Source organism: Cricetulus griseus (assembly GCF_003668045.3).
Source record: "Cricetulus griseus strain 17A/GY chromosome 1 unlocalized genomic scaffold, alternate assembly CriGri-PICRH-1.0 chr1_1, whole genome shotgun sequence".
Classification (NCBI taxonomy): Eukaryota; Metazoa; Chordata; class Mammalia; order Rodentia; family Cricetidae; genus Cricetulus; species Cricetulus griseus.
Genome location: NW_023276807.1, coordinates 188038498 through 188110586, shown reverse-complemented (window position 1 = coordinate 188110586; position 72089 = coordinate 188038498). Strand labels below are relative to the sequence as shown.

General features: G+C 45.3%; 1 protein-coding gene across 1 annotated transcript; it reads right to left on the bottom strand.

Annotated features, from left to right (window-relative positions):
• Window positions 1-27760: 27760 nt before the first annotated feature.
• Window positions 27761-51206, bottom strand: Galnt15 (polypeptide N-acetylgalactosaminyltransferase 15). The gene is made up of 10 exons (XM_027389519.2): window positions 50662-51206; window positions 45713-45879; window positions 42852-43056; window positions 39148-39315; window positions 36562-36679; window positions 34913-35107; window positions 32644-32775; window positions 32152-32256; window positions 29209-29352; window positions 27761-27907 (listed from the first exon to the last, which is right to left on the bottom strand). Exons 1-10 carry the CDS (start codon window positions 51204-51206, stop codon window positions 27761-27763), a joined length of 1926 nt encoding a protein of 641 aa, XP_027245320.1.
• Between the last annotated feature and the right edge of the window lie 20883 nt (window positions 51207-72089).

The following is a 72089-nucleotide window of genomic DNA, read 5'->3' as shown; positions in this document are numbered from 1 at the left end:
GTATGATGCTGCCTTGGCTACTGTGAGCTCCAGTCTTGGGCTGTCTGGCGGCCTGAGATTTTCCCGGGATGGTGTTACTTGGAAGTAGGGATGGCAAATGGAGGCTGGATGGGGCTCATCATTTTTGGATGGTTGTTCTCCTCAACAGTTTGATCCTCCAACATTTGACTCCACTGAAAAAAAGTGTACATGTGTTGAGACTCGAGAACAGAAAGCTGTTAGAGGAGCAGATTGGCCTGCAAGAGTCCTGTGAGGAGGTGAAGAAGCTCTTTAAGGAGGTCCATGAGAAGATCCATGACCCCTGTTCTGAGCAGCATCAGGTAGGCTGAGGCAGTGGGGACAGGCTGCTCACCTGTCCAACCTTAAACAGAGACACTCATGTAACCATCCACTCAGAGTCCAGACTCCCACCTAGGTACCATTCAATTATTCATTTCTGAGATCATTTACAAGTCTCTCTGGAGAGTTATCTTCTTCAAGAACCCGGATGATTGACTGGCAAATCCTTCTGCTCTTCTGGAAGCTTCAGTCCATTGAGGAAGTGGGGTCAGTCACATATCATACATCTACACGTCATTATGTTAGTAGGGTTGCTATGCAGGGAGCTACCTAGGGAATAGCCCAGAGATTTCATGGATGAGGTCAGTGGTCTGTGGCTCATGTGCTTTGCAGGGGTCACATGAGATGGCAGGTAGGAAGCAGCTTGCAAGGACTAGTGTCCAGTGCTAATGGCAAGTGAATGGTTCTCCTTGTCAATTTTTGAGGGAGGCATGTGGTCTTCTCCTTTCTTCCTGCATCTTAGTGGTTTCTTTTCCCTTTGCTCAACTCTTGGTTCACACTGACAGAATCACCTCAACATAGTCTGACTAAGCTGTGTGCTCCCCTAGAAATTTTTAGTGCCTGAGGGATGGATAGCAGTGTTGTGGGGCTCAGTTGAAACACCTCATGTGCATAGTCTAAATGAACTCTTTATTCAGCATGAGGGCCTCCTCATTTTTTTGCTCACTTATGATTTATGTGGTATCTGTTTAGTGTATGCATGTGTGTGTGTGATTGTGTACATTGCTGGGAGTGTTTGCCAGCCAGATAATTACATCTGCTGTTGTCCTCTGTTGTACTTCTCCTTGATCCCATGAATCCTAGATTCACTGAAACTAAAATTTTCTGTTTTGCTTATTCTGGCTGTCCAGCACTCTTTGGATCTCCTGTGCTCTCCAAGGTGGGGTCTTCTGTCTTGTTTTGTCTCTTCTAATTGTCACAAGCATCAATAGCTCAGAAAGTGGAATGGTATAATAGCTCTCTCTCTTCATTCTACACATATTAATTGCTTTGGAATTAATGTGTTTCATAATAAATAACACAAATCAAACAACACATCTAGTTTAAAAATGAAAAGTAGACTTCTTTCCTTTCACTGCACAAAGCTAACCACAGGAAATGTCTGGTTTGTCTCATTGGCTTCACAACACGGAATCCCACAGTGCTTCTCCTTGCTGACATTGTGTTGCTGACTATAGCATGTGCATGGCTGTGTCTTAGAACAGATCCCCTCGCTAATTGTGCAGAGTGCTGCAATCCTGACAAGCACTGCAGGTGATGTCACTAGCCTCCTTCTGACTGACATTGGGGTGGAATTCATGTTGTATGCACTGTAACCTATTGAAACCCTCCTGGGTGTTGACCATGGATCACTTTCTTTCACTTTAGAATCAAGGTCTTCTGTGCAGGATCCAGGGTAGGTTTAATGAAGAGACTATGATGGATCAATTTGGCACCTGTAGGATCATTGAGTCTCAGTGTGGATAAAGTTCATGGAAGGAAAACAAAGTGCAGGCCAGTGCAACAGAGTCTGGCTGAGTGTAAGAGCAGGGAGGACCCATTACCTCTCCCTGCAGCAGAAAAGCTTCTGAAAGTCATCAATCTTCTTCCTGACCATTCTCAGGTTAGAAGTGTGTGTGTGTGTGTGTGTGTGTGTGTGTGTGTGTGTGTGTGTGTGTGTGTGTGTATGCCCATTGTGGCCTCGTATGTATGTGTGTGCCCATTTTACCTGTATGTGTAGTGATTAAGTGTTGGTGTGGGTGACTGTGAATACATGTGCTAATACATGAAAGTACATGTTTGTGTGCATGGATGTGTACCCTATATGTGTGTGCATTTATGCGTATTTGTATGCTCACTCATTCATGAAATATCTTTAATGATGATGGAGTCCATCTTTATTGAATCAGTTGTGACCCTTTTGAATTTGTATCCATAAAATATTGTATGTTGCTGTCTAGCTTTCTGCATGTCATCCTAGCTCTAGAATAAAATGGCAAAAAAAAAAAAAACCCAAAAACAAAAAAACAAAAAAACCTACTGTAACTCAGTTTTTCCAGGTATGTGTAGAGGAAAAGTATTTATCTGCCACAAAAGGCTTTGGAGCAAACAAAAGGAATGTGGTACAGGGAGGTGAGGAGGAGGCCACTGTGGCAAATCAAGGTGTCTGACAGGCAGGATGGGCTGGCAGAAGGTTTGTGTCCCTTCTCTCCCCTGGGTGAATGGTGACTGCACACTAATGGTCAAGTGACTCACTCTGTCTTCTCTATACTCTGTTTTTGTCCTCATCAGCATTGCCTGTTACCATTGTATAACCTTTGTTCAGTTAACCTCGACCTTGGAGCTTGGCCTGAATTTTGTTCCTTGAGAGATTCTGACTTGCAGTGTGATTCCTGCTGCATCTCAGTCCAGCAGGAGTCCCATAGCCATGCTGTGGCGTGAGAATGGGGCTGTCTCAGTGCTCCCCTCTCAGGCCCATGATGGTCTAAAGCACTCACCATGTGCTGTGTCTGCAGCACTCAGTAACTGCTTTTCTTCAGAGTTGTTCACTGTGAGGTAAAATCAGTCTCATGGAGGGGTGGAAGAAATGAAGACCCTCAGACATTGCTGGGGGTGTAACGATATAGAGCAGTGAGAAGCCACACACAGTTCTTCAGAGAGTTAAACTGCAGTCCCCAGGTGACCCATGATTCCAGAACAAGAAGTACGTGTCCTCATAGAAGCTAGGGGGCATCAGGGTCATAGCAACATTCCTCAGATTATCCTTGAGTAGAAACGATCCAGATGTCCATCATTTAATGAATGAAACACTACAATGTGGTTGTGCTTTCCATGGAATATTGTTCAGCTAGAAATAATACATGCAATCATTTGGTCTTGTCTTAGCCAGCCTTTTGTTACTCTAACAAATCCCTGACACAATCACTTTACAGGGAGGAATTACTTATTTTGGCTCCTGGTTGTGGAGGTTTTCTAATGTCCTGAGCTCATTATGTCCCATGCTTTGGGACATATGCTGGCCCACTCAACGTGTGGCAGCCTGTGGCAAAGGGAGCTTGGTTTGGAGGAATTTGGTTACCTAAGAGGCTAGTAGGAATCAGTGAACAAGGCTAATAGGCTGCTCTGTCACCATCCAGTGGTCCTGTGCTAGGGAACATTCCTACACTGCACAGCCTGGGGAACTTCCAACCATGGGTGGCTAACAGGCTAGAGCCCCAGAGGCCTACCTGTGTCTGCATTAGTTTAACAGGATAGGCACTTAAGTGACTGAGCTGCCTATCTCTCATGCCTACTGTGTTCTCTTCTCATCCAACTAAAGTTAACCTTTTTCTTAACAGCATCCCTGGTAATTGCTTCTTATATTAGCATAAAATGGGAAACTAAACATGTTAATGAATTAGTGTGCTTGTATGTGTTAATACACGTGCTTATGTATGTTCATGAATTTTTGTGTGTATGTTAGTGTGTAACCCTCCACTGAGAACACAGTCTTTAATGAACAGGAGCAAGAAAGCCTGGATGAAGAACTGAAGAACCTGCTGAAGCAGAAGGAGCTGGTCATGTAGCAAAGGGACCTGGCAGAAAATCTGCAGCCTCACTCCAGTGTCTCCGAGATGAGGTAGGAACCCAAGTTGGGAGAAGTGGTTAGAACCATGAGTGTCACCAGTATTCAATCTCTTCCTTTTTGGGTTCTTGCCATCTGGATGGCTCTCGGCTACAGCCAGATAAGAACACCACAGTGTATTATGCTGGCCCACTCGACATAGATTCTCCAAGAAACACTATGTTTCATCCTTAGTGTTTCTGGGAATTATTTACTGATTATTGCCTTGTGAGTTCTCTGGTGTCTTCTCAGTACCTTGTCCCCTATGTTTCCCACAAATATCCCTATGGTAGTCCTGAACCTGGCAGGGGAAGAGTGAGTTGTGGAGGACAGTGTGCTCCTGCCACTTTATCTTCCCTCCAGAACATCACCTTTAGAGAGGAGTTCCTACCTTTGTGCAGCTCTGCCTGCAGCTCACTCCTGCTGATCACAGGCTCTCTGCAGTGTGCATCTGTTTCCCATGAAAAGAGTTTTTCTGGTTATAAGAAGATTTAGAGGTTGAGGAGTAGAATCAAGGCTGGTTTCTGTATTGTAGAAACAAGTAGAACCTTCACTACTTTTGTTTTGTAGGCTCCCCCATAGGGTCGACATTCAGATTCCCGTGTTGCTCACATTCACCTGTTATCTAATCAAGATCATGTATATATCTCCTTGACTGTTACTCAGACATTGCTACACTGTTATTTCCCCACATTAATGGGTTTACACAACTGTAGAAATGTGATATACTTTCTTGGCAAGCAAGTGTAGTTCTCATTCATCTTCTAGCAAATTTTAAAAGATGAGATGAAAATCCAGGCCCCGTTGAACTCTGACCCTTCTCCCTTGGGGAATGCAGGGAATGACCTCAGCTGAAAGGTCATGCTGGATTTTCCAGATGAATAGAGCTGGCTCAGGCTCAATAGCTGACATAGCAGGCCCCACCAGGACTGTTCCCTAACTGCCTTCCTTCTCTAGGTCACACAATCTCCAATCTGAGCTGGAACAGGCCACAGCCCAGGATGAGAGCCTCCTGCAGACAGAGCTGCTGCAGCAGGAGCACTAAGTCTCACAGGTATGTGAGCCACCACTGCATTCCAACCCCAGCAACCAAGGCATTGGTGGTGGTGGGGCTCTTGACCTTCTTGCCCTCTTCTCGGTGAATAGGCCTTGAATTTGTCCATCCTGTGGTCCAGCCAGGTTGCTTGTGGGTCTGTTTGCCTTTCCTTCTCACACAGCAGCCCTTGAGAGAACTGAGGAGACCTAAGAAGCCACAGACACCTTGGACCCTTGAAGTTCTCCACCCTTGAATCAAGGCCTCCTCAAAAGCAGACACTTTTTATATCTCTTTACTCACCACTGAGGCAAGTACCAGTTGACCTCCATGTGATCCAGACACAATCAGATCCATAGGTCTTCCTGAAGAAAAGAAAATAATAAAAATTAGTTAAGATACAGAAAACCTGAGACAAGAATTACTGAGAACCCTGACATTCAACAGAATGTGGCCCTGTGAGGGGAACAACAACATGGAGGATAGAGATGTTGATGAGCAAGACTTTTCTGTCAGTTCAATGATGACGGCCTTGGCAGCTGACTGTGTCCTCAGTCCTCCCTGTGTGGTAGGAAATCTGTTATGGAAGACTGTGTTGATGCCAACCAGTTCCAGAAAGACCACACCCAAAACATCATATTTCATTCCCCAAGCCAGTGTTAAAGCTGAGTCCATGTCATGCACAAGTGTTGCTGAAGAAAAATCACTCCAGAGATGGTGGCAGTCTCTCACTCCTCCTGTTAGTCATGTGATCCTCCATATGTAAAATGAATAGGAATTCTTCAGTTTCCCACCCTGGACTGAAGTGACTGGTCTTGAGAAAGAATTTATAGAAGACTTCTAGGTCATCTTTGATGGTCTTGGGCACTCAGATGCTGCCCCCAGTTTTCTTGGATCTCTAGGAAGCACACTAGTGTATGTTGGCTGAAAAAGTCAAATAGTGGACAAGGTATTGCAGGGTCATCAGTGTGTGATAATTTATCAAATCTTCCCATAGGGCCACAAAGAATGTTCTAGGAACTTGTCTCATACTTATCCTTGGCAAGGGCTTGACCTACAAATCCCGAAGGAGGCATGGCTGTTATGGCTTGGCCTTTCAACAGTGTTTCCAAAGCCAGCCACAGATTGTAGGTCTGTGCTGCTGAATCTGCAGCAAGAGAATGTGGCTTAGCTTAATTTTTTTGGGGGGGGGGTTTGGTTGAATATTGTTTGCTTTTGGGTATTTTGGTTTTATTTGTTATGATTTGAGATTTTGCTATTTGTTCTTTATTTTGTTCTTGTTTTGCATTGGTATTTTGTTAAGGCTTCTCACTGTTTATATTGACTGCTCCCTTTAAGCCCTTTCAAGTAAAATGACTGTATTTTTCTTAATAAAAAAGTGATTTCCAACTCTTCTTTCTCAGAACCCATTTCTTTGGTAAGGTATGGTGTCTCACTCTAGTAGTCCCAGACCTCCTCTAACACCAGAACTCTTGTGTGCCTAGATTTGGCTACATAGTTCCCTGCCAGCTAAGGTTACACAGGGGGATCCTGCTTTGGATGTGGATAGTGTTTCAACTCTTTGTATGAAGTTGTATCCATACTGCATCCTTGTTGCCATATATTTACCAATCCCTAAAATATTGTATTCTGTATACACATTTCATCACATAATAATCTGGACTAAGTTAATAAACACAATATTGTCTTTCTAATGCCTCTCAGGAAATGAAAACATTCACTAAGGGAGTATGAAAGAACTCCTTGGCCTGCTTCCTACTATGGGTCAAGATGATGTCCCTCACTGGGGTGATGCCAAGGGCCATGTGTGGGTCCATGTGTGGGTCCACCCACAGCTGTGGCATTCTGTAGGGAGACACCATAACCACTCCTCCTAAGGGCTTTACCACACCTGTCAGGGTGTGGTCAAGGGGAGTTCAGGATGACAATAGGTTAGGTTCTTAAGGTGCTGCAGACACGTGGGGACCCCTTCTCTCTGGACTCCCTGTCTTGCTGCCTCTTGACACACTCTGGCTTGAGCTTGGCTGGTATTTATCTGAATAAAGATATTTTGAATCTACAAGCCTTCTCCATCTCCTTCACTTGGCGCCCAACGTGGGGCACGAACCCATGACCCTGAGATTAAGAGTCTCATGCTCTACCTACCAGCCCTTGGAATTCTCCTGTATTTGTTATCAAAAAGAAGTCAGGTAACAGACCCGAGAACCATAAATAAGGTAATTCAACCTATGGGCTCTCTACAGCCTGAAATGCCACTGCCTTTCTTAACACCTAAAGGATGGCCAATCATAGTAATTGACCTGGAAAGACTATTTTTTCACTATACCATTACAAGAAAGTGATAGAGAGAAATTTGCATTTACACCACCAACTCTTAATAACTCACAACCAGTTCAGAGATATCAGTGGAAGGTTTGACCTCAGGGGATGCTAAATAGTATTACTTTATGTCAACACTTTATACAACAACCTTTGGAAATAATTCATAAAAATTTCCACAATCTCTTGTTTATCATTATATGGATGATATTCTTTTATCAGATTCCAATAAGGAAACTTTGGAACGTATGTTTGACATGGTGAAGGAAGTTCTGCCTAGATGGTGGTTACAGATAGCCCAGGAAAAGATACAAAGAGGAGATTCTATTAACTATTTAGGTTATAAGATAGACTTACAAAGAATCAGGTCACAGAAGGTGCAAATTAGAAGGGACTGTTATCAAACTCTTAACAGTCTCCAGAAGCTACTAGGAGAAATTTCTCAATTACAGATGATTATTGGGGTAGAAGGTCATGACTTAAAACATTTTAAAATGGCTCTTAAAGGTGATAAGGACCTAAACAGTCCACGAATATTATCTGCCGAGGCAGAAAAAGAACTACAATGGGTAGAAAACAGAATATTGGATGCACATGTAGATCAGATAAACCTTGATTTAGACTGTGTTCTGGTTATCTTGCCATCCAGAGAATATCCTTCTGGAATTCTGATGCAGAGGAAAGACACGATATTAGAGTGGATATTTCTGCCACATAAATAGAATAAAAAGTTAAAGACATATATAGAAAAGATTTCTGATTTGATTTTAAAGGGCAAATTAAGACTTCGTCAACTGACTGGAAAAGATGCAGCAGAAATGATAGTATCTTTAACTAATGATGAAATTTCCTCCTTATGGAAGGATATTGTCAAGTAGCTCTTACTGACTTTTTGGGAACAATTAGCAACAACTATCCCAAAACCGACAGAATTAAATTCATAAAAAAAGACAGTCTGGATTCTTCCATGTATTGTAAGACAAACTCCCATTTCTGGAGTTCTTACCTTCTACACTGATGCTAACAAATCAGGTAAGGCTGGTTATAAAGCAGGTGAGGTAAGTAAAGTAGTTCAAAGTCCGTATACATCTGTACAGAAGGCAGAATTAGCCGGGCATTGGTGGCGCATGCATTTAATCCCGGCACTCAGGAGGCAGAGGCAGGTGGATCTCTGTGAGTTTGAGGCCAGCCTGGTCTCCAGAGCGAGTACCAGGATAGGCTCCAAAGCTACACAGAGAAACCCTGTCTTGAAAAACCAAAAAAAAAAAAAAGATGGCTCACAACTATCTGTAATGAGATCTGGTGCCCTCTTTTGGCCAATAGGGATAGATGCAGGCCAGAACATTGTACACAGAATAAATAAATCTTTTTTTGTTTTGTTTTTTTTTTCTCATTCTTAAAAGTTTTTTATTGTTTATATATTTGAATTACAAACAAGATTGAATTACATGACAATCCCAGTCCCCTTCTCCCTTCCTTCCTCCCCTACCACCCCCCAACTAAAATCCTACCTATCATATGTCCTTTCTTCTAATCTACAACTGACTCAACCATTCTGCTTCATCATTCTGCATCCTTCCTTTTCTTCCCTTCTCCTTCTTGTAGCTCCCTCCCCCTCTTCCCATGTTCTCAATTTGCTCAGGTGAAGGTGACCCTTTCCCCTTCTCCAGGGGACAAAGTTTGTCTCTTTTAGGGTCCTCCTTGTTTACTAGTTTCTCTGGCAGTGTGGATTGTAGGCTGGTAATCCTTTACACTATGTCTCAAATCCACATATGAGTGAGTACAAATCATGTTTGTCTTTTTGTGATTGGGTTACCTCTCTCAGAATGGTTTCTTTGAGTCCCATCCATTTTCCTGCAAATTTCAAGATTCCATTGTTTTTTCTGCTGAGTAGTACTCCATTGTGTAAATGTACCACATTTTCTCTATCCATTCTTCAGTTGAGGGGCATCTAGGCTGCTTCCAGTTTCTGGCTATTACAAATGTGCTGCTATGAACATCGTTGAACAGATGTCTTTGTTGTATGAATGTGCTCAGACAGAGTGAATTCTGAGATATTTCTGACATTGTTTTTGGTGCTGTTGGCTTAACTATGCTTGAAGGTTTTTGGTTTTGTTTTTTAAGATTTATTGCTTTTATTTATAATGTATGGGTGTTTTGCCTGCTGAGGGCCTACACACTTCTTGCATGCAATTCCAGCAGTGGCCAGAAGAGAGCATCAGATTCCATCTGAAACTGGAGGAGCCATGGCCCCAGCACCTGCACTTGACTTTTGTCCGTCTATCCATGTGTGCTGTATTAGTTGCACAGAATCACCCCCAAGCAGAGAAAAACATTTCAGGAGACCAGTAGGGACAGATACATGATGTAGGCATGCTAATTGCCTTAGGATGCCAGACATCAATGCAAGCAATTTGTGGGTTCAAGACCCTGATCCAGCATCACTTATTGTCAGATTTGGAGCAGATCTCTCAAATCTCATCCTTGATGATAATGTAGATGAGGGCCATCTGATGAAAAGCAGAATTGGTGGTGGAGGTGTGGTTAGGAGCCCCTCTTGATGCCCCAGCTAAACAGTGTTTGGAGGAAACTTTAGATTTTCCAGAGGGCATGGATACTGCAGCAACAGTCATGTGCCTCTGATGAATAAGGCTTAGAAACTCCTAAGGTCCATTCAGGCTGACAGAACTCTCTTGAAGATGTTATGTCTAGTCTCATTGTCTTCCACAAGTTTATTAAGCTTTAGCTATTTTTAAAACCTTAGTCACTGAAAAAAACTGATATTTTTAATGGTTCACACTGAAAGATTAAATAATAAACTTCCATTGTATGATGGCAATTATTTTAGTTTATATTTGATATTTAAAATCTATATTAAATACTCAATACAAATTTTTAAGACACAATCTCAACAGGGATAAAATTTTAGAATCCTAATCATAGAAAAAGCTTCCAACTTGTAATAAACTGTTAAAAAACAATTAGGTCATACAAGTTAATAGTCAGTCATCAAATAAGTGATCAAATTCTATAATATGCCCATTTGTGAAATTTATTTTAAGGTGTATTACATTGTTGTATGCTGTAGAACAATTGTTTTAATGATGCAAAGATGTGTTGCATTTTTAAATTAATTTTTATTTAAATTAAAAACATTCTTAGTTTACATAGAAATCTCAGTTCCCTCTCCCTCCTGTCCTCTTATCTCCCCCCCACCCCCAGCCAGCATGTTCCCCATCTCATCCCTTCCACGCCCTAGGGAAGGTGAGGCCTCCTATGGGGGATCATCAAAGTCTGTCACATCATCTGTCTCTCTTAGGGTCCACCTTGTTTCTCAGCTTCTCTGGGGTTGTAGATCATAAGCTGGCTATCCTTTGCTTTATGTCTAACATCCATTTATGAGTGAGAACATACCATGTTTGTCTTTCTGTGTCTGAGCTACATCACTCAGGATGGTTTCTTCTAGTTCCACCAATTTGCCTGCAAATTCAAGATTTCATTGTTTGTTTCACTGAGTAGTCCTCCATTGTGTAAATGTACCACATTTTCTCTATCCATTCTTCAGTTGAGGGGCATCTAGGTTGCTTTCAGGTTCTGGCTATTACAAACTATGCTGTTCTGAACATAGTTGGACATATGTCCTTGTTGTATGAATGTGCATCCTTTGGGTACATGCCCAAGAGTGGAATTTCTGGATGTTGTGGTAGACTGATTCCCATTTTCCTGAGAAACTGCCATACTGATTTCCAAAGTGGTTGTACGAATTTGAACTCCCACCAGCAGTGGAAGAGTGATCCCCTTTCTCCACATCCTCTCCAGCATAAACTGTTGTTGGTGTTTTTGATTTTAGCCATTGTGACAGGTGTAAGATGGTATCTCAGAGTTGTTTTGATTTGCATTTCCCTGATGGCTACAGATGTTGAGCAATTTCTTAAGTGTCTTTTAGCCATTTTAGACTTGTCTATTGAGAATTCTCTATTTAGTTCTGTACCCCACTTTTTTATTAGTTCAAATTAGAAGCAAGCTTGCTTCACATGTGAATCCCTTCTTTCCCTCCCTCCCCTCACCCCATCCCCCCCAGCCTCCCACCTCATCCCCCCTCTGCTCCCCAGGGAGGGTAAGGTCCTCCATGGGGATTTCCCAAAGTCTGTCATATCGTCCTGGGCAGGGCCTAGGTCCTCCTCATGTGTCCAGGCTGAGAGAGCATCCCTCCATGTAGAATGGGCTCCCAAAGTCCCTTCTTACACCGGGAAAATTAATGACCCACTACCAGGGGCCCCCTAGAGTGCCGAGGCCTCCTCATTGACATCCACGTTCCAGGGGTCTGGATTAGTCCTGTGCTGGCCTCCCAGACATCAGTCTGGGGTCCATGTGCTCCCCCTTGTTTAGGTCAGCTGTTTCTGTGGGTTTCACTAGCCTGGTCCTGACCCCTTTGTTCTTTATTCCTCCCTGTCTGCAACTGGGTTCCAGAGTTTAGTTCAGTGGATAGCTATGGTCTTCTGCCTCTGCTTCCATCAACCACTGGATGAGGGCTCTAGGATGGCATATAAGGAAGTCATCAGTCTTATTGTAGGGGAAGGGAATTTAGGGTAGCCTCTCCACCATTGCCTAGATTGTCAGTTGGTGTCATCCTTGTAGATCTCTGGAAATCTCCCTAGTGCCAGATCTCCTCAGACCTATAATGGCTTCCTCTATTCTTCCCCCGACTCAACCTTTCTGCTCCTCCATTTCCTCCTCTCCCCTCCTCTTCTCCCCCTCTCATTCTGCCAGCTCCCTCTTCCCTACACTCACGCACTCAATTAGCTCAGGAGATCCTGTCCCTTCCCGTTCTCCTGGGTCCATGCATTTTTCTCTTAGAGTCCTTCTTGTTTCGTAGTTCATTTGGTGATGTAGATTGTAGGCTGGTAATCCTTTGCTCTGTCTAAAATTCATATATGAGTGAGTACATACCATGTTTGTCTTTTTGTGACTGGGTTACTTCACTCAGGATGGTTTCTTCTAGTTCCATCCACTTGCCTGTGAATTTGAAGATTCCATTGGTTTTTTTCCCACTGAGTAGTACTCCATTGTGTAAATGTACCACATTTTATCTATCCATTCTTCAGTTGAGGGGCATCTAGGTTGCTTCCAGGTTCTGCCTATTACAAACAACACTGCTATTAACATAGTTGAACATATGTCCTTGTTGTATGGATATGCATTCTTTGGGTATATGCCCAACAGAGGAATTGCTGGATCTTGAGGTAGACTGATTCCCATTTTCCTGAGAAGACTCCATACTGATTTCCAAAGTGTCTGTACGAGTTGGCACTCCCAGCAGCAATGGAGGAGTGTTCTCCTTTTTCCACATCCTCTCCAGCATAAACTGTCATTGGTGTTTTTGATTTTATTGATTCTGGCCGGTGTAAGATGGTATCTCAGAGTTGTTTTGAATTGCATTTCCCTGATGGCTAAGGATTTTGAGCACTTTCTTAATTGTCTTTCAGCCATTTTAGATTCCCTTGTTGAGAATTCTCTGTTTAGTTCTGCACCCCACTTTTTAATTTCATTGATTGGTGTTTTGGTGGCTAGTTTCTTGAGTTCATTTTATATTTTGGAAATGAGCCCTCTGTCAAATGTTGGGTTGGTGAAGATCTTTTCCCATTCTGTGGGCTGTCGTTTTGTCTTACTGACTGTATCTTTGCCTTACAGAAGCTTCTCAGTTTCAGGAGGTCCCATTTATTAATTGTAGATCTTAATGTCTGTGCTGCTGGTGTAATGTTCAGGAAGCGGTCTCCTGTACCAATTCAATCAAGGGTGTCTCCCACTTTTTCTTCTAGAAGGTTCAGTATGGCTGGATTTATGTTGAGGTCTTTGATCCATTTGGACTTAAGTTTTGTGCATGGTGATAGTTATGGATCTATCTGCAGTCTTCTACATGCCAGCATCAGGTTATGCCAGCACCATTTGTTGAAGATGCTTTCTTTTTTTCCATTGTACAGTTTTAGCTTCTTTGCCAAAAATCAGGTGTTTGTAGGTGTGTGGGTTAATATCAGGGTTTTCAATTCAATTCCATTTGTCTACCTGTCTAGTTTTGTGCCAATACCAAGCTGTTTTCAGGACTATAGCTCTGAAATAGAGCTTGAAGTCAGGGATGGCAATGCCTCCAGAAGTTCCTTTATTGTATAAGGTTTTTTGGCTATCCTGGGGTTTTTGTTTTTCCATATAAAGTTGAGTATTGTTCTTTCAAGGTCTGTGAAGAACTGTGTTGGGATTTTGATGGGGATTGCATTGAATCTGTAGATTGCTTTTGGCAAGATTGCCCTTTTTACTCTGTTGATCCTACCTATCCAAGAACATGGGAGATCTTTCCATTTTCTGGTATCTTCTTTAATTTCTTTCTTTAAAGTCTCAAAGTTCTTACTGTAAGGGTCTTTCACTTTTTTGGTTAGCGTTATCACAAGATATTTTATGTTGTTTATGGATATTGTGAAGGGTGATGTTTCTCTGATTTCTTTCTCATCAGATTTATCATCTGTATATAGTAGGGCTACTCATTTTTTTTGAGTTAATTTTGTATCCTTCTACTTTGCTGAAGGTGCTTATCAGCTGTAGGAGTACCCTGTTAGAGTTTTTTTGGGTCACTTATGTAGACTATCATATCATCTGCAAATAGTGAAAGTTTGACTCCTTCCTTCCCAATTTGTATCCCCTTGATCTCATCTCCTCTTTTTGTCTTATTGCTCTAGCTAGAACTTCAAGTACAATATTGAAGACATATGGAGAGAGTGGACAGCCTTGTCTTGTTCCTGATTTTTAGAGGAATCGCTTTGAGTTTCTCTCCATTTAGTATGATGTTGGCTATTGGTTTGGTGTATATTGCTTTTATCATGTTTAGATATGTTCCTGTTATTCCTGTTCTCTCCAAGATCTTTATCATGAAGGGATGTTGGATTTTGTCAAAGGCTTTTTCAGCATCTAGTGAGATGATCATGTGGTTTTCCTTTTCAGTTTGTTTATATGGTGGATTACATTGATGGATTTTTGTATGTTGAACCATCCTTGCATCCCTGGGATGAAGCATACTTGATCATGGAGGATGATTTTTCTGATGTGTTCTTGGATTCATTTTGCCAGTATTTTGTTGAGTATTTTTTCAGCGATGTTCATGAGGGATATTGGTCTGTCATTCTTTTTTTTTAGTTGTATCTTTGTGTGGCTTGGGTATCAAGGTAATTGTAACCTCGTAAAAAGAGTTTGGCAATGTCCCTTTTGCTTCTATTGTGTGGAACAATTTGAGGAGTATGGTATTAGCTCTTGTTTGAATTTCTGGTAGAATTCTGCAGTGAATCCATCTGGCCCTGGGCTTTTTTTGGCTGGGAGACGTTTGATGACTGCTTCTATTTCATTAGGGCTCATAGGTCGATTTAAACTGCTTATCTGTTCTTGATTTAATTTAATTGTCCATTTCCTTTAAATTTTCAAATTTTGTGGAGTACAGGTTTTCAAAGTATGACCTGATGATTTCTTGGATTTCCTCAGTGTCGTTGTTATGTCCCCCCTTTCATTTCTGATTTTGTTAATTTGCATGTTCTCCCTCTGCCATTTTGTTACTTTGGATAAATATTTGTTTATCTTGTTCATTTTCTACAAGAACCAACTCTATGTTTCATTGATGCTTTGTATTGTTTTCTTTGTTTCTACTTCATTGATTTCAGACCTCAATTTGATTTTTTTCCTGGCATCTACTCCTACTAAATGAGTTTGCTTTTTTTTTGTTCTAGAGCTTTAAGGTGTACTGTTAATTCTCAAGTGTGACTATTCTCCAGTTTCTTCATGTGGGTACTTAGTGCTAGTAACTTTGCTGTTAGCACTGCTTTCCAAGTGTCCTATAAGTTTGGACATGTTGTGCTGTGGCGATGCAGAGGCTGGAGGAAATTTGTGAGTCAAGGACTGCCTGGACTACATAACAGGAACCAGCCAAGGTAAGTACCAAGATGGTACTTCAAAATCAGGAAATCTATATCTGGACACAAATTCATTAACAGATAACTAGTGGTATATTTGAATTTTTATAGACAGTCTATAACTGACAGTGAAAATTCAGGAATAGATGCCCCTCCAATAAAAGTGAACTTTCCCTTTTTCCAAAACCAGGTATAATCCTTGTAATATTCCTTGTCTATGTCATTTTCCCCTTCTTAATGTAACCCTTCATGAAGACATACATGATTTGCTGTTTTGTTAGATTGTAGTGGAGAAGAAAGAACCGTGTCTGTCTAGGCACTTGCTTTTATATTTAGCACAATTCCTTAACCAGGTAATGGTTTGTATTCCAATTCTTGTATTGGTTTGGTTTTAACTATGTTGAACTGCAGGGCGTTGGTGGCGCACACCTTTAATCCCAGCACTCAGGAGGCAGAGGCAGGCGGATCTCTGTGAGTTTGAGGCCAGCCTGATCTACAAGAGCTAGTTCCAGGAAAGCCTCCAAAGCCACAAAGAAACCCTGTCTCAAAAAACCAAAAAAAAAAAAAAGAAAGAAAAGTATGTTGAACTGTAGAATTTGGCATCCTTCAGTTCAGTCTCTTGATAAACTTACAAAATGTCCAAATCACTGCCCTTTTCAATAAATTTACACATATGTTTAATATCTAAATTTTAATTAGTGATATTTTGTTTTCTAAATTTATCACTTCTATGTTTTTTCCTAAAAATCTTTATTGGGAGAAACCCACAAAACATTTACAGTGCAATGATTGTACTCACTGTGTGTCATTAACTGATTTCCCCAAATATATTACAACTCACCTTGACTTTTGCTGCTACATTAAAAAAATCTAGGTTTGTCAAAGTAGTGCAGAGGACACTCAGGGTGTGCCAACTTTACCTACATTCGAACTAAGAGACTGCTCATTCATCCACTATCCAGGAAAGCCTTGAAGACATTCCTGTCCTTATACACTGAAAAATAATGGCACAAGTTTAGGACTGTCATTAAACATGGCATATTCATGTAATGCAGACCATTTCCACACTAAACGATGGCCTTTTAAATATACATACATACACACATACATACTGTAGGGAGCCGTCCCTGCATTCTCCATTACAATGATGGTGCCTGCAGGCACTAAATGTAAATTATTGCACAGGCGCTGGGTAATTTTCCATTTCCTTGATCTCTGCCTATTCCGTGGCTCATATGGCCTGAGGAGCTGAAGCCAATCATAGGGTGACACGTCCCAGGCGGGGCTGCCAGCCTTTATTAGGGGATGGGATTCTTGGCTCGGGGTCTCCGCTCTGGTAAGCTTATGCTCTCCTCTCAAGATGCATTAAAGCTTTCCTGCAGAAGGATCCGAATGTCCTGTGTGATTCTTGCCGGCGAGACTATTGCGCGGGACAACATACAGTGGTAAAACTCCTTTTCTTTTGTGCAGGGGAACCCACCTGTCATTAGGACTCTCTCAATCACTAATGACATGCTTATTTGGTTTAGGATGATTTACAGAATATCCGGGTTTATGAAGGCACTGAGAACATTTTCTCATTATTTCTGTAGGTCTTTACACTCAATGTCACTGTAGAACTAAAGGAATCAGAACTTTTTTATTTGTGTAAATTAAGCTCAAAGTAGAAAAACATGCCACATATATCCTGACTGGGAGGAATGTGTTCATTCTTTTTTTTCTTTTAAATTTGGATGGGCTACAAATATTATTGATTCTTAGAAAAACTCAAAATGTTTCTAAAACTACTTCCACAGCATCAAGATAAATCAATACTAAAAAAATCTTTCAATATTTGAAAATTTACATAAACAAAGATATTCCTGAAGTAAATGTTACATGTCCCAATCCTCTTCAGTCTCCAGGGGATCTCTGCACCAGGGGTTTATATAACAAGGGCAGGGGTTCGCCCTGTAAATTCTTTACAATTCTTTTTCCTGGGCAATAGCCTTGCTCTCTAAGCATATACTGTACAGGAGGTGTGGTCAGTATGGCCCCATGGCTTCTAGGATATCTCTGCCCCACAGATTGATTGGGATGTGAGGCAAAATGAAGGGCTGAAATATGCCAGAATGTCCCTCATTGTCTTTCCAAGTTAGTAGACAGGAATTTTTACTAGGTGACTTTGCTATGCCTATACCCTGTAAGCTACTATCTGATTCTTGCAGGGAATATGCCTTGGGCCAGTGGTTGAAGGAAATGACATACGTACCTGCACCCATATCTAGGAGTCCCTGAAAGGTCCGTCCTTCAATAATCAGGACACCAAAGTGAACACCCAACATGCCATATTCCTGTAGATCCAAGTCCCCCTTCTCCTCTTATAGGCTTAAGGAAGAGGTTATTAGTTGTAATTTTATGGGACAGAACTAACTGAGCAATTCTAGTACCTTGGAGTACAACAGTGACTCCCCTGCCAGCTTCCACCATGATTTTGATCTCTCCTTCAGTATCTTCATCAGTCACTCCAGGAATGACCCTAAGTCCCTGAAGTAGAGTGCTACTCCTTCCTAAAATCAACCCAATTGAGCCTGGTGGTAAAGGGACTTTGACTCCTGTGCCCAAAGCTTGGGGTCCCATCTGAGGAGTCAATATTGCTCTGGTGGAGGAGCGGAGGTCCAGTCCTGCACTTCCTGGGGTAGCTCTGACAAGGTCCTGGATACAAAGGGATTCCTCTGGGGTAGGACCTGAATAGGGCAGGAAACAGTTGTATCCAGGGCTCCGTACACCTGGGAGTGAGGGGCCCAGAGCAGACCCAGACTCCTTTTTCCCAGAGGTTGCAGAGGGTTACACATCAGTCTTTAATCAACATTTATTGTACCAATGATGTCCTTTTTTACAGCAGGGACAAAAACCTGGCCCTGGGCAAGGGGGTTCAACAGAGTCCTTAGCAGTACAATTTTTCTTAAAGTGGCCTGTTTGCCTTCATCCAAAGCATGTCTTAGGTCTGCCCCCCCCCCCCACTGACCTTCCTATTTCCCTGCATAGCAGAAGCAATAACTTGTCCCATAATGTGGTGTCCATCTATCTCTACAAATGTGAATGGTAATCATTGAGCCTTCTGGTCTTGTGAGGCTGTAAAGCCTTCTTGCAGTACTTGTTGTCATTTTTGAAAGCTAATTGTTTTACTATAGTCATGGCATTATCAGCATCCCTAAACATGTGCCCTGAAAGTTGTAGGAGCTGATCCACAAACTCAAATAGGGTTCAGATGGTCTCTGAAGGACCTTAGAAAGTTGGTTTCCTGAGGCCTTATTAGGTAAGGTTTTCCATGTGCTGCCAGCAGCCGCTGAGATCTGCACATATACAGCTGGGTTGTAAAGAATTTGCTGGCCTAGAGCTGCATAGGCTCCCATGCCAATAAGCATTTCTAAATTCCTTCCCAGGAAACCAACAGCCACATTTGGATGAGCTGTTTGGTTACATAGTTCTTGGTATTCACCCCTCCAAATCAAATAATCTCCCCCCAACAGTGTAGCATTCCATAATTGCTGCCAGTCACTGGGGGTGCAATTCAAGGCCACAAAGGATTAAAAAATGGCCAAGTAAAAGGGGTGTGAGGCCTGTATGCCATAACCACCTCCTTCAGTTGTTTTATATCCTTAAAGTTAAGAGGGGGTATGCTCTCTCTGACTTTGGCCTTAGGGATTAACTGTCTCTATGACTGGGAACATCACTTTGCCCCTCTGCTCTTCAGGAGGGGCTGAAGGAAGACAGAAAGAGCTAGAATGCTCGGGATCACAAGCAGGTGGACGAGCCTCAAGGGAACATATTTTTAAGCTTATGCTTTAATTTAAGGATTAATTAAATCCTTAATTAATTAAGGACTTAATCCTTAATTAAGTCCTTCTCAAGTTGAAGTTCTTTGCCTTCCTCAGCCTCATCCCCCGAAGAGCGGGGAGAGGACTCAGAGGAAGAAACATCAGAAGCTTGGAGTGACCTAACAGACTCTTGGTCCTGAGTCTCTGCGAAGGCAGCTTTGGCTTCCTCGACCTGCTCTTTCATTTCCATATTATCACTAAGAAGCTCGTCCTTGACAAGACCGCCACAGAGAAAAGGTAACAATTGGTATGGTATTTGGCCTTTCTTTTTGTAATGTACTTTTTGTAGGTCTCCTTTCACCTGCTCCCAATCTAAGGTCACCAGAGACCAAAACCAAGGGCTGACCTCATGTACAGTTTTTAAGAAGTCTTTTGCTGTCTTATGTTTGATACAGGTGCCTTGCTTTTTTAACAATTGGAGCAGTTGGTCCCCCATAAGAGAGTAGGAACTAGCCGCACCCATGTTCAATACACCCGCTCCTTACCTTAATGACAATGCTGACTAGCCTTCAAGGGTGATCCATCAGCATTTATCCTTCTTTTCCAATCTCGGTGGGACCTCCTCTTGTAGTGCCATCGCTACAACACTTCTCACGGATTCGGGCGAGGGGCCTGAGGATTTAAATAAAGACAAGACAGTGGGTTATTCATGCAGGGAGAATGCCGTTTTGTAGGGAGACACGGCAACCACATTTCCTAAGAGCTGGCTACAGGTGTGCTTAACCACGCTTGTCAGGGCGTGGTCAGGGGAGGTTCAGGATAACGAGTGGGGAGTTCTTAAGGTGCAGCAGAGACGTGGGAGCTCTCTCTGGCCTCCCTAGCTTGCTGCTTCTGGGCACGCTCTGGCTTGTGCTTGGCTGGTATTACTTGAATAAAGATATCTTAACCTGCAACCTCTCGGTACACTGCTTATTGCAACAAGAGGGGAGCCTTATATTCCAGTCAGCAGGCACAGTGGAAAACTACCCAGGTCAGAAGTTCACGTTCCCAGGCCCATCTGGCAATCATGGATGGGCAGATAACAGGAACTTGCATTCAGGCTTTATCGGAAGGAGGGAAACAAGATGTACTTGCTAGATAAGCTCCTAGTCACAAGCTGGTCAGCAGACCCCTGTGGGGGAAGGGCCCAACAAGAATCCATCCTTCTGCTGCCTACAAGGAACACACGTCAACTTCAAAGACAGACATTACCTCAGAGTAAAGGGTTTGGAAAAGATTTTCCAATCAAATGAACCTAAGAAACAAGCTGGTATAGCTATCCTAGTATCTAAAATTTAGACTTCAAACTAAAATTAACCAAAAGAGATAAAGAAGGACATTTCATATTCATCACAGGAAAAATCTATCAGGATGAAGTCTCAATTCTGAACATCTATGCCCCAAATACAAAGGCATCCACATTTGTAAAAGAAACATTACTAAAGCTCAAATCACACATAAAACCCCACACACTTACAGTGGGAGACTTCAACACCCCACTCTCACCATTGGACAGGACCACCAGACAGAAACTTAACAAAGAAATAAAGGAACTAACAGAGGTGATGATCCAGTTGGGTTTAGAATATCCCATCCAAACACAAAGGACTGTATCTTCTTCTCAGCACCACATGGAACCTTCTCTAAAATCAACCACATACTCAGCAACATAGCAAACTGTTGGGCCCTAGACCCCACGGGGACTCTGTGAGTTGCTTGTCAGCCAATAACCACAGGTGCATCCTGTTTTCTACTCCCAGCTTACAGCCCTGGCCTTGCCCCACTTGCATAAATATCTAGTTAGGAAAACACAAAGTCTTCTGCTAGGGGTTTTTCCACTGTGCTGTAAGTCTGTATATAAGGCCTCTCCCTCCCTGCAATAAAGGTCAGACACACATTTTCTTAGCAAACGACTGGACATCTTGTCATTCATTTAAATCTCCAGGCTTTTGCCTGATACATTGGACTTGCATGCCACAGCAAACCTCAACAGATACAAAAAAATTGGAATGATCCCCTGTATCTTATCGGATCACCATGGTTTAAAGTTAGAATTCAACAACACAAATTACAGAATGTCTTCAAACTCATGGAAATTGAACAGTGCTCAACTGAATCACTACTGGGTCAAGGAGGAAATAAAAAAATTAAAAACTTCCTAGAATTTAATAAGAATGAAGATACAACATACCCAAACTTGTGGAATACTTTGAAAGCAGTGCTAAAAGGATAGTTCATAGCACTAAGTGCTCACATGAAGAAACTAGAGAATAGTAACACTAAGGAATTAACAGCACACCTGAAAGCTCTAGGACAAAAAGAAGCAAACTCACCTAGGAGGAGTAGACACCAGCTGCTGCCTTTTAATCTGGAAAGCCATGTCAGAACTAGAGTTCATTCTGGAAAAGCATTACAATCACTAAGTATACCTAGAACCCCAGCTTTGTGCAGACTGCCCAAGGAGCAACTTCTGAGATTGCCAGCAGGACAGTGAACACCCCTAGGGACTGGACAGTACACACCCTTGGGGTATGGTCAGTGCACACCCCTGGGGCTGGACAGTGCACACCCCTGGGGGCTGGACAGTGCACACCCCTAGGGGCTGGACAGTGCACACCCCTGGGGACTGGACAGGTGCTGCACATTCCACAGTTCATGACAGCTCTGAGAAGGGGAGGGCTGGGATCAAAGGCTTGTGGGGAAAACCTGAGAAAATACAGAGGCCTCTTTGTCACTATCTGATGGATGCAAAAAGTTCTTTAGGTTTGTCCTTGTCATTTTAAGCAAGATTCTCAAGTGACTTCATCAGTCATTTGCTCTCATTACATACCTTTGAAAGAAAGCCATCAGAAATCCCAATGAAACTCACTCACTTTTATGTCTTAAATTTTGTTTGAATTAAATTTTGTGCTCATGTAAGAGCAGGTGCCCTTGGAGGCCAGAAGAGGGCATTGGATCCTTTGGAATCAGAGTTGCAAGTGGCTATGAACTGCAAGATGTGGCTGCAGATCCTTTGGCTGCTGGAAACCAAACTTGGGTCCTTTGTAATAGCAGCAAATGCTCTTATCCACTGAGCCATATGCCCCAGCCCCTTCCCTATCTTATAAGCCCCAATTGCTTGCTTTCTGAGTATCATTTCACACTCATATAGAAACAGGAATAGAGTTTTCTAGATTTTCATGTTTGGATTCTGTCTTAAATACAGTTCCATTGTTGTAAAAAGACAATATAACCATGACAATTCCTATAAAAGAAAGCATTTAATTGGGACTGGCTTTCAGTTTCAAACATTTAGTACATTATCATCACAGCAGGGAGCATAGGCAGACATGGTGCTGAGAGAAATAGCTGAGAGTTTTACATCCAGAATCAAAGGCAGCAGGAAGGCTAGCCACTGGGCCTGGCCTGAACTTTTGAGACATCAAAGCCTGTCTCCAGTGACACACTTCTCCCAACAAGGCCACACCTACTCCAACAAGGCCATACCTCCTAATCCTTCTCCAGTAGTGCCACTCCTTGATGACTAAGCATTCAAATATATGAGTCTATGGGGGTCATTCTTATTCAAACCACCAGAAAGTAGACCCTCAAAACAAGCACCAACATGGGTGGTGAATGGAAGGTAAATGCCTAGCTAGGTACAGTGGCTCTTGTCTATAATCCCAGCACTTGGGAAAGATTACTGCAAGTTCAAAGCCAGCCTAAACTACACACTGAATTTCAGGCTAACTGGAGCTACAAAGGGAGACAAAAAAAAAAAAAAAAAAAAGACAAAAATAAGCCTAAATCACAGGTGTCTGTGAACCATTGCACCAGGTATATACTTATCTTTAGATCGAGCATGGCTAGGCACTGGTATTTCTGAAGCCCCAGCTGGCCATTTTGTCACTTGTATCCAAACTCATTCCAATGAAGACCCTAAAACAACATGGGCCCTATTTATACCCATTTCTGCTTGGATGGTCACTGTTCTGCTTATTTTCAGATTCCCTTAATCTGCATGCAGAGGAATCATTTGAGTGTGCAGGGTGTGCATAGTGTCCTCTATGGTTGTCCTCGCCACAGCAGGAACCAAAGTGTCAACGTTGATCTGTTAGTGCAATTCAATCCATTTGGCTTGGCTAAACGCTGACAGTTACTCTTTGCTTCTTAAAAACACTTCCTTGCTAATGTTGTTCCTTGATGTGTGGTTTTTGTTTATTAGATAGAAATGTTACCAGGGTTCTCTAGAGGAATAGCACTGGTAGAATGAACATATTTTACAAAAGGAATTTATTAGAATGGCTCACCAGGTGTGGGCTGTGCAATACAGCAGGGACCGTCTGCTCACCCATGGTGCTGCATGCTTCAGCAGTCCTAGTCCAGCAGCAAAAGCCTGGAGAGCCACTGGTCTTCCACTCATGGTGAAAATCTACTAGAGAAGTTCTGTTTTGATGGACACAGCAGCGGCGGCGGCAGCGGTGGCAGCAGCAGGAGCAATGTAATTACCAGCAAGAAGTGAAAGCAAGCAAGCAGCTCTGCTTTTTCTGTGAACATTTACAAGTCTTGACAGAAAATCTGGGCTGTGACAGAGATGCTAGCCACTCTGGAGGAGATTCCTCCCTACTCCCTACTCCCTACTCAATTAATCCCTCAAAGCTTTTTCCAGAACCCATATCTCATAGTTAATTCTAGATCCAAGCAAGTTGAAAATCAAGATAAGCCCAGCAAGATGCTCCAGCTGATACTCTTTGCCAGCAAGCCTGAGGATCTTCATTTGATCCCTGGGACCTACATGGTAGAAGATAATTTGCTCTCACAAGTTATTCTCTGACTTCCACACTTGTTCCATGGCTCACTTGGAACTTGAAAACACACACACACACACACACACACACACACACAATAAACTAATAATTTTTTAAAAGGTTAGCTATCATAATAAGGTTCTGCTATGTACCTCAGGCTTGACTCAGTCTCCAATCCTCCCTACATCAGCCTCCAGAGTGTTGAGGTCATAGGCATGGACCACTCACTGCCCTAGTTAGATTTCTATGCTGTAATACACACTATGACCAAAAACAACTTGGGAGGATAGTCCATCATGTAGAAAAGCCAGGGCAGGAACTGAAGCAGAGACTATAGAAGAGCTCTCTTTATTGGCTTGCTCAGTTTGCTTTCTTATGCTTCCCAAGACCACCTGCCCAGGGATGGCACCACCCACAGTTGGCTGGGCCCTTTCACATCAATCACCAATCAAGGAAATGTCTCTCCTCTTGTTAGAAAAGCCTATGTTCCTTAACCTATCTAAACAAAACCCATGCAAGTCTTCTAAAAAAAAAAAAAAAAGGACAGACATCAAGGCTTCATTGTTTGGATTTTTAAAAAAGATTTATCTGCAGCCGGACATTGGTGGTGCTCACCTTTAATCCCAGCACTTGGGAGGCAGAGGCAGGTGGATCTCTGTGAGTTCGAGGCCAGCCTGGTCTACAGAGCGAGTGTCAGGATAGGCTCCAAAGCTACAAAGAGAAACCCCGTTTCGAAAAACCAAAAAGAAAGTTTTATCTGCTTGTTCCTGTGAGGGGGTATTATTTATTCAAGGAAGGTTTCAATCTCATGAACCTAGGATGACCTAGAACTTCTGATCATCCTGCTTCTATCTTCCAAGTGTTACTTCTACATCTAAAATTAATGAGTCTCTTTATAACAAGAACACTGTTCCTCTCATTATTTTGTTGCTATTTGTACAGCTGGTTTTGCTTTTTTTATTGTTTATAAGACCCATTTTAGTGTTTTTTGTTTTTCTTTCTCCAAAGGTTTTTTTTCTAGTAATTTTATTAAAGTATACCACAGCATTTGTAAGTTTAAAGTATGTAAACCAGTGGTATTTTATTTATACCATTTTTCTCCTTCCTTCCTTCCCTCCCTCCCTTCCTTCTTCCTTCCTCCTTTCCTTCTGTTCTTCCCTCCCTTCCTCCCTCCCTCCTCCCACCATCCCTCCCTCCCTCCTTCCTTCCTTCCTCCTCCCAGTGTTTTTGAGACAGGGTTTCACGTCATAGTTCAAGCTGGCTTGGCCTCTCAAACACTGAACTATAATCACCCGGCTCCATTCATGGTTTCTTTGGTAACATTTCTTGGTTTCATTTTTTAATAGATATAATCCATCTTCTTTTACATCTGGGTTAAATACCCACAGCTGAGTTTTGTGAGAGACCACTGTCCCACAAGACAAGCTCCTGCTATCTGGCCTGGTACAGAAAAGTTTCCAGCTCCACCCTTGTCCACAGTCTAACGTTACAGTATTGATTTCCTGAAGTGTTTTATCCCAGTTGGCAGCATTTGGTGGTGTGTGGAAGAAACCTGTATTACTTCTCTCCTGTCCCTCTGTCACTCTGGCTTTGTCATTATGTCATTATGTGGGATTGATAACATTGAGGCAAAAGGGGAAACACATCAGGCCCCCCATCTGTTTTCACTGTTGTGTCATGGCATAAAAGAGTAGAGACTGCAGTCAGCTGAGTGCATGTCTCTCCATCCACTCCAGTAGGACCCTTCAGAAGGGTGGTGGCTTTGGGAGACAAATCACAAAACACTTCCTTTATTAAAAAGTCATAAAATTCAGACAGATAAGCAAAATCAAACTCAGGAATCGGATTGTTCAACTGCCAGGTTTCTCCTTCTAACTGGACCATTGATAAGAATTCAAACACTTGTTACAATGTAAGGAGGTTGTTCTTCAGAAGGTCCCAGAAGTGTTTGTTCTGTTTAAATTAAGGGTCTGAAAGGACCAGCCAGGGACTGAGTTGCCAGCCATCCCTGTAATAAAATGATGAATCATGGGGATAGCTAAGGAATCAAGAGATGTCATATTCTTGCTTTGTTAGAACAATTAAGCAACAAGCCATCTGGGCCCTTTTGTTAATAACCACCAAGTACAACTCACACAATAGAATTTAGTCTTTTATTTAATTACATTAATTTATTCCAACAACTTCAGCTAATCACAATGATAATAACAGAGTTCATTTCAGAATAGAGATCTTTAGAAATGTTTGCTCTTCAGTAATTACTGCCCTTTACAAGGATGTCGTTTGGAAATTGTAAGCTCCACCCCTGTCTCAACATGCTTGCTTTAAATATAGACAGGTCTGGAGTAAGAAGATGGTGACTAAAATCTCTTCCTTCCACAGGAGACGGGTCTAGCCAGCACTATTCAATAATACTGTTTGGTGACAGTGTTTATTACTTTATTACTGTGTTCTCAGGTTCCGTGTCCATTAGCCACAGGTGGCTATTGAACTCTTGAAATGTAGCTAGTACACACAAGGGACAGTTTGAAAATTTCCTGAATTGCAGTGAAATTCCACCAAAATGGCCACATGGGGTTTGTGGCCATCATATTGGGTAATGCTAGTCTATAGTGATTCTAAGACTAAAGAAACACAGTAGGTATTGACTTGAAAGCTGGAGAAGGAATACATATTATTTTGGATATTTTAGGAACGCAAATTTCTTTCCAGTTCTTACTTAAAACAACTATGCTCTGAGACAGCTCAAGGCCAAAGTCAGCTTTAATGCAAAGTTTCTAAGTCTACCACATACAGAACTAATTCCATCCAGAGAGAAATGGGCAAGAATATTTTTTGTATTTTCCTCAACAGCATCCTAACTCCCTGAGCAAACCTTGTAGCTGCTCTTGTTGAGGTGGATTTCCCTCAACCATGAGCATTTAACTGGAAGCCACATTTAGGTGTCACTGACAATCATTAAGGGTTCCTAGATGGCCCTTGAAAGCCTCAGAAACATTCAATGGCCAGATCCATGTTGTCTTGTAAAGATTTTGGCTCTGATGTTGGCATCCTTGCTCTTCAGCCATCACCATCCAAAGGTGGCTGTGTCTCATCAAAGCCAGCACAACTCCCTTCTAGGTCATTAAGATAGTTTCTCTACTGTGACACCTTTGTTCATGAGCATGCTCAGATGTGTTTATCCTTCCAGTGCTGGTGGGTAAAGAAGGACTACATTGCAAAGAAATCTGGTTGTAGGCAGCTGAGCGAGAGAAGGCTAGAGCAGGTGAATGAAGGTAGAGTTTCAAGGGAGCTGTCCTGAAGATGAAGACATCTTACCCAGGTGTGTTGACTCTTCCCGGGGCCAAGCTGAGCTGCAGAGTTTGGACAAATCTCTCTCCAGTCTTCTTCCCAGCCCCACCCAATTCCTCTCCATTCCCTTCTGCTTCCTGTTGAGCATTGAATGGACACAAAATATATGTTAGTAAACCTAATCAAAGGTTGGGAAGCCCTGTACTCCAACTTTCACAACTGGCCATTACACTACACCATTGGAGCAAGGGCTATGTGAGGACAAAAAATTTATCTACCGCATTTGATGTCTCCTGGAGTTACTGTCAGGCAATGCCTGTGCTTTTTTCCACTATCAGGGATAAAGCAAATGTTAAGTGCTTGGTGGGAAAAGAAAAGATACTTCTCTGCTTCGTGATGATCATTTCTGGAGATGAAGACAACTCCATTGCTTCTTTCCAAATAACAGCCAGCAGTCAATAACATAAGGAACATGGAGAGATTTCCTGTGTTTTTTGTTTTTTTTTTTTTAATGGAAGTTTCTTCTGTCCTACACCAGAAGCCTGGGTGCAGGGGACTGGCCCAGGGCACATAGGGGCAGTAATGTGATGCTCATTGTTTGCCTTGCTCTCTGCCACTGTTACTCAGCGTTCATCCACAGGGTGGACCTGGTCGAATCGCCACAGCTGCCTGGTCTTCCCATCACATTGACTCAAGTGCAGATCCATATTGTCTGGATGGACCCCAGCTTCCATGCATTTCCCAGAAACAATGTGGGTGATCATTCCATCCTGAAACGAGAAGGAAGGGGCCAGTTTCTGACAAAGTCAGCAAAGGAGGACATGTTTAAGATTTTAAGATTTGTGCTGAGCACTGACTGGAAGACTAACAGGGGTGAGATGACCTTGCCTGGAAGGAATTGTAGAACTTTTAGTTAATAGAAAATATAATTCCAATAACCCTAAAATTTAGATGTCATTCAAGCCTAGTGGATCATGAACCTGATTATTTGTATTGCTTTTATATGCTTGTGTCATTTCTTAGAAAGTTTTGGGCAGGGTAACTGGTTATGGTGTATTCAATTTTCATGCTGTGTTGTCAGAATCAATGTTATCACTGCATTCATGAATTTCTACTTTCAAAAGGGTTTCATTAGTGCTACCCTGGGCTAATCCTGCAATTTGAAATTGTGGCCATTAGGTTGCAGTCGAGAGCAAGACTGAGGCTATCCTGAAGGTCTAATTAGACCAGCCATATGAAAGGTATTAACTGGACTCCACTGGATTCAATACTGACTGTAGCATCCCCCTTTCAGGAAAAATCTGATTTCTTTACAAAATTAAATAGTTTTAGCCATAAGGTTATAAACTACTGGTCATTGTTGAGATATTCCAAATTGCAGGCTGTTTTAAATAAACTAGTTGTCTTTAGTAATTGCAGAATATTTCCATCACTGCTAAAAGACACTGCTACACATTAGCAGTCATTTGTCCTTCCTCCTTCCTTCCAGCCACTGAGAGTCACTAGTCTCCTTCCTAAACATTTCATAGAAATAGAATTGTATCTGAATATTAGCCTGAGTACCACTGCAGTGCCTCTGCAGTGCCAGCAGAGGCCAGAAGAGGACATCAGATGCTCTTGAGACGGAGTTACACATGGTTGCTTCCTTCAAGTGGGTGCTAGGAATCAAACCTAAGTTCTCTGGAAGAGCATCCAGTGCTCTTAAGCACCAAGCTATCTCTCCAGCCCCAATTGCTACATATTTAGATATCAGTATCTACTTCTTTTAAATTGTGTTTTGCATCACTCCTCAGTCCAAACCACTGAGTGGTTGTTTGAGTAACATGCTCCACCATCCTACCTGTCATCCAAGCTAATGACCTCTAATGGAGTGGGGACAAATTATGACAAATTATGTAGCTGGGTTGATTTTACTTTCACCAGAAACCCCAGCGTCAAGCCATTAAGCTCAACAGCAGAGGCATTGTCATGGAGAGTACCTGGTGTCCTGGAAGAGCCCAGGCTGCCATGCTAAGGTCAGCTGCCTGGAGGTCCTTGTGATCAGTTGGTATTTCCAGAATGGATTAATTACCTCCTGGAAGTCCCAGTGCTGTTGATGGACAGCAGGACCTTCCTCCCTGCAGTTCTGCAGGACCACCTGTTCTCCTCTGACATCAAAGCACAGCTGCTGTTGGCTGCCAAAGAGAATCTCCTTCCTACTGGTGTGCTTCAGGTTCTGGGGCAAAGGAGATGGCAGTTAGTATAGCCCGAAAGACACCCTCTCCAAAGCCTTGAGGAGACAGAGGAACACACAGCAGAGCTGTGTTCTTCAGATTCTACAGGGGCAGCCAACAAGGCTCTTCCTGGATTCTGATGTCCCAGCACCTTGGCCTTTCTCATGCTCCTATTTCGGCAACCTGGCCTGTTTCTGTGGCATTCATTCTGTTTCCTGTATGCAGATAAGACTGTTTTAAAAGGCTGCAAGTGCTGGGTGAGCACTGCTGGAAGGGCTGGCGAGGGATCTCTCTGAGGCTCAGGCTGATTTCCTTCTAGAGACATCTTCCCTGACCCTGACTAATTTCCCTGCTGTTTGTGGTGGCTGTAGACCATTGTCTGCTTCTTGGTTCCCATTGCCTCCATCATGGTTCCCATTATCTCCATTGTGGTTCCCATTGCCCCCAGGGTTTTAGAGCTGGACTGTGTGGTCATTTGCAGAGGGGTTTTAACTGTGAAGCACTTGTGTTTACCAATTGGACAGCATATTTTGGCAAAACAGTCTTCTGTTTGTTCCTGGCAGATGCAGTCCAAACTGATTTTATGTTAACTGTATGATTCTGAGACAGGACTGGCATCATGGGTGTGCAGCCTGTGCAATCTCATGAGCCCTGTGCTCAGAAAGTCTTCATGCTCTTGGTTCTATCTCTTCACTTTATGCATTGCCACCACTGCCTTGAAATTCTTAATAACTGTCGAATTAGAGACACAACATCTTCCATTTGCACTAGGCCCTGCCAGTTTGCAAATTAAATATAGTGGTCTGCCCTGCTTGAAAATTCCCAAACTGCACAGCATACATCTGAACCCTAAACACATCTCAGAAACTTATGAGCAATTCTCAAGAGACAGTAATTTCTTTCTTACTCAAAATCCCACCTGTAGTGGCAGATGGGGGAGACATTTTCAGTGCAGTTGTGCAAGAGTGGGCTACCCTGTGACAGTCAAAGCTGGATAATATGAAGTCTCATTCCCAACCTTACCTCTCACAAGCTGAAGCTGGGCCCTCGTTGCTTCTCCCTGCCTTCAGCCACACTCTTGAGTTCCCGAGGTTGGTGGCCACCAATCTCTGTCACCTCTCAAGGAAGCCCAGCTCACACAAATGGTTCTATTTTCAGTTGCCATTTGAGTTTTAGTTCTTGGATATTTATCTTTCTTTATTTCTTGTAAACTCAACGATTTACACATGGAAAGAGGCATTTCATATTATTTTAATTAGGTACATATCTAATTTTTCCCCTGGGGGTCAGCTTACTGACTATCCAATATTTTAGGCTCCAGAAGACCTCACTTATAAAAAATATATACACAGAACAAATGCTCTCTTTGTTTAAAGGGAGCCTATAGCATGTGAAGAAACTGTGGCTAAGATGATTCTAAAACCTGACAAGAATGCACGCCTAGCCAGTGGGAATTTGATTCAAACTTGCCTCTAGATGGCAGTAAAGCTTAGACAGTTGTCACCCTATCAAGTGACTTCTTTACTTGGCTCTTTATGTGCTCATCTCTTGTGTCTAGTGTTATGGTTTAAATGTGACGAATCCTACCATGGGCCCATGCTTCATATGCCCCAGCTGGTGGCCCTTCTTTGAAGCCTGTGAGGCCTTAGGAGGTAGGGCCTGACTGGAGGAACCTCTCAGGGTTATATGTACTTGGCTTGCTTTCTCTGCTCCTTAGTCTGCACCACGTGAGCGAGCTACCAAATGTCTCATACTTCTGCCATCATAGACCAAGCCACTCCCACTGCCATGCCCTTCCCATAGTAAACTGAAACCCTCCTGAGACTGTGAACTATAAAATCCACCACCACCAACAACAACAAAAAGAAACTTTTCCTGTCAGGTATTTAGATTTCAGGGGTGCAAAAGTTCACTAATATATCTTCTATGAATGCCCACTGGTATTTTAGAAAAGAATGGTAAAGTATAGAAACAGAAGAGACCAAGTGAATCCTAAGCCAACTCCTTCCTCGTGTACGCTCCAGGCCCTGAGCCTGTGCCCAGCACTCTAGGCTTGTACTGCGAGGCTGGGACCAGCCTACCATAGAAATGTTCTAGGCTGGCACCACTGCAAGGCTGGGCCCCAAACTCTCATGGAGTTGTTTCCCCCTTCTCCCCAGGCTCTCCAGGTATCAGTTAACTGTTGTTTGCTTTCATTAGGTAACTTTGAAGTATGACAGCTTAATTCAAAAGACCCCCCCCCCATCATAGTCTGAACAGGTCTGGGGAAAGTCTACACTAAGTTATTTAAGTTTTGAAAAGAAGTGGACCTATGGCATCTCAGCCAGGATGGTCAGCTTTCTGTTACCTTGGTCAGTTTTTCCTATGATGAAAAATTGAAGCAAATAAGACACATTCTAGGGATCACAGTGACCTTCCTAACAGCCAAAGGGTCTGTGTGACTCTAGATCCCTCCCCTGACTTCATTTCTTCTTTTCTACTCAGACTCATGGACCCTTCCTCAAGCCTGGAGTATATGAGGTGGACATTCCTAGGCTGGTGGTTCTATGACAGTTTCCTCATCATCTGCCAGATTCAAGGACTGGCTAAGTAGCCTCTTCATTCCTTCTGAGATGCTCCACCCTTTGATGCTGGTGATGTGGGCAGACCCGTGACAAGTCATCACAGTGGCCTGTCAAGGGGCATGGGATCACAGAAAGGAGTTACTTTGATGGGAATTGAAGGGCACTCTAGGAAACAGCACCCACTTAGACGTCTTTCTTGACTGAAATCCATCTCAAGAAGCATTGTCACCTACCTACCTGTTGCTGTCGGTTGTTACTGCAAGGGGCCAATGTCATGGGGCAGCCCAGGATGTCCTCTTGTGCTTGGCAGTCTGCACAGAAGCCAAGTCCAGTGTTGTGGAGCTGAAAGTGGACATCCACAAAGAGTGAATCTGACCTCCACTGTGAAATGCCTGAAGCTGACTCTAACCCTCTCTCCTCTTTAGACCTTACTCCAATGTGTGTGGTTCAGTCACAGTTAGCTGGGCCACTCCCCAGCCACTCATCTTAAGACACAAGCCTCCAGAAGGAGTCAGGCCACATTCATTTTGGTGAGTGGATCTCGCATGGGTTATAGGGGAACATGGTTACTTTCTTCAGGCTGGTAGGGAGGAGGGGAGGGGGAGTCCAAAGGCCTCTGAAGGTCTCCTGAGCCTGTAACTGGTTGCCCAATGTAAGGGATGAATATTCTTGTGTTAGCAAGCAACCCTCTCTCTCCTTTCTTTCCCACCTCCTCTGGATATGCCTTGCCTTTCCAGAGAACCTGGGTCTGTGCTCAAATGGATACAACTCAGGGTAGACATTTGCCAGAAACCAGTGGAATGTCCGACAACCCAGCCTCCTTTGCAGCTTCAGGCGCTCCATGCAGTCCGGCTTTGCAACCTGTAGTTGGAGAAGGATATGGGGAGTAAGGCCAGGAAAGCTTGTTTCCCTCTCCAAACCCACACAGTAGGGGAAGGATAGAGGTAAATGTGAAGAGGCAGAGGGATCTGGACAGGATTGCAAACAGGAGGAAGACTCATGTTAAGAGAGATTTAGAAGGCACAACATTTGGTAACTTCTTTACACAGAGGCATGCAACCAGTGAGGTTGGAAGCAGTATACCCTCACCTCCAAACCCTCAGCCTACAAAAACTATGGTGTCTGTGCCTTAAATAAATGATAGACTCTACCTGGGTTGTATCATGAGCTGGCCCAGAGGTAGAGGAGACAAAGTCAGCTGGGAACTTGCTAGGGTGGGGGCCGAGGAAAGGTGTTGATTTTTCTTCTTCCCCAAATATCAGGTTTCTCCACTGAACCATATATTTAGGCTAAATTGGCCCCTCCCTTTATGAACAACTGAAGGAGAATGGGCACCAGTCCTCAACACTAGTTTAATATTTTAGGTTGAGAGGCTATAAGGAAGGGTTGGAATAACCAAACATGGAGATAGGGGGTGGGAAAGGAGGAAAGAGGGAATGGGAAAGGCAAAATAAAAAAGAAAGGGGATGATGCCCATGTCAGTGTTCCAACTTGGTGGTCTCTGGGTTTTTTTTGTAAGACACAGAGGGGCCAGGCAGGCTGCAAATACTTCACACGCTGTATTGGGATAACCTCATCCAACATGCTGTGTTCTGATGAGCCTGTCGAGCGGAAGGTAGCCCGGAAACATCAGAGGTATGGAAATACTTAATTTTTAAGGGTTCTTTATAAATGAAATCTGTATTGATATTAAACAAGTCTGCTCTGAAAGGAAATAGAAAATACTAAATTGACACCCTTTACAGGAGAGGGAGAAAAAAAAAACAACAAAGATGCTCCAGCCTAAAGAAAGGCCAGATATTAAAAGCCCAGCATCTCTGTGGTACTCTATAGACCTCTGTAGGAGGGTTCCTACTCCCCACTATTAACTGGGTAAAGTCTAAACCCTTTAGCTCAACCCTCAGAGGCTTCAGGATCTACCCCAACCCCTTCTCTGGGGCTTGAGTAATTCTATGCAGCCATAGTTGAAGCTCTGCCTTTTCTAAGGACTACTTCCAGGATGTCTAGACTTAGGATGTACTGGAGTCCTGGTGAGAATTGCCCTTTCATCTCCAATATTGCTCTACACACCCAGCCAGAAGCTACAGCAGTGGGATTCCTCTTGTGTGCAAAGGAACTGATGATACTTTGGGTGATGCTTGGAGTCACTCATGGTGACCCAGTGGGAACTCTGCTACCTAGACCTTGGAACTAAACTGAAATTTTGTGTGTCATCTCCCATTAAAGAGACAAACAGAGATATGATCATAGAGTTCTAAGAATTGTCTGTAGGTCTGTCTGTTGTAGGAAAGGGGTGGGTCTGGTTAAAGAACAACAAAATCCTGACGACTTCAAGAAAAGGGAGTACCGGGGCTCCTGAGTGGTCGCCCCTTGTCTGACTTCCCTGCATGCAGTGGGCACGGGTGTGTCTCTCTGAGGACCCTGTCTTCATCTGTGCTATCCAGCAGTGGGCAGGTGAGGGATGTGTGGTAACAGTTTCCTGACTATACTGCTCCTTTGGGATCCTACTTGCAGTGCAGTAAGTGTAATGACAGACCATGACTCACAGTAGATATCATGTGTGTGTCATTCCACAGGAATTAATAGTGAACTGAGGGACAATTAATTACATGTTTAAAATTTCAACTTTTCTGTGGCTTTATGGATTCCTTAAATTTATTTGTATCTCATATCTGGTCTTTGTCTTGGATATTCCTCAACCCTTGAGCATCACAGGATGAAAGGATCCCTCAGAGATATGACTCATCCCTTATCTGCCCTGTGGTGAAAGGTTGCTTCCAGTTCACAGCATCCTATAGCAGTCTGGAATTCTAGGCCAAGGTCAACCGTGATGCTCTAGGGAGGTGATGGGACAGAGGACAGCCCCACCAGGTAGAAGGGTCACTGTAGGGGGCCAACTCTGAGAAGCTCAAGCCAGAAATAAGGGACAGGGTCCTTCTTGGCTGACCTTAAGCTGGTGATCTTATGTTAACAAAGACACCTAGGATCCCCTCCCTACCTTGCTCAGGGCAAAGGCTTCTGGAATGTGCCTGTAGAAAGTTTCTTTGAAGGACCCCAGCCAAGTCTCAGCAATGCGGACCTTGTTCCTCAAGATGACCTCAGGGTCAGTCCTGGAGATGCTGTCTTGGCTTTGGTAAATGTGTCCCACTCGAGAGCAGGGAAGGATTTCAACGGAGCCACCGCAAAGCCAGGCCTGTCACAGAAAAAGAAGGTGGATGGCTGTCCCTTCTACATCCCTGTCTGTGAGCAGCTGGTAGAACACCAGGAAGTCATAACCGAAATGACCAGTTCAGATCCTCAGAGTGCAGTTCCTTGATCCCAGAGTGTGTTCAGCAGGGCAGCAATAGGCAAGGCATAGAGGACACTTGTCCTAGGATGGAATTGACGGGGGATGGCTGACAGCCGTGCACCTGCCTGAGCATGCCACCTGGAAACATGTGCAGAGTCAGTACACAAATGAAGGATCAGCACCCCCTCCTACCAGAGGATGCTTTCCCAGGGAAACTATGTCTACAGTGGCTAGGGAATTTCTAAAAGCTAGTGATGTCTCCTGATGCAGAAATACCAAAGACAAAAGCACACCTCCCTTAGTCTTCTTCACCCTTCCAGAAGCTTCTCCCAGCTCCCACTGCTCATTGGACAAGAGCAGTCCATCATTCTATACTTAGTTACAGAAATTACAATTGGATAGTTCTGGACAGGCTATGGTTCAGGGACTAAAAACATACTAAGCAGGTTGGAGAGATGGGTCAGTGGTTAAAAGCACTGGTTGTTCTTCCAGAGGACTCATGTTCAATTCTCAGCACCCACATGGCAGCTCACAACTGTCTGTAACTCCAGTTCCTGAGGACCTAATACCTTCACACCAATTCACATAAAATAAAGCTAAATAAGTTATTAAAATATATAAAAATAAAAGAATTAAAAAAACACACTAGGCATGGGGTTCTTGAACCCCATGTCCCTGAATACCTCAGAGGACTCAAAGAGCTCTGCAAGCATTTTTCATTTTTTAGAGAAATAGAAAACTTGGACATTATGCAAAAACTCAAGCTTGGTGTAGTTCACACATCTACATTAGATTGGTCTGCCCATGTTAGATGATGGACATCTTTTCAGGGTTGGGTTTGGAGCAATGGGTGTGACTGAAAGGCAAGTATAAAGCTAGAACCAGTGCGGAACAGAAAGTGCAGGAGGTGGCTGTCCACAGTTTCCAGCCAGCTATACCCAGCAGGTCCTAAATCAAGCGAACACCCATTGCTTGGATGGAACTACTCAGTGCCAAGAGTGGTTTCACATTTGGCTGGTGGGTGCTGTAAAAGATCCCCTAAATGCTAAGGGTACCAGGAACAGAGACTGTACCAGAAGCTCTGGGTTCTCTGCACTGAGATGTGAATTACTGATAGTCCACCTTCTCCTGATGAGGATTTTCAAAGTCAAGTTCACAGAGGAAGCTGAGAGGAAAGCCAAGGTAGGTCACAAGAGACATGGCCTGGGAGGAGATGGGAGGTTTGACATATCTGGTTGTATGACTTTATATAATTTGCCCACAAGTTTATTCCAAATAACTGCCTTTCCTAATCTCTGCCTTTGAGGGGACTACATACATGACTCCAGAGATGCCACCCGTGTCCACTGTTGACCTACCTTGAAGGACATCTCGAGATTTTCACTACCCTGTAGTGACATGAGAGGATCATAAGCTCCAGTGTTTTGGAAGTAATGTCTGTCCACAGCCACCACCTCTCCAGGTACCACAGGGCTCCTGCATGGAGAAGCTAGATAAGAGACTAAAGCGACAGAAATGCCCTGTGGGGCTTCCCTGAGGCAGGTCCAGTGAATGAGACACCCAGCTCTGGGCTCTGGTGAAGTTCAACATTTTGATCCACAAGACTGGAGCGGAGCAACAATGTTGGAAATCCAAGAAGTTTATAAAGAGAGCTGGGGACTGGAGATGTCTCAATGGTTATGAGTCTAGCTGCTCTTCCAGAGGCCCCAAGTTTGGTCTAGCACCCATGTCAAGCTGTTCACAACTGCCTGTGACTCCAGCTTCAGGAAATTGGACACCCTTCTTCTGGCCCCTATGGCACCTGCACATACAGCATGTCCTTACATAGACACATAAACAAAAACATACTGAAGATTAAGGGAACTAGGCTTCCCCTGGTCTTTATAGCTTGTCCTCAAGTCTTTTTCTATAGAAGGGTTCAGTGATTGTGTTTCAGTCCATCTGGAGAGATGTCCAAGAAGAAGACTTTAGTTAAAATAAAACACCCCAAGGAAGGCTGTTTCCAGGCCCAAACCAAAGGAATAAGCAGGCTCTCTTGTGTCTTGAATCTGAAATGTCTCCCCTGGTTCATGTTTTGAACACTCTGTCGCTCCATACTGTGGCACTGTCTTGAAGACTTGGAGCCCTTAGGATGTGGGACCTTGCTGGGAGAAGTAGGTTACTAGAGGTGGGCCTCTGAAGGCTGTACTCATTCCTGGCTTTGGTCTAGCTTCTTTCCTGAGCCATGTGAACAGGCCACCACCACCATAGGCACCTGCAGAACTGACTGAGTCACTCCTGCCATCATGCCATCCTCCTGTGATAGACAGATGTCTCTCTGGAACTGTGAACCCTTCCTACTTAAGTTGCTTCTGCCAGATGTTTCCTAACAGGGAGGAAAAAGGTAACACACACAAGCTCTTGCTTCTTCTCTTTTTCCTCCCCCTCCTTCTTTTTTCTTTTGTCTTCTATTCCCCACCACCAACTTCAAGATGAATCTAACAAGAATTCTGAAAGCAGATAGGTCCCCACATTCACTGGGGGGAACACCATGGTTTATACATGCAGAGAATGCGAAACTCTGAAGGAAATGGGATGGAAACAACAGTCCTCAGAACAGTGTTAAACAAACCAGGTTTGTCTTTAATCCCAGCACTTGTGAAGCAGAGGCAGGAGGATCTCTGTGAGTTCAAGGCCAGCCTGGCCTATCTGGTGAGTTCCAGGACAGCCAAGGGTACATAGTACAACACTGTCTCAAAAAAAAAAAAAAAAGAAAAGAAAAGAAAAAAAAAGAAAGCAGTTCACAGCTGAGGTTTGTGGGGATTGAAATAAAAAGTTGCATGTAGTGCCAGGCACTGTACATGCCATATTTTAACTACAAAGTGGTACAGTTCTGAGTTCACTATTCCTCTCTGAAATTCATAATGCTGTTGTTTTACTTTGTTGTTTGCTTCTTTGTCTTTGCTTTTTGAGACAAGGTCTCACCATGCAGCACAGGCTGACCTCAAACTCATGAACTTCTCTTGGGATATCAGGTGTGCCCCAGCAGCATCTGGCTCCTGGTGTGTGCTTTAATTCAGAATTTAGGGGTTTTAGAAAGGGGCATACATAGCATAGTCTTTCAGCTTTGCTTGCTGCCCTCTTTAGTGGGGTGCACTGGTAACTTCTTCAGTCACCGAGTGGGCTCTGTCACCTTGTCAGTTCAGGTGCACATCTGCTGCCCAGTGCATTATGACAACATACTTGGTTTCCAGAGGGCTTTGGATTTTGTGGTTGTCAGTTGTGGACTGCGGGTGGGTACCAGCCATTCAGCTTAGCATACAGGGATGTATGTGGTTTTAGGAGCTGACTACCCTGGATTTCCACTGTCATGATGTTGGAAATCTAATCTGGATGTGTCCTAGGCACTGTGGAGTAGAGACAGGCAGCCTGGCTGAGCCATTCCAGAGCTCATGACCCACAGTCTGTGAGCTTGGAGGGTAGCCATTGTTTTACACACTAAATTTGAAGTGGTTTGCTACCTGGCAGAGAATTTCTAAAATGAACAAAGAACAAAAAAACTACTTAAATAAAATAATTGTCCAGAAAGCAAACCCAGGAGTAGCAGCTCTCAAAGCTGGATCTACATTGAGAATTATGGTGTCATAGTGTTCTGCCAGCTAAGTCTTCTTTTTCACTGAGCAGGGACCTGAGAACAAGGAATTTTCTGTGTTACTTGGATTCATGGTCAGATCAGCTTCTGCCACTTTCTCACCCTGGGCATCCACAGAAGTTTCTGGAAGGGCTTCACTGGACTCCATTGATGTCACAATGACAGCTGCATTGCAACTGGCTGAATGTTTTGTACACATTGGCTGTTTGGTTTTCATACCTGTCCCATGTGCTAGGCACTGTCATCAGGAAACTGGAACTCAGGTGAAATGGCTTGCTGTCCAAGTGTGGAGCTCAGGGGAGCAGGGCCTCACCTGATAGGGCTGATGGGGGATGGGAGGGCCTTCTGATCCTGCTCCCCCAGGGGCTCCCATCGGAAATCCAACTTCCAGTCCAGCACCCCTCGCTGCAGCTCCTTGGATGCAGAGTACTGAAGTGTCTTCCAGTCAATCACATCTATGACTGGAGACACCACTCGGCTCCTGGAAAGAACAGAAGGTCATGAAATGATGCAGACAACTTCCTGGGCGGGGAGAGGGGGGACAGGACGCGACACAGAAAAGAAACAAGATCTATGTAATGTGTGGTCAAAGTCACACCTGTTGGCCTTGAGTCTGTGCTTTGTCCCAGGTAATAATCCCAATTTAGAAGAATTAATATAAAAAAGGATGTGAAAACTTTCAATAATTTTTATATTGATTACACACTGATATTATATTTTGAATATACTGGGCTTACATCATTAAAATTAATTTCAGCTGTTTTTACTTTATGACATGACTGTTTTAATTAAACATGTGGCCCATGTTGTATTTCTTCTGTGTGGTACTGTGCTATACCCACAGGTATCTATGTGCCTCTGACAGGAACCAGGGCAGGCAGTCGTGGAAAACAGCCTGGGATGGCGCAATCATTTAGTTCTTCCTAGAGATTCCCTTTTCTTTTAGAAACCTCCTTAAGAGGTGTGATTGTCTGCCTTGCTTGGTTAGACATTAGAGCTGGCAAACAGCACAAAGCAGGCAGCAGGTGGATATGGCAGACATTGCTACTTTATAAGGAAGTTGCCATCAGTCAGCATCCCAAGACTGCTCCAAACCAGTTGCTTTTTGTGTAGGATTGCTTTGTAAAGTTGTAGGGTTTGTGCACCAGTAAGCCCCGGAGAACATCTCAAATACTATACGTATTATAAAATGCACATTTACTTTTACAATTTCCTTAAATAAAAGAAGACACTGGAGCATTTTTTTCCAGGCCTGGAGAGATGCCTTGGCTAGTAAGAGCAACTGTGACTCTTTCAGGGGATCCAGTTTCAGTTCCCAACACCCATGTCAGGAGCTCACAAGGGCCTTCATTTCAAGTCCAGAGGATCTGATATCCTCCTCTGGTCTTTGTGGTCACACCACACTTGTGTTGCACATACATACATACATACATACATACATACATACATACATACATGCATGCATACAAAATAAGTAACAATGAGAAAGAAAACTGTCTTATTACAACATAATCAGTATGCTATAACAAATGTTTGAGGAGAGTAAAGGATGGTGAAAATCAACAATTCAAAGTTGCCACATGGCTAGGGGCAGGGCAAGCTCCCTGTCAGGTGACCAGGGCTGACAATGGACTCGAGGTTCTTTGACCAGGGTGTGGATGAAACTATGGTTCTGCAGAGCAGCTGCCTGGCGGCCACACTCTCCCCTCTATACTCCCTCTGCGCCTGTGTAATAAAAGCTCCTAGAGATTTTTCCTCCTTTGGAGACACTGGGTCCTCATCTGATGACAGAATGTCTCCTGACACAGGTTTGAGAGGCAGCAGCCCCCCACCCCTTCTCTCTCAAAGAGTAGCTATAGCTCTGGCACTTAGGCCAGAACAGCTTTGCTTTCACTAAGGTGTGTGGTGTGGTGTGGTGTGGTGTGGGTGCTGTGGTGTAGTGTGAACTTTGTGTGCTGTGGTGTGGTGTGCTCTGGTGTGGTGTGGTGTGCTATGCTGTGGTGTGCTGTGCTGTGAGCAGGTTTCAAGCATCAGAAGAGCTGGTGGGCCGAGCCCCTGAGGAAGCTGCACAGACTAGGAGACTAGACTTGCCCATTGTTCAAAGTGCCACTGTGGAGAGTCCAGATAGGATCACTCATATTGCAGATATAGCTTTCTTTCCAGTTCTCAATGAGCTGGACCAGGTGGGCCAGAGGAAAGCGAGTGGGCCAGAAGCCATGAAGAGGCCGTGAGAGGATAAAAGATGGTGGAATCCCAGAGCACATGTGAAGAGAAGGCCACATCAAATACTTAAAACCAGAGAGGAAGGGAGGCTCCTGAGGATGTCACGTGTTTAACATCTGAGAACTGCTAAGGCTCTTCTGCATCCCTCATAGTGAGGACTATGGAGCTCTGGGGTGGCACTCATATGAGGAGCTGACATGAACGATGACATCGTGTTTAACATGTCCCAGCACTAGGGAAAGACAAGACAGGCCATTTCTCTGTGAACCACTTCAGTGGTTCTTTGTTTTTTTGTTTGTTTGGTTGTTTTTTTGTTTTTGTTTTTGTTTTTGTTTTTGGTTTTGGTTTCTCAAGACAGGGTTTCTCTGTGGCTTTGGAGGCTGTCCTGGAACTAGCTCTTGTAGACCAGGCTGGTCTTGAACTCACAGAGAACCAAATGCCTCTGTCTTTTGAGTGCTGGGATTAAAGGCATGTGCCACCACCACCCAGCAGTGGTCCTTAAGAAGAGATCACACTGGGCACTGGACAGCCCAAACAGACACCTGTCCGTCACACTCTGCATTCATTTTCAGCGCTCTGAGCCTCAGTTTCCTCAAGAAACAGAAGCAGGAAAACCTGCCTGAGACACTCCACGGGGCAGAGAGGAGAGTCACTTAAAAGTGGGACATGAGACAGTAACATTACTTAGTTCCCAAATGTCTACAAGTGGAGTTTTCAACATGAAATCACGAGGCAGGGCAAGGTGATTTCTAAGGTGCCCTTGAGTCACCCATCTGTTACACCAGGGTGGGATTACACACAGGAAATGGTCCAGAAAACTTGTGATCCACAAGGGCTCCAGGATTTGGAGAGAGCTAGCACATGAAACAGAATCAAAGATGGCCTCCTTGTAGGCTTGGTGAACTTTCCTTGTCCTCAGTCTGGTAGTAAACACAACACACAATTCCTTTACCTATTGGGACATAGGCCAAGAGCAGTCAGAGGTGTCCATCATGGAATTGGGCTAATGGATCTGTCTTGGTTCAGAATTTCTTTTTTTCTGTGCGATCACCCTCACCTTCATGACACAACCACAGAGTGTAAGAATAGGAACCATGAGGTCTGGTTCTGATAGCCCCACCAGGGTGGGGGCCAGGAGGTCCTACTGTGTCTCAGGCATGCTTGAGTGGCAGGGGTGGTGAATGGTTGAGCCCTTCCCCACACTCCTAGGTGAGCTAGTTACCAGGGTTAGGTTTTCTGAATAGGATATTCATTTTGAGGGGCATGATGGTTAGGTCAGGCTTAGGAAGCAGGGGAGATGAGAAAGAGGGAGTGGGAAAGACAGCTCGATAGCATGCTAACTTATGGGCTATGGAAAGGCCCTCTCAGTTCCACGTTTCCCAGGCTTGGTTTCGTTAGAAAATTAGGAGCACTGTGCATACTGCCTGGGCTTGGATGACCTGAAGTCTAGGCTACTTTAGAAACTTGTTCCCCCACAGTGTGTTACAATGGAAACTGTGTCAAAGTTGGGGGTAATGACAAGAATGGAGGCTGCTGCCCTTCCTGTCAGCTTAGCAAGACTGGCTGTATTTGGACGGTACAGAAGCTGCTCTCTATCCTCCCTTCCAACAGGAACTCCCCCACACTTCTTACACAGCCCAAGCATCCAGAAACCCCAAGGAATCGACAGCAACCAGTGGAGACCAAGCCGCTTCTCAAATGATGGGTGGATGCTCTGTCCCCAGAGTGACTGTGCCCAGGATATCTCTCCCTGACTTACTGTTTGTTTTGCAGACCCTGGGTGGAATAAGTTACCTGTCATCAGCTATTCTGCTGAGGAGGGGCTCCAGCCATCCAGGGTGGCACTCACAGTGGGCATCCATGAAGACCAGGACATCCCCTGTGGCTCTGGTAGCCCCCAGCATCCGGGCCCTGATGGTGCCAAGCCTCTTGTTGCTCCTGAGCAGCTTGACAGCCTCCAGCCTGGCCACGTAGTCACTGAGAGCAGACTTCAGTTGTTCTGGAATTGACAGGGTCCTGTCAATGGGGGTCACAGATGCCACATGGAACAGGATTGTGATGAGCATTTCAGTGGTGACTCATTTAGAGACCCCAGTGGGAACCAGATTCTGAGCCTCCAATATGTTACTAAAGGATGGTCATTTCTAAGGTTTTCTATGACTCAGTTCTCTCTATTGACCACCAGGAGGAGGAATGGAGTAGAAAACCAGAAGAGGAGAGACCTTGCAAATGAGAGTGCACCCCTCAAGAAAACCACCTGCTCTTACATCCCGGCTTCGGCTCTCATCTAGAAAACCTGACCAAAGACAGTGGACAAGGGGGTTAAGAACAGAGTCATGGGGCTGGAGGGAGAGCTCAGCCGTTAAAGGCTAGGCTCACAACCAAAAATATAAGAACAGAGTCATGGAACTGTAGCTGGTAGCCCATGGGGTGTTGTCTCTGGTTTCATCCTGGTGTCAGGGTGAGTCTGTGAAGAGGGAGATGAGAAACCAGGGGTACTTCTAGCTGTGGGCTTTTGGAAGGATGCAAAAGCTGTGGTTAAGCTGCTAGCCAAGAATCAGATGCCCTCAGGTGGGAAGGGCTGCAGCTGAGGACTTGGGAGAAAGCCTGTCTTAGTTAGGTTTCTATTGTTGTGATAAAATGTAACGACCAATAGCAACTTGAGGAGAAAAAGATTTATTTCTTCTTACAACTCTTGGGTCACACTACATCACTGAGGGAAGTCAGGCCATGAATTCATGGCAGAACCCAAAGCAGCTCATCAGCTGACCGAAAGGGACAATAGGCCTATTCTCTGGATGACTCTGCCCCAGCTGGGACCCCAAGGGACTGCAGGCTCTTTTACCAACCAGCCTAGCCCACTGCCTGCCCATCAACCTCAACGAATGCTGGCCAAATGTGCCTTGCTAATCCCACACAATCCCAGTGCCTCCAGCTGCTCTGATCCTCTGCAATGGCCAGGCTGGCAAATTCAAGATGGGAGATTCTCAAAAAGCCCCAACAGAGGCTGCACCCCTCCAGCCCATCCTTCTTTGTTGTAGACAGGCTGTGGAGACCTCAGCAGAGCTCAGCTCTCTGCCCAGTGCCTCTACTTCCCCTTTAACTCAATGGGGTGGCTAAATGACATTGAGTTGAGCAAGAGTGGAGGATTTTGACCCCCAAGAAAAGGCCAGATCAGTAGTTATGCAAACGTAGGCCATCAGATGATGATATCACTTCACCTGGCCAGCTTCACCTGGGCACAACCAAGACCTAAAGACTCTGGGGTGATCCAGTGACAGTACTGGGGTGGAACCCAGGGCTTCACACAGGATAGGCGAGTGCTCTGCTACTGAATAACTATCACACAAACCTTTGTTTGTTTGTTTGTTTGTTTACTTTGTGAGCCTATAATTTAATTACAACATTTCTCCCTTCCCTTTCTCTCCCTAGACCCTTCCGTATATCCCTTCCCACCCTCCTTCAAGTTTAGGGCCTCTTTTCCCACTGATTGCTATTGCATACTTATACGTATCTGTACGCACATATACATTTCTAAATACAACCTGCTGAGTCTATACCATGTTATTTGTATGTATGTCTCAGGGCTGGCCGTTTAGCATTGAATAAACAGTTTATGAACTCTTGCCCTCAGAGGAACACCTCTTCTGCTCCCAGCCTTCCTGTTACCTATAGTTTTTTTGTGGAGTATTGAGGCTTTGTGGGCTTTTGCCCATCTGGTTTGGCATGTTCGTTTGAGACAGGGTCTCAATGTGTAGCCCAGACTGTCCTTGAACTCTCAGAGATCTGATTGCCTCTGCCTCCATAGTACTAGGATTAAAGGTAAGAGCTGGCTCATATTTTTTAAAACTTCTTATACAAGTTCTCATTAAATTGCCCAAGCTGGCCTTAAACTCCATCTGTAGTACAAGCTGGCTTTCTTAGACTTGTGAGTCCCTGGCTAGGCTTCCTCAGTAGCTGGGGTTACAGGCTCCCACTTCCACCACAGAGCCACATTTTAACAAGTCTGTCTTTGGAGCTCAGGAAATAGAAGTCTGAGACCCACTCACTTGGAGGTCAGGCAGTGGCTACTCTGTCACTGCCTTCTTTTTTATGCTGTTTCTTGTCCTGAGCTTCCTGCCAGTTACAGCATCCAAGCACACCCTATAATCTGGGCTCTGGGCCCAACTCTGCACCACTCATGACTCAACTCTGCTAACTTCTCATCTTTAGTCCTCAGTTTCCCATCTGGACCGGATTTGCCCAGCACCCAGGAGGCAGTGAGCACCCATGTCAAGACCACCTTCTTTAGATGGTACATCTTGTGGAGAGGATAATAGGATTGGGAGTGGGGCCTGAGGAGGAGAACCCCTATGGTTCAGACTAGAGTGGCCCTCCCCAGGGGCCTCTGGATTTACCCTCTCCTGGGAGTTCCTGCCCCAGGACTCTTCCTAGTTTGATTATTCCTTTTTTGTCCCCTCCCTTGTTACCCACTGGATCTCCTCTGGGGCCCTTCAGTAATAAATTACTCACACTGGAGTATATATTCCCTCTTTGCCCGAAGCTCTGCATGGGGGAACCTTACCTTATATGGAACTGCCCCGCCCTCTATCCTTCCCTCAACATTCTGGCCCAAGGCCAGCCCTACCAGTGATCCAGGAGCCAACTTCAGTTACCTTGCTGGCTGAGGTCATCTACAAGGATGATTTCCTGCAGCAAGGCCCTGGGTGCGGTGTTCAGGATGCTATGCACGGTTCTCAAGAGCATGGGCCAGGCCTCGTCATGGAAGCAGAGGATGACACTGGCTGTAGGCAGGCCGCTTGCAGGGTGCTGCTGCAGACACCTGTAGGGGAAGAGTGTTAGGGAGCCTCCAAGGGAGGAGATGCAGCAGAGAGGCCAGCCCCCTCCCCTCCCACACACACCTCAGTCCTGGCTGGGCCACTACAACCAGTTTGTCCTTCCAATTCAATGGCTCTCCTGGGATTTTTTTCAAGTAGCCACACAGAGATCCCATCACACACTACAACATCACCTTCTAACTCTCTACCTTTGGATCACAAGAGCTCCACTCTGCTGAACCCAGTAACTTCTTTGTACCTGAGGGGAGCTGGTCCCATTCACGGAGATGATAATCCTCAACTATACAATAGGAATGAATGACAATGTCACCATCTCAGGTGAGGGACCTGAAGCTCAGGAAGGGGGCCAGGCTCCACTAGGCCCTGTCAGTGATACATGGAACCCAAAGCACTCTACCTTTAGAATTCCTGGGTGATTTCTGCTTCAGCCATTCCTGGCTGGATACTCTGACCACTGTGTTGCCTACACCCCAGGGGCTATGTGAGCCCCTCAGCCCTGCGGGAGAGTAGCGGCTTCACTAGCTGCCTGATTCACTGTCATGGAGTCCACCGTGGAGGGAACGGATCAGCTCTTAGTGCGCAGAGCAGCAGGGCAGTTGAATTTCACAAAAGGACTCTCCTAAAATGAAAGGTCTTTCTGGGACCTTCTTCAGAGGGAAGTCAGAGCCACCAGTGTGGCACTGGCCCTGTCTGAGGGACACAGACCCTCTGCCCAGTGCTCCTGAGTGTCCTTCTGCCTGGTCCCTTCCTCACCAGGGCAGAAGCTTCCAGCGAGGATGGAAGGGTAGTGACTGGCAGAGGAACATCTGGCTCTAAATATGTGCTTAAGACCTCATAAACCTGCATGGGAGTGGGGGTGGGATGAGATGGCCTAACAGGTAAGGGCTAGCCTTGCCTAAGCCTGAGGACCCAAGTTTGATCAGGACCCGAGTTTGATCCCCATGATCTACGTGGTGGAAAGAGATAACCGACTTTTCATTGTCTAATGCCTTCCACATGTGTGTTTTGATACACCCCCCATGCCCCACAGTAAATAAAAGTATAAAAAGAGACTCACTGTATAGTTCAGGCTATCCTCAAACTTACAATGCTCCTGCCTCAGCCTCCTTTCACCAAATGCAGGAGGCGCAGGCATGCACCGTCATGCATGGCCCCAGAGCCTGTCTTTTGGATCCTCTCACTCTAATATTTTACTATTTCAGTCTTGCATTATTGGTAATGCCCCCTATGCAAACTGACCTCTAGCCATGATCCTAGAGGAGATCTGGAACCTAGCAAGGGGATGGACAAAAGCCAGAGTAGTGTGGTATCTGGGTGAAGGATAGAAGAACATATCTGGGTTAAGAGTCGAGGAGCTTGCGGGAAGTTTGGAGACTGGAGGAGTGTGGGACAGAGGACATTAGAGGCAGAGGTCTCCCACCCCTCATAGGAAAGCGCAGGTCCCCACACAGCAGACAGTTGCTTTATATGTGGCATTTCTTGTCTTTCCACCAGTGGAAGGTGGAAGGGAAGAAGGCACTGTCACCTTGGATAGAGGATAGTGGTTGTGCCTGGCTTTGCAGAGACTCTGGGGTATCCCAGAGCCTTCTGGAAGGCTGGGAAGGCTGGGCCCTGGAGTCTTTACAGATGCAAGCTCTGGCTGCACAGCCTGCACTCACTGAGTTGACCAGCAGATGGCGCTGTCCACCACTACATAGAGCTGGTAACTGTGAGAACCCTGAAGCGGAGAGCCCAACTCAACTGTATGTTTCCCTTGAGGTGGAGAGATTTCTTGACTGCCAGAGTCTTTCAGTGTTGAAAGGAGGCAAACCCCAGAAAACCGAAATGCACTGATTACCATGAAGGGAAGAAATAGACAGCAAAGCTGTCTGCCCAACATATACTCAAATGTACAAGCTTGTTTACATCAAACACACCCGGTTTATTTGTATCTGCTTGAACCACCAATACTCCATTCACACACCACATCACAAGCCTAACACAAGCAACACACTTGAACACAAGCCCATGACCATCACAAGAAACATTTACAACATGTTACACACTTGCAACATATAACACACACATGCCCCATATGCATGAAAAATAAAGTCTCATAATGTATACATGTGCATATAGACACAGTACATCAAACTTGTTTATATCAAACACACGATATATACCATATATATATATATATATATATATATATATATATATATATACACACATACACACACACACACACACACAGTAAACTCACACCTGTGCATGGCAACTGTGCCACAAAATGCACCCACTTTGTACTGCACACACAACATATCCATATGCTACATAACAAATGCACAACACACACACATGTGTCTTACATACAGTGCACTTACAGTGCATATGCAATACACGCAATACTTGCAACGCATACAATATATACACTGGCACTATACACACAAAGGCGCATAATACATAAGAAACAGTCATAGCACAGTACACATGCACATTACATAAACACATACAAGACAAATACACATCAAAAATAATACATGCCCCAATGCACAAGAGATACACTACATATATGTATGCACTGCACACATCGACAACATGCCTACACACATGACACCATACCAGTACAGATCACCCCTGCGTCCTATGATGGATGGTATGATACACACATACACACACCACACACACACACACACACAACACACACACACACACACACACGACACCATACCAGTACAGATCACCCCTGCGTCCTATGATGGATGGTATGATACACACATACACACACACACACACACACACACACACACACACACACACACACACACACGACACCATACCAGTACAGATCACCCCTGCGTCCTATGATGGATGGTATGATCCACACACACACACACACACACACACACACACACACACACACACTGCATATACCAAACCCCAAACTACTATGCACATGGACTACACCCAACACACATCTATTGGATGTGTGCAGCGTAGTGCACACTCAACACACAGTGCATATGTGCACAAGCACACATGCAGGTCACCTGCAAGTGTGCATATGCAGAGTGCTCTGGAGACAGTCTTACACACACCTCCCCAGAGCCAATGTTTCTTGTTAACAGAATAAAGATGTTCACTCTTGCTTTCAACCAATGGTAATGTGCATGGAAAGAACTGGAAAGCTGTCCCTTCATCCAGCAGTCGTTTCTGTGCAGGGTTGGGTGTGCTGGACGCTGAGACATGCAGTACACGATTGGTGCTGACCTTCTAAACTCTTGGCACAGCGGGGGAAGCAGGCAGCGCACAAATGAACACACTGATGGCTCTTTAGTGTCTGTTGTATGAGGTGCTGTGAGTTCAGAGAGAGCCTGAAACCGGAGTGGGGTAGGTCCCTGGGCAGAACCTTTTAAAGCCGATGTGTGAAGTCAGCAGAGCAGACCTGGGACTATGGGTAGGTGAGTGCTCCAGGACACAGAGCCTAAGGACATCTGTGCTCACAGGTGATCAGTGGCTGGGCAGCCAGGCAGAGAGGATCAGGGGTCCAAAGAGTCATGGCCCTGCTCCCAGCTGCCACTGCACATGCGTCCTTGTGCTTCCAAAGCAAGATATGCTTGCTTTCCAGAAATCCCAATGGGCTGTGAAAGAGCCATGGCTTCTCGGGCAGGGCCCTCGGCCACTCTACCTATCCAGCCACATTGCTTCTGGATTTGGGCAAGCAATCTCTTATCTGTCTCTGTGGCTATTCATGGTGGGAGGGGTCCAGGGGCTGGAGAATGAGCCACCATCTCTGCATGTCACAAACACTTCCCACTACTGGGGTGAGGCACCCAGCAGGCTGAGCTGTAAGCAGCACATGAGCTCTTGGGCATTGGGAACTGTTCTTTTCTTGTTGGGACTAAGGAGGGTGGTAGAGGATGGTGCTTCGGACCCGACTGGCACTTAAATCCCTGGATCCAAATTCCAGCTTTGATTTTTATACAGCTGTGTGACAGTAGGCAAGCCACAGGGCCTCTCTGTTCCTTACTTTCACTGTACAACCAGGCATGAAACTCAGCTAGCAGGCGGACGTTGGTGGCGCATGCCTTTAATCCCAGTACTCGGGAGGCAGAGGCAGGTGGATATCTGTGAGTTGGAGGCCAGCCTGGTCTCCAGAGCGAGTGCCAGGATAGGCTCCAAAGCTACACAGAGAAACCCTGTCTCGAAAAACCAAAAATAAAAAAAATGAAACTCAACTAGCACAATGCAGAGGACTGTCTAGGACTTTCTGGGTTGCACATGGAAAGCTTAGATTTAAACCAGTCACATGGCAAGAAGTACAGAAGCATTTCTTGAAGTTTTTGCAGTTGCTTTTTTGATCCTAGATCAAGGAAACACTAATAATAAACCAGTATGAAAAACTGAACTCCCAGCATGAGAACTGCAAGGTGCCTTGAAGAACTTCTGTTTCCATCTCCCTATTAAAACTGTAACCCAGGGGATTAGCAGTGGGACTTGAACCCAGGACTTGGAAGAGAGTGAAGGAGTGAGATCTTCTATCCTTTGGGACTTGTTAGTGGCAGATCCACGGATCTGGGGCTTCTGACTGAGCAGGTCTGAGATGGGACTTGGGAATCTTCAATTCTAGCACTTCATCAGCAAGGCTGATAGGGCCTCAGGGACCACATCTCAGGGAGTACTATCCTAAGGATGGGAGAGGCAGACTACAGATAGTCAGCACTCCTGACTTGCTACCACTGAACCACACACTTAGACCAGAGAAGGGAATGCAGGGTCTTACTTACATCGGGTGCCGGACCTCAGGCAGGACTCTCCTCAGGGGCCAGCCGGCACTGAGTACCTTGTTGAGGCCATCTGAGTCCAGGCTGAGTGGGGTCGGTGCCTCCTCCTCTGATTCCTTCCCATCGTCCTCTGTCCTCCAATCCCTCTCATGGGCTTCCTCATCCCGCCTCCAGCCGGGGTGTTTGATGAAATGGTAGCTGCCTTGGTTTCTCCTGCCCTGGCTCTGATTCCTCCTAGCCCTGGGTGAAGCCACAGCCACCAGCAGTTGATCCTCCTGCAGGGAGATGAAGGGTGGCAGGCCATCCAAGAAGGTGTACTCCTCACTCTCATCCTCAGCCTCCAGAACCCATTCCTGGGAGTCCCCAAAGTCCAGCCGATACCCAGTGTGAGAGCTGTGTTTGCTGGCCTGGGCTGTGACTGCCTGGTGCAAGGTGGGCGGGGGAGGTTGCAGCATGGTCACCATCATCAGGACACATCCCAGTGTCAGGAAGAGCAGGAGGAACTGAAGCCTGCAACGTCCATTCCTGGGTCGCTTCCTCAGAAGCATGTCGCAGCCACTTGCCCACAGCAACAGGTCCTGAGGAGGTTTTCTTCCTCGTGCTCCAGGGACCTTCACTGAAAGGCTTCTTGCCAGTCACCTGCTCCTTTTATCCCATCTGACATTTGCCAAGAGCATTTGTAAGACCCACTTCTCTTGGAACCAGAAAGCCCCAGGAGTCTGGGGCCACCCAGGTCCTCTCTGGATTGTGTTATTTGTCTTCTGAAAAGGGTCTCCGGTTGTGTTGTTTGCTTCCCTCTCACCCTGCTCTTGTCCATTCTGCTCTGGTGGTTAGTCCCATGTTTCTTCCCACCTCTGCATGAATGGTCAGGTTCTATGGGATGTCGGGGGCAAGTTGCTGGGGATTCAGTCAAGCCAGGATGGCAGACATCCTCCTTTGGACGCCTTGAGTCATGTCAGAACAACAGATGTAAAGCCGGCAGACACTGCCCGATTTCCTTTCACACATAGCTCTAGCTCTGCACAAACCCTCTGCCAGACACCACGGGAACCAAGCATGCGTCTCACTCCTGGTCCTAATGCCCTCACTGTTCCAGGCTTTGTACAACCACACAGCATCACCCCCAAGAGCCAGTTCAAAACAGCATCCTCCCAGGAGTTCAGACGTGAGTCTCATTCATAGGGAGGCATCCTCTCCCCACCCAGAGGAGCAGGAAGGAGAATTCCCTCCTGGCTCAACAGGCTGCCAAGGTGACGCAGATGCCATGAGCCAGCTGTCTGTCAGCACCTTCAACTTTCCACAACAGTCCCGGCTATGTTGTGCTCCTTCCTGGGACCCACTAGTCTTTCTTTTCTTAAAGGGAGGGGCTGAAGGAGCCCCTGTAAGTCTGGCCACCTGGGTCCCACACAGCACTTGGAGGCTGATGGAGAGGCGTGCTTCAAGCTTTTTCAGTCTTCAAACTCCATTCAGCTCATGCACATGTCATGAGCGGCTACTGTATGCCCCCAAACTGTTCCCTGGACCAGGAGTACAGCATGAAGAATGCCAAGCTGGAATCTCGTGGTGCTTAAGACAATGGGGGCAGCGGGGGTGAAGAGATGATTCATTAGAGGATGCCGTGGGTCCGACTATGCTTGACACAGGAGGAAAAAGTGACATAGAGATGGGAGCTGGGGCATATGGGCCGCGGGTTGAAAGTCAATCTTAAGTGGCCCTGCAGTTTTCCTAGAAGAACCAGCAGGTGTGTAGGGAGGAGAGCTTGGCAGAAGAAACAACAGAGGTGAGGTTCTGCAAGGAGTAGGCCTGGTGTGTGGAACAGCAAAGAGCCAGTGTGGCCAGAATAGAGCATGGCAAACACAGTGTGATAGACGGAGCATGATGGGAGAGGGAGCACAATGCGATAAGCTGAAGCTATGTGAGACAGGAGGCAGGGCGTGAGAAGCGAGGCATGCTAGGAGATGGGGCATGCTGGGAGGAAGCGGGGTTCAGTGGGAAATGGAGCTTAACTGGAGGTGGAACAATGGGAGATGGCCCACAATAGGAGGTGGAGCATGATGGGAGGTGGAGCACGATGGGAGGTGGAGCACGATGGGAGGTGGAGCACGATGGGAAGTGGAGCATGATGGGAGGTGGAGCATGATGGGAGGTGGAGTGCAGTCAGAGGTGGAGCATGATGGGAGGTGGAGTGCAGTCAGAGGTGGGGCAATGAGAGGGAGTGTGGAGCAAAATGGGAGCTGAACATGGTTGCGTGACGTGACAGACAGGTCTACTCACCCTAGAAAAGGTACCCACAACTGACCAAAGTAATGATTGTGCCAAGGTTCAATTTGGTGGATCACTGAGTGTTTATTGGGGTTGCCAGCAGATGTACGGGCCAGGGGCTACAGGAGGGAGACGGCGCAGAAAAGCAGCTGCACCACTTAAAGCACACTCCAACATGGGCCATGGCTCATGAAAGCTGCGACCCCGAGCTCTGTGCACAATGTGCAGGCAGCTCCTTGGGTCCAGCAAATCTGCAGTTCTGCAGGTTTGCTGCTCCCCAGGGGAGCCCTCTAGAAAGCAGGAGGGGGGCTCAGAGAATCTTCCAAGCTTCTTCTTTCCCAGACATGTGACCTTTTGTTTCCTTTCTGAACTTTCTCCCCTCCCCTGGGGACTGTTTCAAGTCACAAGAAGCGGAACATGACGGTAGGTAGGTAGGTAGAGCACAGTGGGAGCTGAAGACTATGGAGGTGAAGCAGGGTGGAGGTAGAGTGACAGGAGGTGACAGGGGCAGGGGTGGGGAAGGAATAGGGCATGGAAGGAATCTTGGCTTTTCCTGTGAGTGAGATGAGAGCCCTTGGAGGCCTGTGGGCAGAAGGACTGTCTAACTGGATCCCTCTGACTGTCGGGTTGAGATGACAAAGGAGCAGAGGCAGAGACACAAAATGACATCAGCAGAGATGATGAGAACCGACAGTGACAGATGGATTTTAAGAAAGAACCTCTAACATGTACTAACAAATCTGATATGAGAGACAGAGAGAGAGAGAGAGAGAGAGAGAGAGAGAGAGAGAGAGAGAGAGAGAGAGAGAGAGAGAGAGAGAGGTGTCATGGAAGGGTTCCATGGGAAGTCAAAAGATTGAAGTCACCATCAACGGAGTGAGGAAGTCAGGGAGCAGGTGGAAGGAGATGAATAGCAACGGCTTCTCTGGGGACAGGTGACACTGGCAATGTCTGGCAGATGGCAAAGAGAAGATAAAGTGTTGGCTGTGGGATGCATGCACACTCAAGTTTCCTGGCCTTGAGTGGCCCGGTTTGCAGTCGTGATGCTGCATACCCAGCCACGTGGATATGGTGATCAAGTGTGAGATTTGAGGCCACTGAGGGCGTGTGCAGACAACAGGGAAGGGATTGTGCTAGTTTCATTTGCTGTGATAAAATAACATGATAGAAAGCGGCTTAGGGGAAAACAGAGTTTATTTAAATTTATAGTTCCCGGTTACAGTCCATCATGGTTGGGATATCAAGGCAAGAACTTGAAGCAGTCCTATCTCAGCCACAGTCAAGAGAGAAGTGACTGCACACATGCTTGCTTGTTTGCTCGTACTAAGCTAGATTTCTTCACTCTTATAAAGTTCAGCACCCCCTGGTTAGGGAATGGAGCCACCCACCATTGGCTGGGTTTTGCACATCAATTAATTAAGATAGTCTCCCACAAATCTTCCCCAGGCAAACTCAACATAGACAGCTTCTCACCGAGAATCTCTTTCCAGATGATTGCAGCTTAGGTCAAGATGACAATGTTAACCATGACACAAATGGAGAACACTGAGAGATCTCTGGTTCTGGAACCAATGTTTGGTGAAGGGTAGCTGACCATTGCAGTGAGCTGCATTTCTTTCTTTCTTTTTTTATTAGAAACAAGCTTCTTTTACATGTCAATCCCAGTTCCCTCTCCCTCCCCTCCTCCCCTGCCCCCCATCCCCATCCCAATACCTTTCTGCTCCCCAGGAAGGGCAAGGCCTTCCATAGGGGATCTTCAAAGTCTGTCATATCATTTGGAGCAGGGCCTAGACCCTTCCCTGTGTGTCTAGGCTGAGAGACTATCCCTCCATGTGGAGAGGGCTCCCAAAGTCCATTTGTATACTAGGGATAAATCCCGATCCACTACCAGAGGTCCCATAGCTTGCCCAGACCTATAAACTGACATCTGCACTCAGGGAGTCAGGAACAGTCCTATGCTGGTTTCCCAGCTATCAGTCTGGGGTCCATGAACAACACCTTGTTCAGGTCAGCTGTTCCTGTGGGTTTCTCCAGTCTGGTTCTGACCCCTTTGCTCATCTCTCCTCCCTCTCTGCAACTGGATTCCAGAGTTTAGCTCAGTGTTTAGCTGTGGATGTCTGCCTCTGCTTCCATCATCTACTGGATGAAGGCTCTAGGATGGCATCTAAGAGAGTCATCAATCTCATTATCAGAGGGCATTTAAGGCAGACTTTCAACAACTGCTTAGATTGTTAGTTGGGGTCAAACTCGTAGATCTCTGGACATTTCCCTAGTGCCAGAATTCTCTTTAAACCTGTAATGGTTCCCTGTATTGTGGTATCTCTTTTCTTTTTCTTTTTTGAAGATTTATTTATTTATTTATTTATTTATTTATTTATTAGGTATATAGTGTTCTGCTTTCATGAATGCCTGCTGGCCAATAGAGGGCACCAGATCTCATTGCAGATGGTTGTGAGCCACCATATGGTTTCTGGGAATTGAACTTAGGACCTCTGGAAGAGTAAGCAGTGCTTTTAACCACTGAGCCATCTCTCCAGCTGGGTATATCTTTTCTTGCTCTCCTCAATTCTGACCTTGACTAAATCTTCCTGCTGTCTCATGTCCTCCTCTCCCCTCCTGTTCTTCCCCTGTAATGATAACTCTTTCTGCCAGCCACCCTCTTCAGGGCCCCCAAATAACACACAGAGTCTTATATTAGTTACAATGTTGCTGGCCAAAGACTAAGATTTCTTATTTGCTAGCTCTGTTTTAAGTATCAACCATAACTATTAATCTATATATTTTATAAGGACTTATCTTACTGAGGACGCTGGCCTTAAGTGTCCTCTCTTCTGGCAATCACATGGTGACCCTGCTCTTTACTACATTTCCCAGAATCCTTCTTCTCTCCTAGTCCTGCTTAACTTGCTTCCCTATTGGCCAACAGTGCTTTATTTATCAACCAATAAGACAAACATATACACAGAATGACCTCCCCCATCATCCATCTCTCTTTCTTTTAGCTCCCTCTCCCCCTCCTCCAATGCTCCCAATTAGCTCAGGAGATCTTGTCCCTTTCCCCTTCTCTGAGGGGCTATGTATGTCTCTCTTAGGGTCCTCCTTGTTTCCTAGCTTCTCTGGCGGTGTGATTGTAGGCTGGGAATCCTTTAGTGGGCTGCATTTCTTCTGATGAATGTAGACATGATATGGGTAAATTGTTACTGGGTACTCTTGAAGTGAACTTGATCATTATTCTCTGTTTTGATCTTTATCTTAGAATGTTAGCTTTAAAATTTTCAGGTAGAAATGTTTCTACTTTTGACTCAATTGCTTTTCTCTTCTTTGTCTCTCTCCCTCCCTCCCTCTCTCCCTCTCATACAATGGGCTGTATACATGTTTCTTCAATAACCCAGTTCTAATCCAGTGCCCAGACTTCAGAATCCTTGGTTCTATCTTAGCCTCCAAGTCTCCAATCAGAGATTGTCAGAGTTGGCTGGGGATAGGGAAGCTTGTATGTCCTTCAAGTTCAAGAGGCCAGGGCCCTAGGATATGTAGTCCAGAATTTCTGAGACATGTTAAATTTGACAAGAATGAGACAACCAAAGGTTTCAAATTGGAAAGCTCATATTCTGGGACAGAATTTTTGCCCACTCCTCTCCTGCCATGCTCACTTCAAACTCACTAAACATCCCAGCCCAGGGCTTTATCTACTTCCTTAGCCAAACTGCTGTGTGGTCCCTTTCCTCAGAAATGCAGCCATAAGATCATATGGTTCACTTTTTCACACATACACACACACACACACACACACACACACACACACACACACGAGTTTCCCAGGCCCTCTTTTCCAAATCCAAAGCCTCTCTGCCCATGCACAGCAATCCCCAGCCTCCTTCCTTCTTTCTTGGAGGATGTGGCTACCCTCAACATGTGACAGGCTAAATACTCAGGTCTTTGGAATGTCTGGTGTTTTCACTCACCCATATGAGATGTATGCTTATCATTGCCAGTAGTTGGTTTGTTTCAGGTGTTTTCCTAATGACTACACACACACACACACACACACACACACACACACACACACACACACACACCTATATAGAAAAATTGCTCCATAGATTTGGTGAATGAATGTGGACACAACCATATGGCCATTATGACCCAGTAATATGAGATATGGGTGTCTTCTTGCACTCTGGGGTTGAGATCAGCTCCACATGGCTTCATGCAGCCCATAATCAGGGGCTGACATTTTAAGGTTTGATTCTTAGGTTCTCCAAAATAGACAGTAAAATCAGAAAGTGCTTGTGGGGCTCTAGCTGCTGTAAGTGTCAGGGATGCAACAGACAGTGTTGGTGTGCCTGTCACCAAGGAGCTCAGTCACCAGTCTCAGTCACTGGGCTCCTTTGTCACTGAGGAACGATCCCAAGCTCAGATCCCTCTAAGATCCTGGGACATTCCCTTTAACAGATCCTCAAGGGTCCTGCCAAGGTGTCACTGCACAATGTTAAAGGGGTCCCATGGTCTAGGCTTCTCATCATCAATCTAGATTAGAGGGAGCAGGTAGCTTTCTGAGTTCCAGGCTCCAACACCCTGCTATCTCTGCTCTGCCTGCTCCTGGCTCCTGGTTTGGATGTCACTTTGTTTTCCACACACACCTCCTCCGGACATGGCCCTCCTTTCATCACTAGACACCAGCAGTGTGTTTTCACTGGCCCTGGCTTCTGATCTCTTACAGCCAGAGACCTCCTTTCAGTGACCCCCCCTAGAAGTAAAACTATTCATCCTTCTTTCACTGTCCACCAGAATTAAAACTAACCACGCCATGGATTCCACAAGTAGACAACAAATTCCTTCTAGTCACCTGTTCCTCTTGGTCCCAGAAACAGGAGACTCACTGGGGCTCCTTGTGACCCAGCGCCTCAGGGCTACCCTGCTTGAGTTCTCTGGGGTACTAGGGCCTAAAACTCGACCCCTGCCCTTTACTCTATCATCCACCAGGAAGCCCAGCATCTGTTCCCCCCACCCCACTTTGTTCCTGAGATGGGTTGAATCTTGTCCTCTTAGACATGGAGAACTTACCCCTTCTTCTGGACCTGGGATGGGACTGTCACAGGACACACACACCTTTGAATGATCAGATAAATGGTGTCAGAAGAGCATTTTTAGTCCAATATGACTGGTGTCCTCTCAGAGGGGACAATTGGGGCAGTGACACAGCATGAGGAGAAACCCCACAAGATGAAGGCTAAGACTGAGGTGAGGCATCTATCTGTAACCAAGAATGTTAGCTGGCCATCCTCGCCCCACAGGTTAGGGGTGACATGGGACAGACTCTCTCTTAGGCTCTTCTCAGACTTCACATTAATTTAAACACACACAAGCATGCCTGTTTCCCCATAATCTCACCAGGAGAAAGTGTTATTAACCTCTTTGATCTTTGCCAATCTGGTAAGTGAAAAATGGCATCCCACAAAGAAAAACAACTTTAAGGTATCTGGTAATAAATTTCATGAAATGTATGGGGAGTGGCATGCATGTTACTGAAGGAACACCAAGCCTGGAAAGATGCAGCTGGATACCGGACTGAAGGAGAATCAGAAATGCCAACTCTCCTCAACTTCATCTACAAACCATCGTCGTACTTAAAGCTACAATTCATCTTTCCACAGGACCCAGGAAGCTATTCTCCAATTCTTCTAGAAGTGCAAAGGAATAAAGAAGATAGGATAACTATGAAGATCCAGGCGAGAAATCCCTCCACCGCGATACCTCATGTTAATCAGTAATGGCACCTGTTACTGTAACAAATGTCTGGGTAATTAAGTTATAAAGAAATAATGTTTATTTTATCTCATGGTCTCAGATATTTCAGTCTGTGATTAGTTGGCCCCAATGTTTTGGGCCTGTGTTGAAGCATGGCAGATGAAAACTGCAGGTCCCCTGGTTGTGGCACAAGAAAAAGGAGGAAGGAGATGGGACCAAGGTTCTGTTACCTCCCTCAAGGGCGTTCCCCAATAACCTGTGACCTCTGAGTAGACTCCACCTCTCAAAGTTTCCCCTATCTCCTCATACTATCGTGCTGGATATCCAGCATCAAACACATGGGTTTTGGGTAGGTACTTCTGTCCAAACTGTAACTGCTAACTAACACATGTGGTATTGGCACATGAGTGAGAAGAAAATAAAATCAATGGATCAGAACAAGGAATCTAGATACAGACTAGCTAAACTATTTAAAAGTTTAAATAGTTTACGTACAACTCATCAAACACACAGGAAAAGGGACCGCTCAATGCTGTTAGCAGGAGAGTAAGCTGATGTTGGCTGGTGAACAGTTGGCCAGTATCCATTGATGTCAACGAGACTCTTATGCTATAGCTTTGTATTGCTGCCTAGGAGAAACTTCTGCGTGTGTTCACTGGGAGTTGTCAGAAATGCTCACTAAGCACTTCAACAGCTGCCTCAAAGATTATGGGAGCTTATTCGAAGGAACTATCAAAAGAATGCATCTACTTGTATGCACTTGACCTGAGATCAACCTTAGAGAAGGTCATCGTTTTCAACCAAGCACACAGCTTCAGGAGGAATACACCTGGAGTGGTGAGGAAAGAATAGGACACCTGTCTAGCTAGCCAGATCAGCTGGATTGGCCCTGGTGCTAAATGGAGTGACAGATGCTACAGCCACCCCACATCCCTCAACAAGGATCGTTGTTCTTCAGGACTCCTGGAAGTCTCTGGTATGTCATTGGTGCCTTGCTTCTTGTAAGAAACTGGCCAAGCTTATTGGGCTGTCCATCTAGTTGCTGCTGGTATTCACCACCAGTGTTGTAGAATGTAGTCCTTCAAGTAAACAGCTACCATCTTTATTGGACCAGCTGTGCCTGTTTGTAACAATCTATGCTATTTGCTGACTGTTGGCAGTTCCTGCAGAAGAGGGGTGTGGAGGCTCTTAGATCATCACCTGAGATTCTAGTCCCTCCTCCCAACCATTTATGTGCAATTCTGCCTTAATTGCATGTGACTTCTGAATCTTAGGAGGTGCCAGAGTATGTGTAGGCTAGGGAGGGTTAAGGGAGAGGGGTTCTATCTATGCAGGAAGTCATCATTCTCACAGGGAGGAGTGTAGCTTTTAGTTTGAAGGAGAGAGGCTTCCTGGGACACCAGCTAATAGAGAAAAATAGCCAGTTGCTACTCTATTTCTCTGAGCTCACAGGTTTTCACCCTAAAAACAACAACAATGACAAAATAAATGTAGTAGGCTTTCTGATGGGCTGCCAACCAGCTCCCAAATCATGACACAGAGAGTCAGTATCAGTTATAAATGCTTAGCCTTAGCTTAGGCTCATTTCTTGCTGGTTCTTACAATGTAATTTAACCTGTTTCCTCTTTGTCTACATTTTGCCTTGGAGCTTTTTACCTTTCTTTCATTCTGTATGTTCTACTTTCACTGTTTCCTGTGTCTGTCTGTCTGTCTGGCCCTGGGTGTCTCTCTCTCTTTTTCTCTCTCATTCTCTCTTCTCTCTTCAGCCCAGATTCCTTCTCCTACTTGTTCTCTCTGCTCACCAGCCCTGACTATCCCTCTACTGACTAGCAATTGGCTATCCAGCTTTTTATTAGACCAATCAGGTGCCTTAGGCAGGCAAGATAAAACAGCAACACAGTTAAACAAATGCAGCATAAATAAATACAATACACTTTTCATAGTTAAAGTTATATTACACAGAATAAACAATTGTAACACATATTTACATACTTAAAGTAATATCCCACAACAAATCTTAATAAACTCATTGGTTCTCCAGAGTGAAAGGTGGTGGGCTCCTACTTTGGTTTGTCCTTGGGACCTTATGTGGAGGGGATAGAAGATTTTTATGTCTCCCCAGGGAAGGAATTCTTGAAACAACCAGCCAACCCAATGAATAGCTGAGAATAGTCTGCCCCTTGGTCTTCCACTTGCAGGGTGGACTCTTGGGACGGACAGATGGATGATACACAGTGGAGATACACATAAGCCCAAAGTAGAGTGCCTGAAGGTAGACTACATCCATGTTAACTCCTGTTGCTCCTGACAGTTGGAAGAGACATGCTGGAGAAACTGAGGCACATGGCCCACAACTGTGGGAGAAGAGTGCTGGAGGAAAAACCAGGAAGATAGAGCAACCACAGCCCCTTCCTGCCAGTGAGGTGCATCATCGGTGACATGTGTGTGCCTCGATGGCCACCAGCTCCTCTGCTCACCTGCTTCTGGGGGTCTCTCCTGCATCTTACCTCAAAGGTTGACAGAGCTCTCTGACTTTTAGCATGCCTGAGTATCTAACTCTTGACTCATCCCAAGGCAAGTGTGGTGGAATCCGTAGGTTAAAGTCCAAAGCTCCCTGCCATGCCCAGTGCAGCTTTCTTCAGTGGGATTTGCAACCTCCTGGCCAGTGTGACAGACTAGGCCTACCTATGCCTGAACTATCTAGTGCTCTGGGGTGAGTTTCAGAAGCCAGAATTCCTAAGAACTTGCTAGGTGGTTGAGGGTGACCTTTAGATCTTCCTGCCTCTATCTACTTCTCAAGTGCTGGGATTTCATGCATGCAGATTAGGACTTAGTGAATGCTAAGTTAGCACTGTACCCGCTGAGCTATGAGCTGATCCTTTGTTTGTTCGTTTGACTGCCCTAGTGTGTTTTCAGATAGGGTCTTGTTAGGTAGACTGTTTTTCTCAAACTTGATCCTCCCGCCTCTGCGTCCTGTGAGCTGGGTCAAGGTTGTGCACCACCACACACAACTGACATCTCTGCTTTTAGTCTTATTTGAGAACTCTGTAGAATCAGGGAAGTTCTTTTGTCCTGGCTAGTTTTATATCAGCTTGACACAAGCTAAAATCATCAGAGAGGAGGGAGCCTCAGTTCAGAAAATGCCTCCATAAGATACAGTGTAATACATTTTCTTAATTAGTGATTGTGGGGGGGCAGTTCATTATGGGTTGTGCCATCCCTGGACTGGTGGTCCTGGGTTCTATAAGAAATCAGGCTAAGCAAACCATGGTGAGCAAGCCAGTAAGCAGCACCCCTCCGTGACTTCTGCATCAGCTCCTGCCTCCGGCTTCCTGCCCTGTTTGAGTTCCTGTCTTCACTTCCTTGGATGATGACCAGGAATGCTGAAGTTACTATAAGCTGAATAAACCCTTTCTTCCCCAACTTGCTTTGGTCAAGGTGGTTCATCACAGCAATAGGAACACTCACTAAGACACCTTTCATATATCAGAGACGATGAAAATGATCCTCACTCCACATCTGATGGAAAACATACAGGAAGTAAATTCTGAGAATCTGTCCAGCTCATTAACACATTACAAAGTCAACCAGCTGTCCATGGGTCTTGGTGCTCTGTGGCTGCCATATTGGTACAGGAAAATCTGTTTATGATTGTATTAATTACCTTTTCCATTGTTGTGACAAAACACTCAACAAAAGCTACTTATGGGGGACTGGAGAGATGATTCAGTGGTTAAGAGCACTGCCTGCTCTTCCAGAGGTCCTGAGTTCAATTCCCAGAAACCACATAGTGGCTCTCAACCATCTGTAATGAGATCTGGTGCCCTTCTCTGGCATGCAGGCACGCATGCAGGCAGAACACTGTATACATAATAAAAAAGTAAACAGATCTTTTTTTTAAAAAAGCTACTTATGGAAGGAAGGGGTATTTTGCCTCAAAGTTTGAGTGTGCAGTCCATTACAGTGGGGAAGGCATGTTGGCAGAAGTGGGAGGCAGCTGGCCACACTGCATCCAGGATTAGCAAGCAGAGAGGGAGAGATTTGGTGCTTGGCTCACTCCCTCCTTCTATTCAGTCTGGGATCCCACCCCATGGAATGGTACATCCTGCTCGGTCTAGAAACTCCCTCACAGATATGCCCAGAGGTCTATCTTCTAGATGGTTTCAGGTCTTATCAAGTTTATAATCAATATTAACCATCATGATAGTGTAGGGAGTGAGAATCCCAGACCTAGCAACTTCTAAACAAACCAGTCCATATGTATGTGGGGAATCCAGAGCAGAGGCATGGGGGGAATAAAGATTGGCTGATGCCTTTAAAACATCTACCCTTGGGATGCTGCCATGTTTGTTTTTGAAGTTGCAGTCAGCTGGGGCAGGCAGCTGGGTTATTGGTTATTAGCGGTGGGCTTGTTACCACATCAGGTGCTAGAGATTCAAAGCCAGCGTAGAAAGAAAGTTGGCTGTGTGTGGGCTTCTCAGGTCCTAAGGGACTGCTCTAAAAGGCTCTCCCAACCTGTGAGCCCTGCCTGCTTAGACCCACCAACCTGATTCCTTGACCCAGAGTGGACTCATGGCTTCTGTCACCACTGAGACTGTTTTCTTGGCTGAGCTTCGGAGGGCTGGACTGCTTAGGGATGTGAGCTCATTGTTTACTATCATTGCTTTGGAAAGCCTCTGCCTCCCTGCAGCTGGCTGACTGAGAACAAGGGTCAGCAGGGTGTGTGTGTGTGTGTGTGTGTGTGTGTGTGTGTGTGTGTGTGTGTGCGATGAACTCCAGCCAGCCAGCTTACTAGAATCTTGAACACCAAATAATCTGCAGCTTGTGACTTCTGGGAAACATGACTGGGCTTGAGCTCTTCCACTCTCAGCTGCCCTTTGGGGTGGAGAGGCATTGGAGACAATCTGTTACCGATGGTATAAAATCCAAGTTGATGGAGAGGAGATGAATTTGTGAGTGCTCAAAGCTTAGCCCCCACCCGCCAGGGTGAGGGCAGAGAGGAGACTGTCCCTCTGGTCCTTCTCACCTTCTCACCTGCTGTAGTTCACACAGTATCCTCTCTAAATACCTGGCAAGGAAGAAATTTCAGGTTCAGCAAGGCAGGGCAACCACCCGTGGATGGTGGACTGTGCCATCTCCTGGTAGGTCACTTGAAGTGTGTCCCCCTTTGCAAGTCCAGGCTGTCTCTGAAGAAAGCACTGAACAGCAATCTGTTGCTGGAGGTTTCTGTCCTACCAGGTCCCGAATAAACACACAGTTTATATTAGTTATATTAGTTATAAAACTGTTGGTCGGTGGCTAGGGTTTCTTATTGGCTAGCTGTGTCTTAATTATTAACCCATAACTACTAATCTATGTATTTCCACATGGCCTTATCTTACCAGAGAACACCTGGTGCATCCTATCCTTCCAGTCTCTACGTGGCATCTCTCCTCGGTGTCTCTCTGCCTACATATCCCAGAATTCTCCTCATCTCCCAGTCCTGCCTATCTCCCTGCCTCTATTGGCCAAATAGTATTTTATTCATCAACCAATAAGAGAAACATATATACAGAAGGACATCCCCCATCAGTGATCTCTTTGAAAGTGTGATTTGTTCTGATAGAAGATGATGCTGATGTTGGGTTTGCTATAAGCTGGAGCAAGGCTGGAAAGAAGGAGGGGTTCTCTGACTATAGAGGACACAGACTGGGGTGTTCAGAGGCCTCTGCTTGCCTCTGACAGTCTCCAGTTTTTGTATAGATGGCTGTGCATCCTGATGGCTGACACACAGAGGTGTTGTGGGAACATCTTGAACATATTAGATGGATTGGAGACACATGGGGACTAGAGGAAATCTCTTGAAAAATTGACCTCTAGGATGCTAGACGTGAAGTTTCTGCACCTGATTCTGGCGTGATTGGCAGAACCATGGGCACTAGATCCCGGTCCAAATGCTATGTGGTTCTGGACAAGCCTCTTAATTTTTTATTACTAAGAGGAATTACTACCCCTCCCCAACACTATCAGCACTGAAGCCATGCATACTGCTTATAATATTACAGATTTTGCATGAGGAGTAAAAACTTTTATTGTATTTATCATTACTCTCTGTGTGTCTGTGTCTGTGTCTGTGTCTGTGTCTGTGTCTCTCTCTCTCTCTCTCTCTCTCTCTCTCTCTCTCTCTCTCTCTCTGTGTGTGTGTGTGTGTGTGTGTGTGTGTGTGTGTGTGTGTAGAACTTGTGGGGATTTTGTCCTGGAGATTGAATCTGGGTTTCCATGCTTGGTACCAAGTCATCTTGAGCTATCTCAACAGCCCATCCTGAGCAATTAATACAGGACTTCTAAATTAGACAATTGGGGAAAAGTGAAAAGCTTCTGCCCATCTGTATTAGTTACTGTCTCACCATTGTAACAAATACCCAGGGAAAGCAGATCAAGACAGGAAGGGTGTATTTGGGACTGTAGTTTAAGGAGGATGCAGTCTTCTGTGAGCAGGAAGGAAGTTGCAAAGGCAGGAGCTCGAGGCAGCCGATCCCACTGCATCTGCAGTCAGGCAGCAGAGCCAGATGGATGCTGGTGCCCAGCTTCTTATGCAGTCTGATGCTGGTGGTGGAAAGGGACACAGTCCCTATCCACAGTCAAGGTGGGCTGTTCCATGCACATTAACATGATCTAGATAACCCTTCCCAGACACAGCCACAGACCTGTTTCTGGGGCGATTTCTCTGTCAAGCTGACAGTTGGGGTTTAGTGGTCACAACGTCCGACACCACCTCCTTGCTCTCTGAGTCCCTGGCATCTGTAAACTTAGAGAGCCAGGCTGTCCACCAGGGAAAATCACGCCCTGTGTTTAAGACTAGCCTGCCTGTATGCTCAAAATAGCCATTTAAACTTTAAATTACATTTGCATTTTGATTTCAAAAAGCCTTCTCATAACTCTGCAAATAAATCTGATTAATTAATTAATTAAAACAACAGACTGTGGCAGCACTCCAAGCAGCAGCAAGGTCTTCTAGATTGTGGAGTGGAGCTTGTAAATCAGTCAGAGAGTAACTGTGTGCTTGATTGAGGAGGAAAAAGGGGTGGTGAGAGCATCCTCCACTCCTTATAGCAATGGTGCAGAGAGGCCAGAGGACAGCCTCGGTGTGAGGTCTGAAAGATACTCACCAGCCTGGGTATTTGTGTACCAGCTCTCTGTTAGGGTTCTCTAGAGGAGTAGGGTGATAGAATGATTGTTACTATAAAAGGAGTGTTATTAGGTTGGCTTACAAGTTCTGGATGAATAGCCCATAGTGGTTGTTTTCTCACTGGAGAGGCTGAGGGCCAGAGGCTACTCAATCCATAGGTGCCTCAGTAGTCCAAGTCAGGAACTAAAGGGCTGGAGAAGACTTAGAGAGCCCCTGATTCTCAGTCCATGTTGGAAGGCTCAAAGTCAGTGAAGGACAGCAAAGCAGCAACAAAGTAGATGCACTTGCTAACAAGGAGCAAAGGCAGGTGGTAATTCTTACAGGAAACAACCCCAGAGACCTACCAGAAATGAATCTTAGTTGTTTCCAGATCCAATAAAGCTGACAACCAAGATTAGCCCATCACAAGTACCTTCCTACACAAGTCACAGAGAAAGCCTTTGCAGCCTAGGAAGGCAGCTTTGCATCAAACATCCAAAGACATACACCATGAGAATCAGTGTGGCCTATATTAGACTGTCCAGTAGTTTTTGTTCTACTCTTCCCTAGTAATGGCAATTACCATTTGCATTCTGCTTGTGTGTGTGTGTGTGTGTGTGTGTGTGTGTGTGTGTGTGTGTGTGTGTGTTATACCCTTCACTTCTGATAGGGTTTATGGCATCTGGCTGGTTTTATGTGTCAGTTTGACACAAGCTAGAGTTATCAGAGAGGAAGGGGCCTCAGTTGAGGAAATGCTTCCATGAGATCCAGCTGTAAGGCATTTTCTCAATCAGTGATCAATGTGTGAGGGCCCAGCCTTTGGTGGGTGGTGCCATCCCAGGATTGGTAGTCCTGGGTTCTTTAAGAAAGCAGGATGAGCAAGCCATGCAAAGCAAGCCAGTAAGCCACACCCCTCTATGGTCTCTGCATCAGCTCCTGCCTCCAGGTTCCAGTCCTGCTTGAGTTCCTGTCCTGACTTCCTTTGGTGGTAAACAGCAATATGGACATATAAGCCAAATCAACCCTTTCCTCCCCAACTTGCTTTTTGGTCACAGTTTTGGTCACAGCAATAGAAACCCTAAACTAAGACAGTAGACATTCATTTAATTTAGCAACTGAGTAGAAAGTAAACCTAGAAAGGAAAGCAAATGTGCAGATAGCACACTAAGTGTGCGTTTTGTGAATCCTGCACAATTGCTACAAAGCCACTGTCGGTTTTTCAGCAGCCTTTGAAAGAAAGGGACATTGTTAGATCCACAGAACAAGAATGGTCTAGTTGTCTAGCAGTAGATCCTCCTGATGGTTGTCTATAAAACCTGGAGCTTTCAGAGCTTTTGTTTTTAGAGATAAGAACTCAGAGGAAAAAAATGACTCAAGTGGTCAGTAGGAGTGTGCAATGCTAGAACAGTTCAAATGATGAAATGCGGGGCCACACACTTTCTAATCTGAAATGGAGTTGCTTCTGTTAGGCCTGATGCCTGCATACAGGCCAACCCCACAGGTAGGCTGTGGAGATGTCTGCAGGGCCTGGAGTTCCCTCACAGTATTGTTCTGGGGAGAGCAATCAGTGCCCATGTCCCAGGCTCTAGAGGAGTGGATGTACATTAGAATTATCTGGGGTCTCTGAGCAAGGCCAATGCTGACCCACTCCAAGGGATTCTAATAAGCAGGCAAAGCTGGGAGCACTTCCCAGGCACAGATGGAACTCTACATAGAGAACCTACTGCAGTTGTTACCAGTCCCCAGCCACAACCACCAGTAGCCAGATGTCCTTTGTACATGGTAGGGAATGATGTAAAAAACACTGAGGGAGACATTAAGGAAGATGAACCTGGATATCACGAAGGTGCTTGTCTGCTGCTCAGGATGGGTCATAACTGTGTAGCCTTATGGACAGTTCCCTTTACTAAAAGGGTAATTTGAGCTCTTTCAGAATGGGACCACTAGGGTCATTTGCCACAACTGGCTTGAATGTGGCTACCTGTCCTGGCCTACCAGGCTTAAAGGGCCATGTTTCCAGTCCCAACTGATGACATCCAGGCTGACTGGGATGAAATGGGTGCTTATTCCGTTGAGATAAGATAGAGTGTGGAATGGAGTGGCCTCCCAAAGGGAAGAGTCAACCTGGGCCACTGCAGATCGGTTGCAGGACAGGAGGGTTGGAGTCCTCCTGGGTACTGTTGATCTGGTCAGTTGTGGTTTCCCTTATCCCTAGGTTGCAGTTTGCAGAGTCCTGCTCTCCCTCCCCAGGATATTTGTGTCTGTTTCAGATGCATATGTGGGCCCAGCCAGAGCTCTGGGACTCTGTCATATTTGGTCCTACATGGCTGCCATTGTCCTGCAAGGCCAGGCCAGGGTCTGCTGACCTCTCCACCTCTTTTTTTTTTTTTTTTTTGGCCTGGAGGTTTCATCTTTGAAAACCAGGGATGGGGTATATCCTGAGTTATAAATACTCAGGTAGTAAAAGATCCCATTGGCACAGCTTCCTGGGCATGTGACCATTTAGTTCCTCAGCTTCACTTAAGGCCGCACAGTGACCTTCAGGCTTGCTGCCATTGTCTTCCAAGCCTTAGTTATATTTGTGCAAGGGGCCCAGGTTTTCACTGTCCTTGGGTTCCAAAAGTTGTCCCAGTGTCTTGCCTGTCCGTACAGCTTCAAGGAGACCTACCCACTTTCATGCAGTCCCAGGAAATTTGCTTCTGCTGCCTTTTCCATGGGTACCATAATTGGGAAAAAATGGCAAAAAAGATGGAGGTGTTTAGCCACTGGGCTCACAGGGTTAGCCAGTTCCCAGGATCAGCCCTGGTTGTACTCCAGCAAATGTTCAGGGATTAACATGCCAGATCTGCATGTCAGAAGTTCCTGAGAGCTGTGATGCACAGGGAGACATGCTCTGGTGTTTAGAGAGGCAGATTCTTTAGTTAAACAAACAGTTGAAAAGGAAAAGAAAAGTGAAGACACTGAGCAAGTAGGAAGTTGTTGGCTGGGAGAGGTGACTTGGGAGGCAGAACGGGAGGCCATTCCACCCTGCCTAGGATTCCCCCTTTCCACCCACACTGTCAGGGACATCCCTGTCCAGTGGTTCACCGCCAACAGTGGAGGGAAAATCTCTCTGCTGTGATTCCCGGAAGCAGGGCCTTCAAGCCATCTGCCCCAAGCCTCCAGGTCAAGTAGCCTAAGAGGAACCCTCCCGACTCTGAGGCTTCGTTCCTGGCTAGCAACCTGCTCAGGACCAACAGCCTCCCCAAGGCCCACCCTCTAGTCACTGCCTCTGCTGGGGTTCTGCATCCTTGCCCCTGGGTTTGACTGGCTTTAGCTTAGTGTCCCTGGCTGACTATTTCAGGCACTAGCTCAGAAGATGCCAGAGAAAACCCATGTCCTACAGGGCCAAGATGCTGGTCCATATAGCACCTGAGACTAGGAAAATGATCCCCTCAGCAAGTCTCACATTGGTCTAAGGACAGCAAGGCCAACTTCAGGCATGGCTGGATCTAGTTCTTGGACCTGCACCTCTCCTGCCTACTGTCCTGTGGGAGGGTAATACTCCTTGCCTCTCTCACAGCCAGCAGGGACTTGATTGACAGACTTCTCTTTGGGGTTGTCTGATCCAACTGTGTGCTGGTGAATATGTAACTGTCTCACAGTGGGGAGCCAAGGGTGTGGAAATGCATTGAATTGTAACTTTTTCCTGATTCCATGATTGATATTGCCATGCCACATTTTTGCTTATTTCAGGCCACTGACCTCTGAACTCAGGGTTGGGAAGAAATGGTATTTACCAATCTATAGACATTCAGTTATACAAAAGCAGTCAAATTTGGGGAGATAGATAATTGTAAAATAAAAAGAGAGCAAGTAATTTGGGGTAGCCATTATATTTTGGTATAATTCATTTAAGTATAACCTTACAAATAAACTTTTAATCAATGTATTTAACAACTGGCTAGCAAAAAAGAAAAAAAAATATCATTGGCTCTCATGAGCTTGTACCAGCAAGACCAGAATATTATTGATTCCAGAACTGGGTTCAGTGATTTATTAATAATGTCTGCTAAGGCACAGAGAGAGCAATAAAGGATACACATGCCAAATATCACATGCCACATGTAGTGATCCATGAAAATAGGTTGTAGTTTTTTGTGTTTTTTTTGGGGGGGGGTGTTTTTCATACAGTTTGGTGTCCCCAAAGGAGAGCACATATTTATCCCCATCCCTTGGCTGTCTACAATCACAAAGCTTTTGGGGTGTCTAACAATGTCTCACCATTTTTGACAAAGTTCCAGAAAGAAAGGAATGTGAACCACCTGGGGAAGGTCCTTATTTTTGTTTTAAGGTGCCAGCACCCCCTTAAATGGTGCACCATCCAGAACAGTCCTTGCAGAAGGACGGAGTAAGTCGTCTTCTGCCTGATTTGCTGAGTGCAGGGTGTCAGTAAGGTCAGGACCGGAGTTGAAAGTGAAAACGCTCTGCACTGGCTTTCCGGTCTCCTCTTCTTTTCTCACAGTGGAATTGGCCAGCAGCTGAGCAGATTTAGGCTCTGGCTGGTTCTCAGAGGAACGGGCCACAGCTGCCTCCATGGAAACATGAAGGAGTTAATGCTGTTTCCCTAGTGCCTGCGTCTCCTAACGAGCTGTTAGCATTTGGCACAATCTGGCTCCGTGGCTATGATCTGAGAATTTCCAGAAGCTATTTTTGGAGCTGGAAAGCCTCCCAAAGCCCTAGGAAGTGGGCTGCTGATCCCCAGCCCCCAGGCCCTTGCTATACCTCTGATGCCAGAGCCTATGCTGTACTTGATAAACCTTTCCAAACTGATAGAGAAAAGTGAGGAGGGGGAGAAAGTGCTCATTATCCCCAGCAGACTTTTATTTCGGTTCTTTACTGAGGTGCAATTTTACACGTATATAAAATGCATACATCTTCCACATGCCACTCTGAGTTTTTGTGTATTTTGCAAACAAAGAACAAAAACAACAAACAAACAAACAAACAAAAAAACTCTTGGACCATCAAGATACAGAAAATTTCTTTTCTTTTTTAAAATAAATTATTTAAATAATACACAATCTTATTTTACATACCAGTCCCAGTTCCTTCTCCCTCCCATCCTCCCACACCCCTCCCACCAACCCCCCATCCCCTCCCCAAGGAAGGTGAGGCCTCCCATGAGGGATCATCAAAGTCTGACACATCATTTGGGGCAGGACCTAGGCCCTCCCTCGTGTATCTAGGCTGAGAGAGTATCCCTCCATAGGGAGCGGGCTCCCAAAGCCCATTCATGCACTAGGGATAAATACTGGTTCCATTGCTAGAGGCCCTATATACTACCCAAGCATCCCAACTGACACCATGTTCAGGGGGCCTGGTTTGGTCCTATGCTGTCAGACTGGGTCCATGAACTTCTACTTGCTCAGGTCAGCTGTTTAGATCCAGAAAATTTCTATCACCCTACAAAGTTCCCTGTCTAATCAGTAAATAAACACCTCACCTACGAGCCCTATGCAACCACTTGCTCCTGACTTTTTCCCTCCAGGACTTGTATGTTGAAACTCTGGTCTCCAGCTGGATGGTGTTTGAAGTAGGGATCCTTGAGGGTAATTAGGTTTAAAAGAGGTCATTATAAGGTAGATCTCCAAAATGTGATTTGTGTTCTTACAAAAAGAAAAAAAAAGAAAAAGAAAAAAAGAAAAGAAAAAAGAAGGGACAAAACCAGGAGGAGAGTTGTCACCAGGCACAGACATGCCCATGGCTTGGCCTCTAGTCCGTTGCATTTCTGTTATAGCTGTCTGAACGGACTAAAACACTATTATTCTGACCTTGCTTTAATCTGGTTTATTCACACTTTCATAACAAAATGCCATAGTTCTAGCAGCTAAAATTCAAAGGTCAAAGCTCTGGTTAGCCCAGTTTCCTCAGGGCTAACTAATCTCTTTGCTTCTTGCAGATGGCCCTCTTCTATTCCCTTCCTCACATGGTGTTTTGTCTTAGTTACATTTCTGTTGATGTAATAAACACCTCAACAAACACGGCTCAGGGAGGGAAGGGTTTTGGTTCACAGTTCCAGGGAGCATTCAGTCCATTGTGGCAGTAAAAGCATGGAGACAGGAGCGTGGGGCAGATGGCTAAGTTGCAGCTATAGTGAGAAGCAGAGGGAGAGGGATGAATGCTGATGTTCAGTTTGCTTTCTCCTTTTTATGTAGTCCAGGATCCCAGCCCAGGGAATGACCCATCCATAGTAGACAGGTCTTGTCTCCATTAACCTAATCAAAATATATCC

Coding starts and splice junctions, on each gene's coding strand:
- Galnt15 (XM_027389519.2), bottom strand. CDS start 51,206: ATGCTTCTGAGGAAGCGACCCAGGAATGGACGTTGCAGGCTTCAGTTC. Junction 39,316..42,851: donor AGCAGAATAGCTGATGACAG/GTAACTTATTCC, acceptor TGTTCTTTCCAG/GAGCCGAGTGGTGTCTCCAG. Junction 29,353..32,151: donor GTAACAACCGACAGCAACAG/GTAGGTAGGTGA, acceptor CCTTTGCCCCAG/AACCTGAAGCACACCAGTAG.